Source organism: Orbicella franksi, chromosome 7, assembly GCF_964199315.1.
Source record: "Orbicella franksi chromosome 7, jaOrbFran1.1, whole genome shotgun sequence".
Classification (NCBI taxonomy): Eukaryota; Metazoa; Cnidaria; class Anthozoa; order Scleractinia; family Merulinidae; genus Orbicella; species Orbicella franksi.
Window position 1 is genome coordinate 29229462 of NC_138151.1, and position 72089 is coordinate 29301550.

The following is a 72089-nucleotide window of genomic DNA, read 5'->3' on the forward strand; positions in this document are numbered from 1 at the left end:
GACGAAATTTACTACTTAGACTAAATTTACCTTTTAGACGAAATTTACCTATTAGACGAAATTTACCACTTAGACAAAATTTACGTGTTAGACAATATTTACCTCTAAGAACAAATTTACGACCTAGACGAAATTTACGTTTCAGACGAAATTTACGTCTTAGACGAAATTTACGACTTAGACCAAAATTTACCTCTGAGAGGAAATGTACGACTCTGACGAAATTTACCTCTAAGACGAAACTTACCTGTTTGACGAAATTTACCTCTTAAACGAAATTTACGTCGTGGACGAAATTTGCATCTTGGACGAAATTTACGACATAGACAAAATTTACAACTGAGACGAAATTTACGGCTTAGATGAAATTTACCTCTTAGACGAAATTTACGACTTAAACAAAATTTACCTCTTAGACAAAATTTACGACTTAGACGTAACTTACCTCTCAGAAGAAATTGAAGACGTAAACGAAATTACCTCTTAAACGAAATTTGCGATCTAGACGAAATTTACCTCCGAAACGAAATTTACGACTTAGACAAAATTTCCCTCTTAGACGGAATTTGTGACCTAGATGGAGTTTTCCACTTGGACAAAATTTACCTATGGGACGAAATTTATGACCTAGACGAAATTTACCACTTAGAGAAAATTTTCCTCTTAGGCGAAATTTACGACTTAGTCAAAATTTGCTACTTAGACGAAATTTACCTTTCAGACAAAGTTTACCTCTTAGACAAAATTTAGGACTCAGACGAAATTTACCTCTTAGACGAAATTTACGACTTAGACGAAATTTACCTCTTAGACGGAATTTACGACCTAGACGAAATTTAGCACTTACACGAAATTTGCCTCGTAGAGGAAATTTACGACTTGGACGAAATTTACCTCTGTGACGAAATTTACGTCATAGACGAAATTTAAGTCTTAGACCAATTTTATGACGTACACCAAATTTTCGACTGAGACGAAATTTACATCGAACGAAATTCAAGAGTTAAATGAAATTTACGAACTAGACGAAATTTACCAGTTAGACGAAATTTACCTGGTAGACGAAATTTAGGACGTAGACGAAATTTTCTTGTGAGACGAAATTTACGACGGAGACGAAATTTATGAATTAGACGAAATGTACCTTTTAAACGAAATTTCCGGCATAGACGAAATTTAGGACTTAGGAATTTAGGATTTAAATGAAATTTAGAACTTCGACGAGATATACCTCTTAGACGAAGTTTACTTCTCAGACAAAATTTACGAACTAGACAAAATTTACCTCTTAGACGAAATTTACGACTTAGACGAAATTTACCTCTGAGACGAAATTTACGACCTGAAGGAAATTTACCACTTAGATGAAATCTACCTTGTAGACGAAATTTTCGACTTAGAGGAAATTTACGTGTTAGACGAAATTGATGACGGAGACGAAATTTAGCTTTTAGACGAAATTTAGCTCTTAGACAAAATTTATTAGTTAAACAAAATACACGACCCAGGCGAAATTTATGTCTTGGTCGAAATTTACGACGTTAACAAAATTTACGACTTAAACGAAATTCACCTCTTAGACAAAGTTTACGACGCAGACGAAAACTACCACTCAGACGAATTTAGTTCTTAGACGAAATTTACGACATAGACGAAATTTTATCACTTAGACGTAATTTACCTCTTAGACGTAATTTACCTCTTAGACAAAATTTATGACTTAAAGGAAATTCACCTCTTACACGAAATTTACGACTTAGACGAAATTAACCTCTTAGACGAAATTTACGACCTAGACAAAATTTATGACTTAGATGAAATCTACCTCTTAGAGGAAATTTAGGACTTAGACGAAATTTACCTCTTGGACGAAATCTACGACCTAGACGAAATTTACCTCTGAAACGAAATTTACCACTTAGACGAAATTTACCTCTTAGACGAAATTTACGACCTAGACAAAATTTACGACTTAGATGAAATTTACCTCTTAGAGGAAATTTAGGACTTAGACGAAATTTACCTCTTGGACGGAATTTGCGACCTGGATTGAATTTTCAACTTGGACGAAATTTAATTCTGAGACGAAATTTAAGACCGAGATGAAATTTACCTCTTAGACCAAATTTACCTATTAGACGAAATTAACGACTTAGACGAAATTTACCTCTTAGACGAAATTTACGTTCTAGACGCAATTTACCACTAAGACGAAATTTACGACTTAGACGAAATTTACCTCTTAGACGGAATTTACGACCTAGACGAAATTTAGCACTTACGCGAAATTTGCCTCGTAGAGGAAATTTACGACTTGGACGAAATTTACCTCTGTGACGAAATTTACGTCATAGACGAAATTTAAGTCTTAGACCAATTTTATGACGTACACCAAATTTTCGACTGAGACGAAATTTACCTCAAACGAAATTTGAGTTAGATGAAATTTACGACCTAGACGAAATTTACCTGGTAGACGAAATTTAGGACGTAGACGAAATTTTCTTGTGAGACGAAATGTACTTAGACGAAATGTACCTTTTAAACGAAATTTCCGGCATAGACGAAATTTAGGACTTAGGAATTTCGGATTTAAATGGAATTTAGAACTTCGACGAGATTTACCTCTTAGACGAAGTTTACCTCTCAGACAAAATTTACGAACTAGACAAAATTTACCTCTTAGACGAAATTTAAGACTTAGACGAAATTTAAGACTTAGACGTAATTTACGATTTAGATAATAGTTACCTGTTAGACCAAACTGACGAGCTAGACGAAATTTACGAATTAGACGGAATTTAACTCTTCGGCGAAATTTTCGAAATTTATTATTATAAGACGAAATTTACGAGTTAGACGAAGTTTACCCTTTAGACGAAATATTCGACGTAGACGAAATTTACGACTCAGACGAAATTTACCTCTTAGACGAAATTTACGATGTAGACGAACTGTTTAGCACTTAGAAATTTAGGACTTAGACGAAATTTAAGACTTAGATGAAATTTACCTCTGAGACGAAATTTAGCTCTTAGACGAAATTTACGACTTCGACGAAATTTACTACTTAGACGAAATTTACCTGGTAGACGAAATTTACCTGTGAGACGAAATTACGACGGAGGCGAAATTTACGACTTAGACGTAATTTACCTCTTAGACGAAATTTACGACGTAGACGAAATTTAGCATTGAGACGAACTTTAGGACTTAGACGAAATTTAACCCTGAGACGAAATTTACGACCTGGACGAAATTTACCACTTAGACGAAATATACCTCGTAGACGAAATTTACGACTTAGAGGAGATTTACTGTGAGAAGAAATTAACGACGGAGACGAAATTTACGACTTAGACGAAATTTACCTCTTAAACGAAATTTACCACTTAGACGTAATTTACCGCCTAGACGAAATTTACCTCTCAGACAAAATGTACGACTTAGGCGAAATTTATGACTTAGACAAAATGCTCGACCTAGACGAGATTTATTTCTTAGACGAAATTTACGACGTTGACAAAATTTACGACTTCAATGAAATTTACCTCTTAGACAAAATAAGGACGTAGACGAAATCTACCACTTAGACGAAATTTAGCTCTTAGAAAAAATTTACCTCTTAGACGAAATTTAGGACGTACACGAAATTTAGCACTTAGACGTAATTTACCTCTTAGACAAAATTTACGACTTAGACGAAATTTACCTCTTACACGAAAGTTACGACTTAGACGAAATTAACCTCTTAGACGAAATTTACGACGTAAACGAAATTTACATCTTAGACAAAATTTACGACTTAGACGAAATTTACGACTTGGAGGAAATTTACCTCTTAGACGAAATTTACGTCTCAGACGAAGTTTACCTGTTAGACGAAATTTACGACCTAGACGAAATCTACCTCTGAGAGGAAATTTACGACTTAGGCGAAATTTACCTCTAAGACGAAATTGCAACCTAGCGCTAGACGGAATTTTCAACTTGGACAAACTTTACCTCTGAGACGAAATTTACGACATAGACGAAATTTACCTCTTAGACCAAATTTACTTCTTAGACGAAATTTACGACTTAGAGGAAATTTACCTCTTAGACGAAATTTACGACTTAAACGAAATTTGTGTCTTAAACAAAATTTAACTCTTGGACGAAAATTACCTCTTGGACGAAATTGATTTGGCGGTCAGTTAACTCCACTTGAACGCACACATCTCTCCTAAAAAGTCATTTAGTATTCATTTACTCATTTATTTATTTACTACTCATTTACTCATTATTTTGTATGTAATAGTACAAATCTTAAAACAATAACGCATGCATTTATAATTTATTTTTTTCTCCACACTCCCTGTGACGCAATAAACAAATAAATCGAAAAGCATTCAGTGGATAAAGTCAAGAAATTGTGATCTTATAGGAAATAGATAGAGGAGACACTTCTCCAAGTTTTAGTTTTTTGCGTTTTCCCAGACTGCAGGTATTTGTCGAAATGTTTCGCAGAAATTTACAGAGCCCAGTATGGAGACGCCATGTTGATGCACCTCTGTGGTGCACCAATATGGCAGCCGGAAAATACTGTAAACATCTGGAACTTACTTTGGCTATCTAGGCGACTGATTATCTGTGCTGAACAAACAAACATTTACATAAGCACTTTCCCTAATGATCTAACTTCTAAAAAAGCTAAAAGTCATGATATAGGTATTTATTTTTCGGCAAATGCGATTGTAGCTTTGTGTCATCATCGCCATAAGAGTGAAATTCAAAATACGCTGGTTTTCAAGCGAAGCACACTTTTGAGCTGTAACATTGTAAACAGATTTAAATCTACCCCCTCTTACGCCTGATCGAGATAGAAACTGCAGTGGTTCTTTTGTCTTCGATTTTAGAAAATGACGATGTCAAATGAAAACGATCTATACTACTAATATTAATAACTAACTAACTTTGATTTAAAACTATCTACGGACGTTTTATTCACCATATCCTCAGAAAGTGAGTTCCAGAAGAAAGAAAACTTAAAAATGTCTTTCTTTGCTCTAGGAACTACAAACGTAAAGGTGTGGCTCCCACGGGTTCTTCTTTCATTATTTGGTTTTAGGTGGGCCTCTACTAGAAAATCCGTCAGATTGTGGGAGGGTTAATACATAAAAGATATTCTGGCGGTTTTCCTTTTAGTGGCTAGGGTTCCTGAAGCATTTCTGTCACGCTTGCATAAGGGTTGTACTTGCTCTCGCAGAATCGCGCTGCCTTTCTCTGAACTCTCTCCAGTTTTTGAATATTCTTCTCGTACTGGGAAGGGATCCCATGCGTCACTTCCATATTCAAGGGTTGGTCGAACTGAGGTTTCTCTTGCCGATCTGGGACAGTTATGTAAGTTCCGCCGCACAACGCCATGTACTTTAGATGCTTTCCTTGAGACTGTCGATACGTGTTGATTCCATTTCGGTTTACTTGTTAACGTTATTCCCAGATAGGTAATGTTCTCAACTTGCTCCATTTCATCTCCGCGAAATGTATATTTAATGACAGGTGGATATCTCTTATCTGAAATGCACAATAACTTGCATTTTGATGGATTGAATTGCATTTGCCACTGATTTTGCCATTGTTCGAGTTTCTGAAGGTCTTCTAGTAGGAGATCACAATCTTTATCGTTTGCAATGATACCATAGAGTAAAGCATCATCTGCGACAAGTTTAAAGAAGCACTGTAGATTATCAGGAAGATCGTTAATATATAGCAAGGACAATAACGGGTCAAGCACAGTTCCTTGGGGAACTCCAGATGTCACAGGGGAAGATCTTGAAGATTGACCTTCGCAAACGACGGATTGAGAACGTTGGGTGAGGAAGGATTCAAACCAGCAAGGTTAACTTGCTATGAATTCCATAATATCGTAATTTTGCTAAGAGTCGCCGATGGGGAACCTTGTTGAAGGCTTTCGCGAAATCCAATACCACAGTATGCACAGATTTGCCATTATCGAGTGAGTTTGTCAAGTCATGTTAAAATGAGCTGAGATTCGGTTGATCCTTTGGCCCTGGAATCAGTGTTGGTAGTCAGTAAGAATGTCATTCGGTTACAGGTGTTTCATCACATGGCTATGGATTATGCGTTCGAGTATCTTGGATGCGATACAAGTTAAGGAAATCGGTCTGTAGTTCGCAGGGTCTGACTTTTTGCGTTTCTTAAAGACTGCACATACATTGGCGTATCTCCATTTCAGTGGGACAGTTCCAATGTTTATAGAGTCTTGGTAGATGTCTGTTAAGATAGGTGACATCTCTTGTGGGTACTCTTTAAGAAACCACGAAGGACTATTGTCCGGGTCGCATGCCTTGTTGTCATTCAGCGAGGTTAGCTGTTTGGTGATACCAGAGATGGTGATTTTAAGAGGACTTATGCCTGGCCTTAGCTCGTTTCCTACACTCGGAGGATCTGAGTCAGTTACATTCGTAAAAAAAGAAGAGAATTGTTCGACAAAAAATTTTCGCTTTAGACTCTCCGTCGCTAAATATTGTACCTTCGATCACGAGGTCAGCTTTTTGCCTCAGTTGTTTCACATAGGTCCAGAAACGCTTTGGATTTTCTTCAATAGCTTCACTAACAAGATTTAGCAGAGCTACCTGGCGGGCATGGTTTTGCGAAATCGTTCAGTTATACATTATGTATACTGTAATATACTTTTTTTTATGATAACTGCAGAAATCCTCGTGCCCCCATTGGATCCACAGCTACTTTGACAATGTTATGACGAAATTCATGATCAATAACAGGACAGACGCATGAAAAACTGACGTTGATTTGTTAAGTTGACTTAGTTTGCGTGCGCTTATGGAGACCGTAGTCAAAGAAGGCGTCTTTCTTCCTTTTCTATCTCAGTCTAGCTGACGCCACGAAGCAGTGACTAGTCGCATCCTCAGGGACCCGGGGGGAGTTAGTCGGCAAGAGAAAAAACACTCGGGATAAAATTGGCGAGACCACAGCCTGTTCTAGAAAGGTGGAAGAAGAAGCTTGTTTCGTCGCTCTTGAGAACTTTGGTTCGCCGATATTTGCCTAGGATTCTGTGCAGATGTTTTTCTCCGTAGAGGTAGCGAGGGAGGAGATAGTTTTATTTCATTGGAGGCATTTTTGCTTTATTTCCTTGTTGAAGAAGGAGGGAAAACTTCACGTAACATGCACTGGTTAATTCTCGGCTTTTCTTTCTGGGCTCTTTTTTCTCGTCTGTTCTTTTTTTTGCTAATCCTACTACCCTTTCTCTCTCCCCAATTCGGCACCAGTCTTCACGATACCTAAAGAGACGAGTCAGAAAAAACATGCAGGAGAATGAGCACGAGTTCGGTTAATAATGCATGATGGGTACCATTCAAAATGGCGGAAAGTTTGAGATCTGTCTCTCATGATTTTTCTCTGAGGACAATCCAACTTTGTCGCTCTATGGACGTCCAACACTGTTTCAATTGTGGAATACAATAAGCTGCAAATGGCAGGAGCGAAGCCGAACCTCTTTAAATGGAACCGGCAAACAAATCCAAGGACGGTAAGCGTGCAAAACAGAGCTCAGTAAAGTTGTTTCACTGTTGTCAACTTCGATACCTACATCTTCCTTGCCATATTTAATTTCCACAGCACTCATCGAGAAGTGACGTGCAAGATTGGATTAAGGTAAGTTCTCAAAGAATCGTGAATATATATATTTTTATCCTGTCATGAATTATAATAGATAAATAAGTTATGATTAAGCCACAATACGTACTGATTTGATTTTAATGCATACAAGCTTACTTACAAATTTACAAGATTTTCAGCCGTACTCGTGACCTTTTGATGGCTAAATTTCCCCCTTTATCCTTCAGAGAGTTGAAAGAGCTTCAAGTGAGGCAGCAAGGGAAGTGTTTGGAAACAATTATCAAAGTGTGCTGGAACAAGTTCATGTTGATGATGATGCATTGGTAGAAGGTAAAGCTACTTTACTTATACATATAGCACTAGTTCATATAGTGTGATCGTGCGGTGGAGTGTAGTTCTGAAAAGAACTGTTGTTAGTGACTGGCGTTTCGACAACCTGAGCGGAAGTCATCTTCAGAGTCAAGTGAATAGTGTTTGTCAGTCGATGATCTTGTAAGTCTGGTCTGTTGAATGTGATTGGTCAGTGTAGCCATGATGGTATTGGCTGAAAGACTCGTGTAAAGTTTGTCATCAGTCATTGGTGGATTTCGATCCGTCTGTTGTTAGTCAAATAGGTTGGTTTTTGGTCCGTGTATTGTTAAGTCGGTCAACTGACCAATCACGTTCAATGGACCAGACTTATGAGATCATCGACTGACAAACACTATTCACTTGACTCTGAAGATGACTTCCGCTCAGGTTGTTGAAACGTCAGTCACCATCAATAGTTCTTTTCAGAACTACACTCACCCGGACGATCACACTATACGAACTACTGATACTCCTGGGTTCAAACCATTTACTGTGTTACATATAGCACTACTCCACTTAGCTGCGGCCAGTTTGGACATGGTATCATGATAATGCCAGATATCAAATTTGTAAAGTCTACTTACAATAATGTATTTAATGTTGGCAGTGTTTTTACAAACACCTTAAATGTACAAGCATATGTCCCCAGACCAAGAACTGAATATGCAAAAGGGAGCCTACACTACAGAGGATCTGTTCTGTGGAACAAGATTCCCTTGGGAATCAGACATCTGTGTAGGTTAAAAGTGTTTAAAACCTCATTGAATGGGAAAGGTTATTTTTTGTACACTTTACATTAAGGAAAGTTTTATTATAGAGGTTTTTATTGTATGCTAGTTACAGTGCGTTTACTGAAACCAGGGCCATCCACACAATGAACACCAATCAGACGGCAGAACTGAAACAATAGACTCTAACATTTTCAAATCCAGCCAATCAAATGTCCAGTACAAAACAATGAAATCTAAACTTGTTCGTTGTGATGCTAATGCAACTATGGTGTCTGTGAATAAATTGTCAAGCTTAAGCCGTTGGTATTTTTGCATTAGAAAATATTGTGTTACTTTACCTTAGATTTTACATTTACAAGTGTGATAAACTCATTAGATTGATCGTTTTCTGGCTGTGAACATACAGCCACACGAAATGTCTTTTATACGGTTGTTGTTTAAAATCGTAGAATAATAGATTTTGACATTTTTTACAAAGTAAATTCCATTCCTGCTGTCTGTGCGTGTTTCTATGTATACACAGCTTTCTGTTGTCCACCACACAGTTCTTGAAAAAAAACCATCGTGTTCACTGTCTTAAGAGCTCCACATTTTGGTGTTTGAGCTCCCTTTCTGGGTTATCAGTGTATTAAAATAACATCTTCATGAAAATTCAAACGACTCTTTTTTCTACATTGTACTATCAAAGCCTCAGCCTGTAAAATCATTCAAGCAAAAACAAAAGACGGACGCATAGGAACTTCCCCTGGATGGAAAAATCAAAGATATTTCGAGAAAGAATTCATTTTTGTATCAAGTTAACTTTTCAATTCTCCTGCATGAAGTTTGCTTTCAGCTCCTTTCAGTTACATCGAAAATAATCCCTTTCCAATTCGTATATTTTGAAACTGCGTTCATGTGAAACTGCTCGGAGACCATTTGAAGGGTCTCTTTTAAACAGCCATGACAATATTCACGCAACACACTCTGTTAGTGATATATATTTACGAGTCACACTCAAATGCAGCTTTTATTTCCATATATTTTCCAAACCAATCAATGACTCCATAGAAAGTGTACTAGCTTATAATTCTTCTTGAACCTGCAAGCATGTGAAACTACTAACGGTTTGAGCTTGGCAATTTATTATGCGACACCATAATTGCATAAGCATCACAATGAACAAGTTGGGATTTCATTGTCTTGTACTGAACATTTGATTGGCTGGATTTGAAAATGTTGGAATCTATTGTTTCACGTCTGCCATCTGATTGGTTTTCATTGTCTGGGTGGCCCCGGTTTCAGTAAACCCACTGTCAGTAGTTCATTAGTTAATGTAATTAATGTGTTCCAGTTAATATAGCTTATTTGTTCTTTTTAATTTTTCACACAACTCCTAGGGAGACCATTTTTGTGATAAGATATTGTGTTAAATAAAGTTTGATTCATTGATTGATTGAGTAAAAGTGTAGCAAAAGATTGATTTACAACCCAAATCAGAAAAAAAAATTTAACCTAGTGGACTTTGTGGAGTTATTGTGTCATGAGCGAACACCAATCAGATGATCAGATATGAGAAGAATATATGTAACAGTAACAGTAACTTTACTACCTATATAATTGAATTACAAGCCTTAGTAACTCGTGGCTAGTAAAGCTATTCTGGGCAAGCTACTATCACTTTAACAGTATTATCTAGTTTAGTTAAAAGAGAGAATAAGAGAAAAAAAAAGGAAATTAAAGAAATTTGAGAAGATAAACAAAGTTAAACCAAAATATCATACATAACACATAATATAGAAATTAACTTAAATTAAATTAACATTAGTCCTACCAGGCTAATTATTAGCCTTTGGTTTAAGCTCTGACAATTGATCACTAAAAGATCAGAGTGATATGTATTATAGGACATTCTAATAAAACCACATACTCTGTTAACATTGGTTATTAATCACATTTGTTGATAGAGGTTTGTAATCAAAAGTTCAAGACAATTTGTGGCTGGAAAAAGAGTGTAACCTTGAGACTGGGGTTGAAATCTTTAATGCTAAAAGCTGTGTTAAGCGACCAGCATGTGGTCACTGACATTTATGAACTTCCTCTCATAAGTAAGCAGCTCTTGTTACAACCACTTTCAATTGTTGAACTTCTGAGATGGTCACCTAGGAGATCCTGAACTTTTTTCATATTTCAAACATTGAATGACCATTTAAACAAATGTCAGGGTGAACATGTATTGTTTATATTACTTAGTAAGCCCTGTAACCTGTTTCTACATGAATTTCTTCATACAGCGCAAGATTTGTTGGATTCCTGGCTGCATGAGAAGAAACGTGATGATTTTAATTTAGAAGTGCAATTTAAAGATGAGAAGTGGGCTCAGAGAAGCAAACCCTTAGAACATGTCACTAGAAATTCTGTTACTGAAGATTACTATGACAATTTTGTGGATACATCAGATCCACTGTTACAGTCACGTGACTGGACAACACTAAACAGTTCTCATAACAGCCAGTCTCCCAATGTTATGGGTAAGTTATTTTCAGTTGATTTACACTGTAGTAGTTTTAAAAATCAATGAAGAAATGTTATTTATAGTATATCAGTTTGATGTACAGTTGGGTACTACACGTATATTTTGTTCTAAGTAAAGAACTATTTTATAACATCTACATATAAAATAGTGAGGAGGATATTTAAAACTGTATTTCCTGTTTGAGAGAACTGATCAACAGTGTTCTTTCTTGAGGAATAAAAAAGAGCTCTTCCTTATCAATGAACACTACTGAAGACTATATTTGCCACCATGCAACAGTGCTACTCACATGTTTCTGCTGTTTTTGTTTCCTTACAGGTGCAGAATATGACGATGACCTTAATGATGAGATATCTGTTCAGCAAATTCTGCGAGACATGTTGGACAAGAAAGTGGTTGAGAAAGACATACTGAATGATTTAGGGTTTGATGGCAGTAAAAAGAGGAAGGATCCAAGACCCAAGATGGAACTCAGGCACAAACAGGTGCCCATTAGACTTTTAGCAAATGAATAAATAATAATTGCTGTTTACAGTAATCAGTGCACTTAGCTATGCCTCGCTAGTTCACAGGCCTGCATGCCACTTAACTGAACTAGAAACAAATATATATCAGCTAAACATAATTTAGGTTTAGAAATCTTAAAAAGCTTTTTGCAAGCATGACCGAGGAGGTTGAACTAGGTTCTACCGAGTAGCAACTCCAGCTTAGTGGTCAGAGTGGGAATTGAACCTGTGACCTCCAGATTTCATGTGCAGTGCTCTAACCACTTAGTCATGCTGCCTCCTTGTAAAATGATAAAAATTTCATAACAAAATAAAGCATGTATTTAGGTAGGCTAGATAAACTGGGCTTTTCTTAATTCTTAGGTGAAGGAAAAAAGCCATGCAAGACAGAAGGATATAGAGAAAAAAAGAAGAGAGCAGGTGACTCGTAAACAAGCTGAAGCTGAGGCTCGTCAACAGCTGATTAGGGAAGAGAAAGAACAGCAAGTGCGGCTTAAGAGAGAAGAAGAACATATACAAAAAGAAATGGCCAAGATTCGCAGAGCTATGGAGGAGGAGAAGAAAGCTGCTAAAGAAAAGTTAGACAGGTGTGTTGGGAATTAAGATTTTGTATGTCACCTGACTTGCTAATGTTTATACATGTTAACATTGTAAGTAGTAAATGCAAGAGATGCCATGCCTTGGGTTCAAATGCTTACTTTCATGTAACTGACCAAGCTGATAGTACCTTGCAGCTCAAGCTAATAGAAACCAAAACTAATTCCTTATCAGCAACTCCAACATTTTAATTCAAGCCTATCTTTGTTATCCACGTGCTTTCTTCCATTTTATATACACTCATTAGTATTTTTATTGTTACTAGTTATTTTAAATCAAATTTGCATCTCTTGTGTCACTGGTACTGAAGAAGGCAGAAGTTTCTGCTGAAAGATGTCTGTTAAATTCAGAATTGTCATTTTATATCCGAAACTGGATGTTAAATTTCCTGCTGTCCAGACCTTTTCAAGTGCTAATTTATCCATTCAATTATATTTCCTGAAGTGAGCGGCATAAGGATCATGAGGCAGAGTTGCTCGCTCGGCAGTATCTTGAAGAAGAGCAAAGACAGAAGGAGGAGAAACAGAGAAGGGAGGTTGAAGATAAAGAGGAAATGAGAAGAATGCTGCTGGAGCAGATGGAGAAGAAGGCAGCCGAGGAGGCAAACAACAATCTCAGGGTACAAAATAATTGTTTACCTTGGACTGTTCTGACTTCTTTCAGGTGCTGAGCCTCTTTAAACAAGTCAGTCCGGTTTTAATCATATTGATATAGTTCCAGAAAATATCCTTATTCTTGCCCCCTCCCTGCACAGATGATTTAGCCACCGACAATTACTCATTTCGTACAATGTTATATATCTTATTAAATGTTTTTGTGTGTAGTATTGCTGTATATTCTTACGACTTGTGCCCTATTTTGATGAGCTCATAGGGGCTTGTATACAACCACCAAATAAAAATATACTGGGATAGTACATATCAAAACACCTAATAAGAGAGTCAACGCAACGCAACACAATGCAGCTGTTTGGTATTTGTGTTCCTTGTGTATCACTAACCCACCCACCTCCACTTTCAGCATTCCAGCTATATATTTCCCTTGCAATAAATCTCTATCATTGTGGGATGCTTTTTGACTGGCAGTTCAAAACAATTGTGGATGTTGGGATTTTTTGTTATAAGCAAAAAAGTGATACTGTTCAAAGTGATACTGTCCGTCATTGTGCGTATGCGTCCATCAGCAATACTGCTAGCCATGATAACCACGAGAAAATATGTTCATAGGTTTCCTTTTCTTTTCCATATGGAAAGTATGGTCTCTACTTGGCGGTCCTTTGGGGAGGTGGAGCTTTGCTATTATACTGCAAAAAGAACACAGTTTTCTTGTAAGAGACAACACATAATTCTGTGTGGGCAAAGTAGCTCCATCTTACCTGGTCAGGTAGCCAAAAACAGCTGAGTATATTGTTCTTTGTGCCTGCTCACAGGGCTTGCAATGCAATGATTTTAATGTTTTGTTCAACAATTAACTGTGTTCTTGTTATTATTTCAGATTCTTCAAAGATATTTCTCAGCCTGGTATTCTGTCGTTGCATCACAAAGGATCAAGCTTGGGAAAGCCAAGGCCATGTCTGACTGGCGATGCAAACTGCGGGCGTGGAATGCATGGCAAGCTTATGTCAATCACATCAGATCTGATAAGGAAGCTCAAGCTGTCACTATGGAGATGAAGGAAAAGCACAGGTACATTCTGTTTCAAATTTGTTAATGGTTAATACTGTTCTTTGAGACATTTCTCACAAGAGAAACGTGGTGACACTGAGTGATTATCGGGCCCTAGCCACACACAATAGCTATGTTTTTAAACTTTACATAAAGGAGACTCTTTTCTGTTTTAACTACCATCAAAGCTTCACCGTCATCATGTGTTGAGGTAGCACCTCATATCCTTGGCGATCCTGAGTTATGGCCACGCCATCATGTATTTCCGGATGGAAACCCAAATATAACTGTCTAGTTTTATTAAAAATAACTAAAAAATGTAAGTGCACTGAAGGTATAGAAAAGAATAATGATATAATGAGTTATGCCGGCACATGATTGTGATGCTATGTAAATATTGTTGAAAAAGTTGGAAAAACTTTTTCAAATTCTGTTGTTCTGTCTTGGAAAAATCGCTGAAAACTAATCACAATATGCGCTCAGTTCAACTAGTCACTTACCTTCTATCTTGTTGTTCAAGTCTAAGTTAAGCACTGCTTTGACCAAATATGCAGTGAAATCGCCTTGATTATGTCCCTCTAAACACTGATGTCACACTATTTTTGTAGTCCCCAGTAATAGCACACCTCTCTTAAGAGAACTCTAAGTCATGATCCAGTCATACACAAACACTGTACATTAGTAACTTGAGGGGGAGAGAACTCCCATATCAGAAGGTCCGGGATGCTCTTCGTCTGGCATAGGGATGTAAATCACGGATTTTGGTCTCACTTAGTGTGTTCAAGACCAAAAATCACCATTTTTACCTGTTTTAAAAGGTATCTTTTGGCATACAGTCAAAGAAATAATAAAAAAAAAAACGGTATGTTTCCGTTTTAATTGGTATTTTTGAAGGGTTAAATAGAGCTTGAGCCCTGCACTGATTGGTCGCCTTTAGGGGTTTAATGTAACTTTTTACTAGTTTTACTTATTTTATTTTATTTAATTTTATTTTATATTATTATTATTATTATTATTATTATTATTAATTTTTTTTTTTTACACAGGACCTGCATTGGCAGCAGTTTTTTTTTCCCTTAAAACTGATGCAGTCATCCTGTATAAATATATTTTCATTATTAGTATTATTCCTTCAAGCATCCCTGGCCTTTTGACATGGGAGTCCCCCCGGATTTGTCACCGTTAGGAAGGGAACAGCTCCCCGAAGTGAACAATCTCAAGCAGTTGGAGGTCCTACATCAGACTTTTTTCTGTTTTTAATTTTGCAGAAAGGAACAGTTGTCATTTAAGTTTCACCGTCATCATTTACTGTTAAGATGTTTGCGGGCCTGGCAGCAGTGGGTAAAAAAAGAACAAGAAAGGAGACAACTACAGGAAGAACACGACAAGAAGACTCAGAAGATGGCGGCTCTACTGCAGGCAGCAGCCACTGGCAGATTGTGGAGTGATCGAGGCGGTAACACAAGCATGGCTTTAGAGTTACAGGATATTGAAGATGATAGAAATGAACAGAGCTCCAGCACGGCAAGGAAGTTGGTAAGACTTGTATTGATGAGGAGTTTTAAGAGAAGTTATTATATGGCTCTGTCTCACAAGGATTGGGAACTACCAAATTTACGAATTTGATTGGCTGAAATCGATATTGAAAGCAGTCTAGATTTTCCCATCTAGACCTGTATCTAGACCGGTAAAAGTTGCAAACTTAAATGCAAAGTCATTGTCTACATTTATTTATGGAAGTGCCAAAAAGCCCGGTGAGAAAAAAGCAAAGAGGACGAGCAAACGTTGGCAGAATTAAATTCAGCTCATCGCCGTTCGCAAGCAAAATGTCAGTCAGTACAAACCAGGCACATTAAACGAATTAAATTGCTCTTGTTTACCATAAAATAAACATCTTATTAACCGAGCTTAGTCGGTCTGTATGGGAGAATCTTGAACGTGGTCGTGTGCACAGACCTCAGTGCGTTCGGTCTGTACTCACGACCTCGGTCAAGATTCTCCCATACAGACCTCCTGCTCAGTTAATAAGAGCTAAATATTGAATGTGTCATCTGTTAAATGCCTGGCAGGCGTTCGAGTAATAGGGCGCGAGTTGAAGCCATACGACACGCGCGGCAAGATCTGAATGTCTGCACCTGCGTGCGTGTTATGATTCTCAGCTCGTGCAGCGGTAGGCAAACATTTGGGCCGTTTGGCTCCTTTAGTATAAGTAATCGTATGGGTGCGAGTGCAATTCAGGAGTTACACTACGAGTGATATTTGAAATATCACGAGTAGTGTAAATCCTTAATTGCTCAAGCTTTCATACGATGACTCATTTATTATGTATGACTGAAAAAATTAGCAACACTCGTGCGTTTAATTGCGTTGCAGTGCAGTGCTTGGCCGGAGCCAATCACAAGGAAGTAATTGTCTCAGTCATATAATAAACGGGGTAATTTTGTGAAGAAAATAATGGTAGTGGACTCTGTAAGGTGGTTTTTGCTGGTACAAACTACATGTTGGTTGTATTTATTCGTTCTGACCGAAAAAGTAACCGTATTGGCAGTAGGTCTCAGACTACAGTCCTGTCTTTGAAATTTACCTATAAGCACTGGGTAACTTTCCGATTTGTCTTTGACGCAGGACGAAATGTTCTCACAGCCTGCCAGGACTGTACCTCTTAAACGTTCTGGAGTAGAAATGGAATTGTCATCAAGAAAGACGGAAGATAGCAATAAGCCGCCGATAAGTAAACCAGCTTGGATCAATCAACCAAAAAGAGAACAAACCAGAAAAGACACCAGGATTGAAAAGGAGACGAAACCTAAATCACATCGACAGCGCAGTTACAGTGAAGTAGAGAACGTTGGAGTTCTTTATTCTGCCGCGAAAAGCAAAGACAAAACGAAACACGACGAAAAGAAACTTAACTCAGTTTTATCAAAGAGTAGATCAGAGGACAGACTTGATGCGCCCGAGGCTCAATCCACAGAACGTGTTTCAACGGGACGGTCAGTAAGCACTTATTTATCGGACAGTAACACGTCTGCTGTGCCCAGTAAATTCACCTCGAGAGAAATTGTTGTTAAATCACAAAAGCCTACCACTAAACCACTACATTTGGGTAAGTCTTTCTATCTTTATAAGCTCGTTTAGAAGACACTTAGCCTGACAAGGCATGTTCTACTGGAAATAGGCGAATCGGAAAAGTTCTGTCGTTGTCTATAACAGAAAACTCGGGCTAGAAATATAATCGTTACAATTGTAATTACAATGTTGAGACATTTTCTCTAGCGGACCTGTGTTAAGAATTTACGAATTCATCAGCTAACGGATCGGTGGGGGTACACGTACTTTTTTGATGTACCTCACCAAATTTAAACAAATTAGTCGAACGGTAGTAGCTCAACGAGCGTGGATGGTGGGTGGCTTCAAAAGATGAGGAATTGGGGAAGTTTTGCGATTCATACACTTTAGAGTATGTGTGCTCGATAAATGGGGCCTGGAGAATCTCTGTTGTACGACTTTGCACTGGGTAGAGATGGCCATAGTTTTTCACTAGCAGTCCATCCTGAAAGTTTTGTGACGGACTACATGTGAAGTAGTACTCAAGCAAAACGAGTGACTTTGTGTTGTTATTTTTAGCTATGGAGGCACGCGCTCAACAACGCTTGGAACGAAAGAAAGCTTTAGATGAAAAGAAGAGGAAAGCTGAGGAAGAAAAGTTGGTATGTGAGCATCCTCTGCTCCTGTTTTTTGCAGCATTTTTTTGGCCTATTTTATTTCTAATGCGCGGTTATACGCGCAAACATTTTCGGCGAATTTGTTTATTTCTCGGCCCCATATGGTCAAATTTAATGTATTTTGTCTCGTTTCTAAGTTTCCTTCAATGACGCTATTCCTGGCCGATAATAATTTTGTTTTTGTTTGCTTACTTACAGCATAGTGATTTATTTTAGAAACTATAATCTGCCAGTCCCCAAATTCAAGCAAAGTTACGTTGAAGATGCCTTTTCCACAGCTAATATATTAAAAAGTGACCAAGTGACAGTTGTGTGGCTCTCGTCAAGCCTATTGTGTCCTTAGCCTTCATCATTTTTGTAACTAATATAATGTACATGTGGCAGGAATTCCTCAAGAAGGAGCAGGAACGTAAAGAAACAGAACTGTTGGCGGAAAAACAAGAAGTGCTGCGTAAGAGAAAAGAAGAGAAACGCGCGGCTAGAGAGGTAAGGAACATGCACGATGAAAACAGCTTTATTCCACTCATAATATCAAGAGAATCGTCAACTGAAGGACACAGTCTTGATGTACTAGCAGATTCTCAGAACCATCATTGGTTATTTTTTAATGATCAGTAAGGAAAATTTAACTTTTGATCAACTTTCAGTTTTGTTTTCTTTTTATAGCGAGAGCTCGAGAAACAGCGTCATTTAGAACACAATCGCCAGCAGGTCGCCATGGCAACCCAACACTACGCATGCACCCTTCTCAAAAAGTTTGGTATGTTGCCATGGAGACGTGTAGTGGAGACGACGCGGGAGAACATGTCACGTGCTGCGTTACATCATAACAGAGTGTTACTAAAATGCTGTTTCCATCCTTGGTTGGAGTTTACTAGAAGAGTAAATGAAGAGAGACTGGAGGCAGCAGAAGCATTGTGTAAAAATATTTTATTACGTAGAACTTGGAGACAGTGGAGAAAGGTTAGAGCAGCTAGTCTCTCACTCGACTGTTAACAGTATTTGATTATTCCTTGACTTAGCCGAGTTCGTAAGAGCATTTCAAACGGCCCTAGTGTGGGTTTCGTGTGACGAGCGCAAGCTAAAGAAGGCACTAATTTTCTTTCCACTTCTCAGACCTTGTTGCACCATGCCCAAGCAGTCAAAAGCTAGCGCCGATATTCTTCCAATACGGCTGTCGGGCTGGATTACTGAGATATATTTATAAAGCATTGGACAAATGGGTGATCATCTTGAGGGAGGTTGACTGTACAAGGGAACCCCGCCCTACGGTCACCTCGTTATTACGGCCACTGTTTTTTTCCCGGCGAAACGCTCATACAGTTTCTAATAGGAAAACCGCGTTAATGCGGCCACCCCCATAATACGGCCAACGCCCACAATCTGAAATACCAAACTGTATAATCCTTTATAATTATACCCCGTTTATACTGCCACTCGAACTGAGTTATGTTCATCGTTCTATTGCCAATACTGTATGTAATGATTGAAGTTTCAATTTTTTAAAAAAAAAAAGTATATCTGCATTCCGGATGCGTATTAGAGAACAGTTGTTTAAAAGTGCAATACTGATATATCTGTTAGCTTCTGTTAAGACGTTACTCAATTTGGACCAAACACGAAATTTGACCCTACCGTTCATAAGGCCACCCCGTAAATACGGCCAAATATTATTGGCCCGCAGGTGACCGTATTAACGGGGTTCCACTGTATGTGTTTTGGTGTAATTAAACTGTTCCGTCATTGCTACTGTTATTCTTGATTGTCTAGTCAAGCTGTTATTTTGTACTGTTTTTCTATGTTATTTAGTATGGCCAGCATGCTGTCAGACTTCAGATGGTAGCGGAAGACTACTGTTCGTCTTACCTGGTGAAAAAGTACTTCAGATACTGGCAGGATTATGTTACCGAACAACAGATCATGTTATGGGAGAAAGAAAGAATAGCTGAGGAACACAATGAATGGTAGATATTATCAAAGTCCTCCAGTGGTTGAATTTTGCTATCGAAAGTAATGTCATGTTTGTGATAGTTAAGTGTTTGCTGAACTCTGATTGGTTTAGAAAACTCGGGCAACTTGCTTGACTTAGCTGATGCATGTTTTCCAGTACTTGGCGCTGGTTGCATTTTTTTCCCCGCTGCATTGTTTACTTGGATAGTAGTTTAGTTGTGATAATGTTTAGCTTGGCGCATTTTGTTGACCATTAGATAAATCTCTATCCAGTGGACTTAATAAGTCTAAGGAAACCAACTGTTCTTTCCACTAAAAGTGATTTAGTTGTATCGTGAACAACTGGGGCCACATTTTGCCGCTGTATTCTAGCTTAAATTTAGTTTACATTTCTCTTACACAGTTCTTGTGTGATGAGTATTTTTGTGCCATTTGCAGGCGATTGAAGAAGTTAGCAATGATCTACTGGAGGAAGTACATACCCATGATGAGATCAGAACGAGAAAAAGACATCAGGAGAGCGGAAATGAGGAAAAGAGTTCACTCATGGCTACCTGATTTTCAAACTCTAACTGAAACATCGCCATGATCCGATCATTTGCGTTGCTATAAACAAACAGAATTGCAAACGAGCTTGGGAAGTCTTCCTCGAGTTCTATTGCTCATAGTTACGCCCGTAGTCACGCAAGCACTTCAGAGATCAGCCGGCGGCGTTTCGACTGGCGCGGGAAAGTTGAAAATGGCGCGAAAATGTATGGTCATCAGTATCTCAAAGGAGGCTTTTTAATGACTTCTTAGCTTCGTAATACTGTGGATGAAATGCGTTCACTTAATGACGAAGAAAAAGACTCACCCACTTCACAAACAAGGCCATTTTATGTTAATTTGAGACGGGGTGGAGTAGAAAACTACCAAAAAAATATTCCTGCACAAGAGAAAAGAGGAATAAATCGTACCTAGCCGGTGATTGGGAATCAGTGAAAGTTGTCGTACTAAGATCTTGAAGTGGAACAAAAGAAAATTCTTGCGGAACGTAAAGGTGAATAAAGAAACTTCCTCCTCTTCGCCGTTCTAAAATAAAATCCTTCATTTCTTTTTAACTGCGAACACCTGGTTTGTAAGAAAATGTGTCAATAACTTAAGTTCGTATTTCCCCTCTAAAATACGGTGTGCAATAAATATTCTGTACATAATATTGATTTTTTTCATTTATTGTTTTGCCTGAAATTTTAACAGATGGTCTTGATGTTTAAGCTTGCCATTACTTGTGCAGATTCTTAGGTTAGGGCGAAATAGCGAGTTCAGTATTACGTTCATGTTAGAAAAGTAAAAGCGGTAGAAAAGTAAAAAAAAAAAAAAAAAAATGAGAGAAAAGAAAGGACAGCAACTAAAGTATATTGGGAAATCACAATCTAACAATATATCTCTATGCTCTTCAATTTATTCTCAAATGGTTATGCCTTTTTCTTCTCTAATTGCTCTCTTTTCTTCCAGTTGCACTGGCGATTTTTCTGGTGCTTTTTCTTCCTTTGGTTTAACGTGTTCTAATTTGTCGACTTTCCCGTTAATAATTTTGTGTACCGGGTTTGTTATTTCTGTCCTGATCGTTTCCTGTTGTGGCATGAGCAGTGAACAAGCCTTCAGTGGCGAGTCTTGCAGTTTCGTTGTTACAGTTGAGTTTGGTTTCTGTACATTCCTTCTTCTCGGTGTGCCATTTTGATTCCTGGGCGCTCGCCTTGAGCCCTTGCTTCCTTTGCTGTTGCTGTTGTCTCTGACTTGGGTTCTGTTAAAGCAACTGGCTATGACAAATGGCGTTGGATTGCATTTAAATTCCTCGTTTTTAGCGAGTTCGTTACATGGGAATTCATCCAGCAACAGCTGATCGCAATACAGGTCATTCAGGTTTGGCAGGTTTGTCCCTTCACAGCCGTTGTAGGAGACGCTTTTCAGATACACCTTTAGTTTCCTCAGGCGCCGTTCGTCTGAATAATGAAACAGCGATTCGTTCAAACAAGGAAGGGACTTTGTAGAAATTGACAAAAGTGAAATCAAACTGAATTATGAGGAGCCAATGCGAATTAAGCTCGTTCCCAGATTTGTTATGGACGAATAGATCTGGGAACGAAATTAGAGCTAAATTGATCCTCAGGTTACGGAAGTTTTTTTGGCTCCCCGTAGCTCTTACACTGCTAGTCATCTATGCGGTAAACGTGTGCCCTGGTACGCAGTATTTGCTCCCAAACATGCAAATTTTACGCGATCTGCTGCAAAAGGCCAATGTGCACGAGTGATAAGCAATTCTCTATTTTCCAATTGCCCATAATTCACTCTGTTTGGCCCCCCAAATTTTGCGTAAACTATTGTTGTGAAATGCTCTTGGGAATATGCAGACCTCCCAAGAGCATTTCACAACAATAGTTTACGCAAAATTTGGGGGGCAAACAGAGTGAATTATGGGCAATTGAAAACTAGAGAATGGGCCATTTGCGAGGTACCTTTTGCCTCTGTTTCAAAACGAGTCTTCGCGCAAAACCTTTCATATGAAATTCAGTTTGACTCGATCGCATGATAGAGAACCTATACGGTCGAAACGCATTTTCATATGAATAGTTTCGCACGGAGACTCTTTTAGACAGTGAGGCAAGAAGCAACTTGGAAATGTCTTATTTCACCTTCCATTATCAAATGTAATTAAGCATAAAGGTTTGAGGGTTATTCTCGTCCCCAGAGCCCACGATCCTTCTGGCCTGTGGCGGGGATCGAGAGCTCTGGGCTGGTCAAACACCGGAAGTCCGCGATTCACGGACTTCCCGTCAAATCTGGCAAATCTGGTTGGCTGAGAATACGAAACGAATACTCTGCGCATGCTCAGAGAATCGGGTCCGGCTAGAGCTCTCGATCCCTGCCGCAGGTCAGAAGGATCGTGGGCTCTGGGGACGAGAATGTTTGAGGGTTAGTGATCACTAACAGAAAATTGTTTGACGTGTAAATAAATTCTTCCAATATATAATACTAGAACTGTGTAGCGACCAGTGGCAAGAATTCATATGTTGAACATTGCGACAAGGTAACTAACCTGCTGCTGTTTGATCAGCACTGGAAGAAGCATTTGGAAGAACTGCGTCTTTGGGTTTTCTAGATTTCGTGTCCACTGTGTTTCGTGCTGAAGATGAATTAGTCTTGGCAGAGCCTTTTTGCTTTGTTTCCTTGGCATTTGCTGCTTTCTTAGACTTTTGAGGTCTTTCCTTCACTGTAGGCTTTCCTGATCAAAGAAATGATATATAATATAGGGGTCTGAGTATTGCTATCAGACTGCCATAAGTTAACCAAGAAAACTCTACAGTTCATAAATGAACGGCCACGGGCGATAAACAGCTTAACAAAGCGTAAGTAACTAAATTGAGTTGACACATAAGCGTGTGAAACTTTTTTTTCTCTCTAGTTTTTCTTTCGTTTTGTTTTATTTTGTGTTGTTAACTTTCTTTTTATAAAGGTCGATTCTGATTGTCTCCGATGAGGAGTTAAGCACATGACCTTCCGCACACGGGTCACTACGCAATAACCAGCGCCCCGAGCTACGAGTTTCGTAGCGAGCTGTATCATTTACTAAGTTTCAAATAACTTTTACTTACCAGAAACTTTGAAGCTGGTGACCTTAGAAGCTTTCATTCCTGCGTTATAGGTTATGGTCAAATGTTCTTTTGTGTCCGACCGTTACACATGGTTGTTTTGCTCGCGCTCAGCTGACGATATCGTGCGACATTCGATCCTCGAACAGCGCATCTACGAACCGGCGAGCGAGAAAAGACGCCTTTAAACACTAATGGCTAAATTTTAATTTCATCGCATTGAAAGTAGCTCAAAACAAAAAAATTGTCATGAAGTTGCCTTCAGAAGGCTTCGTGTCTCCCGCGCTAGTTGTAACTGACTATGTTGCTCTTCAAAAACAACTTTTTTATATCTCGAATTGTTAATTCTCTTAACAGAGCTTCTCACTTTCAGATTTATCGATTTTTTTTTTATTTTCTATTTATTACTATTATTTTTTTCTTTTGCGGGTGTTCTGTGACAAAATGAGAAGTCTTTGCTCCGTTATAGATCGTTTTCACTGTCACGCAATAAAAAAATAAATCGAAAACCATCCGGTGGAAAAAGCTATGAAATTATGATGTTATAGAAGATAACTAAATAAGCCACCTCTCCAAGTTTTAGGCCTGTGCGTTTCCCCAAACTTCAGATATTCGTCGAAATGTTTCGCAGGTATTTACAGAGCCCAGTATGAAAATGCCATGTTGGTGTACCTCCGTGGTACACCAATATGGCGGCCGGAAAATAGTGTAAACATCTGGAACTTACTTTGGCTATCTAGGCGACTGATTATCAGTACGGATCAAAAAAACATTTACATAAGCACTTTTCCTAATGCTTTAACCTCTAAAAAGGCTCAAAATCATGGGATAAGTATATATTTTACGACAAACTCGATCATAGCCTTGTGTCACGCACCTCCATAATCCTGAAATTCAAAATGCTCTGGATTCCAAACGAAGCACGCTATTGAGCTGTAAAATTGTAAACAGATATAAATATACCGCCTCTTGTGCCTGATGAGGACAAAAACTTTAGCGGCTCTTTCGTTTTGAATTTTAGAAAGTGATGACGTTACGTGAAAACGATCTATTCATTACAGTACAGTACAGTCCAGTCCAGTCCAGTCCAGTCCAGTCCAGTCCAGTCCAGTCCAGTCCAGTCTTTTATTTTTCGTTTTTGGAAGCGAGGCCAGAAACTACCAATCACAGCCCTTGTTCTCTTGGCGCGGAAATTTGCTTTGTTTTAGGTCTTCGCGCGGTAGAATAATTTCATTCAGAAGTCGCTTCGTTGCTGGCCGGATTTCGCTGCTAGTTTTCTCGTAAATTGTCCTCATATCCGTTAGTGAAAATGTCTGCAATGAAAGATATCACAAATTTTAGCTCGAGTACTGCTCAAAACAGCCACGACAGTTCACCCGAGAGGGATATTTTCGTTTCTTTCGTCGCTCCGAGCTCGAGGAAGAGAGGCGCGAGGCAAACAAGCATGCAGAAATCCCTACAGAAGTCTGAATCGCTTGGAAACACGAGCAATGAAGACGACAAGAGTGAAAGTGAAGGAGAAGGAGAGCCAGATTCAGTGTTCATGACTCCAGAGACACCGACTGAGTCCCGGCCGAAAGTAAATCGTCCAAAGCGAAAGAAGCTTCGTCTTGCTGGAAGCCCGCGAAACGAGACTCCATCGCCCGCGCTTTCTGTAACCCTGAACGGCTTGACCAAAGCGCAGTTGGTAGATTTGGTGAACACTCTGGTAGCAGAAAGACATCCAGACCTTGAACAGGTAAGTTTTTTATTCGAAATATGTGCAGAATAAGAGGTAAATCTCAAGCAAAGCTTTAGATGCCGAACGACGCCATTTTAAACAATAGCGCTTGCCTGTAATTGTTATGCTGATTTGATTAAAGGCTTTTTAAAAAGCTTTGTGCTCCAGCTGATGGTTTCTCGTTTTTTCTCAAAGGAACTCCGAGGTCTCATCCCTGAGCCAGACCTTTCAGAATTGGAAGAAAAGCTGAAGTATTTACAGAGAAACATTTACAAATCCTTCCCGTATACTCGTTACGGTTCGTCGCGGGATGCATTCTGCTATCGCCGAGTCAACACACACCTCGCAGCATTCAAGGTGAGTAATTGCCACTGAAAAGTTAATTACCGCTGTTTCGAAGTTTGATCGAGTTTTCTCCTACGTCGGTTATTGATGTTATGCCTCTCAAGCAGTAATCTTTGTCACGTTCTTTGTGCGAGAAAGGTTTGTTTCACAATCTTTCCCTTTCCCCAACCCCAGCAGTGGAAATGCGACTGTTAGTCCATGGTTACAGTCTTAGAACCTTCACTTTTATGAATAAATGTTTTTATCAATTGAAGTTTGAGTTTTCTTACGGCTACTGTGGTGGGGTGATTTGACAGAATAATTTATGAGCAAAGTCAACTAATTTATTCCACATATTGGGTAGTGACAGAACCTAAGATCCTCTTAGGCATGGTTCACTCTTGCAACATTACAACATGAACATAACAAAGTAAAAAAAGATCTGATTTTTCCTTAATTTGCCATGCTTACGTCTCTATGGTAATTTCTGTTGTGTTTGTGTGAACTTGGCGTTAATTCACTTCTTACCTGCCAAAAACAGAAATTAAAGTCAACCATAATATTATCATTGCAGAAAGAGTGCGTAAGCCAAGGACAAACCTTGGTAGCTTCGCAATTGTGGGATTCAACTGTGAACTATGTCCTGATGGCTTGGTCGTATGTGGATGGCATGCCAGACTGGGATAACCCATCACACAATAAGAGCAAAGAACAGTGCTTCAAAGGTCTTGCTGCTCAATGTAAAAAAGCACTTATGAAGCTGAAGAGCTGTCTTTCAGAAGAAAAATGTACAGATTTGCTAAGAAGGTGAGTCAAAGATAGCATTTTCACACACCCTTTTAGCCAGGATTTGAAAGTGAGCATCCAAAATGTGTAATAGGGTTTTCTCAAATAAACAGTTTATAAGCAACATGTGAAAAATAAAACAATCTTTTTTAAAGGTGGGTATCCACAGGATGCCTGGATGCCCATCTGGCTGAAAGCCTGTTTTCATACAAAGTGTCTTTTTATTTCTGCAAGGGATTATCTTTGTTAATTTTGTTATATGTGCTCACAAAATTTAAACTGTCCTGATGGCCCTCGCTGTTGCAAGTTCAACTTGAAAAGTATCATTGTCAAGGTACTGCAAGACCTGCAACATGCATGCTCAAGTCTTGATTTTGCAATTTTTTCAAATGAGTAAAACAAACAACTGTGTAGTCTATAAATATCCTTAAGCTTTTAGAAACACATTCTTGCAATGTAGGGGTTGAAATAATGCCTGTCACTGGTGACAGGTCAGAAGTTCCTAGTAAATAAATAGTTCTGAATTATTTTGTTTATTTGAATTTAATCGTCATCGGTTTAGTTTTCCACCTGCATTTGAGCAGGCTCAGACACCATTGTTGTGTCAGTTTTTTGACAATTGCAACATGAGCATTTTATCAGCTTTTAAGGCTTGTTTACACTAGTACATAACAAGCATACACCAACATATGCGTAAGCAGTATGATGTTGATAATTAGTGTTTTTAGTTATGATAGTTGCTTATGCTTGTGTGCTAGTGAGAGCCAGCCTTTTAAGCTTCAATGTCTCCAAAAATAGTTTAACTAGATGAAAGATATATTGACTTATTCATTTATTTTTGTCTTTTTAGGATGAAATCTGCATGTGAGCAAAACAACCAGTTACAGCCCTGTCTGGACCTGCTGACCACACTACAGTCAAAAGTTTAGCTGTTTTAATCATCAGACGTCATTCAACAGCAAATGCTCTATGTTTCATATATGTTGTTAAGAACAGCTGTTGGTTTTGTACAGGCAAATGTATATGTGCCCTCAATTTATAGAAAAAAAAAATTTTGGTTATTCAAAATGTGTTTTGGTTTCAATTTACATTGTTTATATTATTATAGAAGAAGAGATTAGATTTTTATTTTTAAAGTGATGAAACACATTTATTGTCATTAAAATATCACGTGCCTACCAAAACATAACTGTTAAGAAATTTGAAATAAATCTTCACGTATGAACAGTTTACATAGACACCTTGACTTGACTCCAAATTTTATAGTTATATTTTAAAAATGTGGATGAAAATGCTATCAGGGTTTCTCCACAAATACTCAGTTGCGAGATAGTGCACAAGATTAAAGTTTGCAAAACTCACAACAAAAACGGCAACACGAGGCCTTCATAAACTTTGTTTCCGCTAAATTTAGTGAGCTGTTTCGATATCGCTTATTTTTGCCTTCGAAAACATCCATCCTTCAGGCAATTTCAAAGGAAAATTTATGCCAGCTTTCAAATTCAACTTTCAGCTGTCAAACTGCCACCTTTTAAACCAATGAGATTTTATGGACTTTTTTAAGTAGCCAATCAAAAAGCGAGAAAAGGTATTGATAATGTTCTCGTCATTTTGAATAAATTTCACTTATCTTTGTTTACGGCAAGTTTAGGGCGTCTTTTCCCCTCATTTGCTCCCGGCATTTGACCATTTTGGGGTCTCGTTATTGTAAAAACAAATTGACGCCAGTTTTTTATGCATCTGTCCTCTTCTTGATGATAAATTTCATCATAACATTGAGAAAGTATACTGCAAAACCACTCACCTGCGGCTCGTGGTGCCACAGCCACTTTGACAATGTTATGACGCAATTTATCATCAATAAGAGGACACGCATAAAAAACTGACGTCAATTTGTTAAGTTGGTGTCGAACGCGCCGGCTATCAATCTAAAAAACAAGGGGAAAAAAAAAAAACTACTCTTCAGGTTTTCTTCGTTCTTTTACTGTGCCAGTCTCACCTTCGGGTATTTATGGTACTCTTCTACCTCTTATGCTGCTAACGACAACAGCGAAAAAGAAAACACTCTTCGTGGGCATTCGCGTTTATTCGCGTGGAATCGCGGGCTTTACTGAGCAGCGGACCGCTTTCATGCGTGCGCAAAGTGCGATCTTGCCAGTCCTGGATCTTGCAAAGTCGAGATTTTAATTTACGCGTAGAACGCGCGTGAAAAATTCCTTATCCACGAAGCTAATATCTCAAAAACTGATCCGGTGACCCTACCTTTTTAATGCAAAAAGTTATTAAATGGCAAAAGCGGAATGTAAGTGCGAAATTGTAAAAAAACTGGAGTGGAATTTTTCTAACTAGCAAATTTCCATTGTTTTTTTTTAAATTTAAGCAAAACCTACTCTACAATTTTTTTTTTTTTATATATTTCCCCGTTTCTTCTTCTGTGTGTAATAAAAAGATTTTTATAAAAAACCAATATGGGGTCACCAGCTTAGTTTTTAAGATAGATGCTATTTATGGTAAAAAGTGGGTCAAGTTTGTTGCTCTGCAACAGAACAGTGCATCCTTAATTTATGAGTAATTCCCTTGAAATTGTTCTACTATCAAACTTTTTTTGAAACTTGGCATAATTAACATTCATGATATGAACATTAAAAAAATGCGATAAAAAAAATGGGGTCACCGTACTTGTTTACGCGTCAGCAGGTTCTTAAAATGGAGTAGTTTTACTGGTTGCGCGTTAAAACTTCGAATCACCTTCATACAAAATTATGTCTTCGTTACTTGAAAGACACAAACTTTGAGAGTAAAGCTTATTCACATAAGCATGCGCAGTATTGCTTCATTTAAGCCGTTGTTGATTGCCCGGTTGTGGGAATATTACACTTTTTGGGACAGTTCCGTGGTTAGCTTGAAGTCTTCGCCTTAGCCAAAATTCACCCAGTACGGAACTATTTTCCAAAAAAAAAATCATGTTCTACTATCAAACTTTTTTTCTTCTTCAAATATGTTTTTTATTAGACTGTTCTTAGCAAAAACCTGAAAAAGAAATCGGGGGTCACCGTGCTCGTTTAAGAGAAAAGGAGCATTTATTTCGCTATCGAGCTTAGTTTGAGGGAAATCTGTTACGTTTTGTACGCGCACTCGCTAATGTGCGCGCGCTAATGACGCGAAAATCGTGCGCAGTAGGGATGCGCAATGCAATAATAAGGAATCACCTTAAACCAGAAGCATATCACATAGTCTAGGTGATATGCTTCTGCCTTTTACACAATGAAAGGTATGGTGCAAAATTACCTTCAAAAAATAGCACAGCCATTCAAAACAGTACAGTTCCAATTCTGAAAAATCGCACCTAGTTCTAAAAGTCTCAAAAAAAAAAAAAGAAAACTGTAAATAAAGACACTTTTCAGTGAATCGAGTTGTCTGAGAAACGCCGGATAGATCCAATTACATTTTTTAGAACAACGGTAGAACCCCAGCTATCTCGAAAAAAGTTCCATTTTCCTTGGATTTGACCCCACTTTTCAGTGATTTTAACTCGAACTCGGATAACTCGAATTCGGATAACTCGAATTCCCCGCTATCCCGAACTAAATTTTGTTTTCCTTGATAAAAATTTAGCCCGATAACTCGAATTCTGGTTCAAGTAACTCACCAGGGATGTCATTCCATTAGCTTTTCTTGTCGTGTAATCGGTAAAAACATTCAAAACTAACACCATAGCAATTTGATCTTAATTAGTGCAACCGATCGATTGTTCACATATTTGACAGTCATGAGTCATACTGGATGCGGTGCCTTTAGCTGTCACTGTATACTGAAGTGCTGAAAATTTAGTAAACTATCAATTATTAGCATGGCTAGTTGGATATTCAGTCGAGCCCGATAACTCGATCCCCCGCTAACTCGAACTGTTTTTCGTTTCTCTTCAGAGTTCGAGTTACCAGGGTTCTACTATATTTTCTTATTTAGCTTCTATACTATTGTAAAGCCCCACTGAATGAGAAAGCCTCCATGGCGAGTTGGGTTCCCTCGTTAAATATAATTATTATTATTATTATTATTATTATTAGTATTATTATTATTATTAAATACTTGTGAAATGTTCGTGGCTAGTCTGACGCGGCGTTTCGTCTCGGCCAAGAGACTCTTCAGAGACCTTTAGAATTCAAAGGCAAACTCGTTGAGCATCACGCCCAAAGTCCCGTTCGCAAATTCTTGATGTTGACAGTCGGCCCTCTATCGCAGAAGGATTCCCAACCGTACGTTCACGAGTTAAATTTATACAAAAGCAAACAAGTATTGACAATTGTTTGCTTTTGTATAAATTTAACTCGTGAACGCACGGTTGGGAATCCTTCTGCGATAGAGGGCCAGACTGTCAACATCAAGAATTTGCGAACGGGACTTTGGGCGTGATGCTCAACGAGTTTGCCTTTGAGTTCTTAAGGTCTCTGAAGAGTCTCTTGGCCGAGACGAAACGCCGCGTCAGACTAGCCACGAACATTTCACAAGTATTTGACAATTGTTTGCTTTTGTATAAATTTAACTCGTGAACGTGCGGTTGGGAATCCTTCTGCGATAGAGGGCCAGACTGTCAACATCAAGAATTTGCGAACGGGACTTTGGGCGTGATACTCAACGAGTTTGCCTTTGAATTCTAAAGGTCTCTGAAGAGTCTCTTGGCCGAGACGAAACGCCGCGTCAGACTAGCCACGAACATTTCACAAGTATTTGACAATTGTTTGCTTTTGTATAAATTATTATTATTATTATTATTATTAAATGTAGGCTGAGAAAGGTGGATTCATAAAGCTGCGGTGATTAAGTAATAAATCGGGGGTTTTAGTAAGAGAACGGGAACGTCACTTGACGACGGCGCGCGCAGTACAAATACCCAAATATGGTCAAACTGAACAGAATCCAGGTTATTCCGCGCGCCGTGCAGTCGTCATCTGACGTTCCCGTCCTGTTGTTAAATCAGCCTATTAATGTGTCCACGACGAGACCCTATTAGGAGTGTTCGGGATACGGGATATTTGGGTAAAAATGAACGGGATACGTGCAGAGTGGAGGCAGCGTGTCCGAGTGGTTTAGGGCCCCTGGTGCCGTAATCCGGAGGTCCCGGGTTCAAGGCCTCTACCATGCCACTAGCGGGATTTGTTTCTCGGTAGTCCCGAGTTCAAATCCTCAGTCACGCTTTGTAAATAGCCAACTGGTCTGCCTCCTGCCAGTTGGGATTTTTAACCATGTTACGTTTATTTGAAATATTTGTTTCCTTTGGTTCAGTGCGATGCCTGTAAACTAGCTAAGCTTAGTGCTTGTATAGCTAAATGTATGACCACTATATATAAGATTTGCATTCACATTAGAGGTTTCTTATCTCCTTCGCTTCACGTGCGTGAAGCAACTTAAATGGGCGAGGGCGGCATTCAGGTTAAATACGAATGTGTTTCCGTTATCAAAGAAGTCTGAAAATACCACTAATTGCCTGCAGACAATACTAGCTAATGCTATCGCTTTCATGCTTTAGCGATCTGACCCTAATCACGTTGGGACTGATTCTTCAGAGCCAAAAAAAGAGGTCTCTTCACCGTACTACTTGTTAGCAATGTTTAAAGCAACCCATTGAATATCTTGCTCTCATGTCTGCAAAACGAGGAAAAATACTCAGTTAGCAAACTCGACAGCAAATTGGGGGAGGGGGCGGGGAGGGGGTACGGCGGGCTGGGCAGTGTGGGCTGGTTTACAGAGACACTTCGTACAATAATCAAGACACATGACCGACTTGCAGGCATCCAGAGCTATCGTCTTCCTGGGCCCTCGCTCCTGCGAGTCAGCGACATACCCTTTTTTCCAATCACCGTAAGAGGCATTAGAAAGCGGAATACCGTGGTTTTCGCATGAGAAAATATATAGCAGAGAGGTTCATTGCACGAACATTATTGAATGGAGATCATGGGAACAAACAATCGCACACGGATGACAAATTTGTCTGCTTACCGAAGATAATATTCTCAAGTTCGTGAAGCATTCTGGGGGCGTGTAAAAGCACTCGTGCGTACAACAATAATCTTGACCAAAGAATCTTTCTTCGAGGCTTTCGAGCTAAAAGAAGATAGTTAAACAGAAAAGAAACAGCAGTTGTGCAGAATGTACTAAGGAGATACAAATGGTCGACCTTTTTCATATCCCTAAGGTCGATAATCATGTTACTATAAACTTAACAAGAGCAGGCTTTTACATTCATATAATTTGGGTTGATGTCTGAAGGGTATCGTAAAACCGAAACCAGAGTGTAAATTAATTCAGTACTCCTTTTCAATCCTCCGTAGGTAAACAGATGGCGACTGGTACATTTACCCATAATTCTTAGCGCACAAAAACCTTAACAACGTTCATAGAAACGTACAGAAACGTTATAAAATCTTCAAACCTAGGCTACTCAATGTCCATAGCACAGGGAAAAATATTATAATAATTTGGCTTTCTTTGTGCCTTATAGGTTGCTTTAGGTTCGCAAGGCATTGTGGTAAAATGTACAGCCGCCATTTTTTTTCCTACGGTGGATTGCAACAAACGTAAAAGAACGCAATGAAGGACTTAACAACAGGCGCCAAGCGCGGGAAAACAGGTAACTAGCAATAAGCGCGGGAAAACATGAAACCGCGGGCGCCAAGTGCAGCAAAACGTGCAACAGGTGTTAAGGATGTGAAAGTTTTCAATAGCGCTGACTGCAGGAAAACGCAGTTCATTGGAAATATATTTTGTATAATTGCTTAGAGAGCGCGACTTTAACCAATTGGAAAGGCATGTATGTTTTTTCGTAAATCGCTCTATTACCTTATTATCCTCTTCATTTTTGTCTTGTTCATCTCGCTCCTTCTGTTCACCTCGATCAGTTGTTTCATTCAGTACATATTCGTCTTGTTCCTCATCGTGTAAGTCATCTTGTCCCTCATAAGGCTCATTTGCTTCATCTTGTTCACCTTTATCTTGTTCGTCTGGGTCATCTCGCTCACGGGCTCGCTCCCTTGCTTCATATTGTTGTTCTTGCTCATCTAGCTCATCTTGTGCGTCTGGTTGATCTTCAAATGCTAGGCGCTCTTTTTCTAATTTAAACGCCGTTGCAAGGTAAATGAGCAAGATGAACGCAACTGCCACCCGTATCATTACTGATAATTTTTCTTTGTCTGCTTTTTCTCTGTCAAAAAAACATCACGAATGAGACCTTCTAGTCTAAAGAAATTCTAAATTAATGAAAGCCATGTATTTCTTTTAATTTCGTAGTTCTTTGAATTTGATGATTACTCAAAGCATCAACCTACAAAGTACTCTACAACGTCTTATATGGCGAGGCTCAGTCCCGAAGTGCGCGCAGCTCCTTACCAGCCCTTTTGTATACCATTTTGACAGAAAAAGTATCCCTTTCGTATGCCTTTAATGATTGAAAAAAAATACCAGTTTCACCCTAATTTCATAACTAACCTGGTATTATTAATAAATCGCCAAAAAAGGAAATCTTCTTGTCATTTTCATGTAATGCTTAATAAATTAAATGATACAGCCATAAAGTGCGTTTGTTAAAGACCCTTTCAATTAACTAAATGACAGATTTCCCTACCCTTTCATATACCTCAACTTGTGGAATCCCTGACCCTTTTATATACCTGAAACCTGAAAAAGGTAACCCTTTCGTGCGGCCAGTCTCCCTAGCTTCATACACATAGGGTGCACCTGGGGGCATCTTAACTGCTAGCCCCGTAACGATAGAATACGCACGACGGACTAAGCGAAAGAGGGACTACTCGAAGTCTACTTAACGAAAGCTAGCACTGCCCGGCAGACTATTGAGGTAACAAAGAATTCAAGTTATCAATGGCGTGGCAATGGCTAGCTGTTTTTTTTACGAATTGAATCCTTGCATTCCGACTAAGGGTGTCTATGCTCAGATTGACCAAACCTTTGAGATTTCAACTTAGAAATTTACTTTTATTATGAAAAATGCGACCAATTTTCATAAAACGGTTGAAACCGTTACGAATCGGCGCTTGATTCGTCTGGGTAAATACGAGACGAGTAAAACCATTAACGAATTTATCTGAACTATACTAATGAATCCAGTCAGCTAAAATTTGCAATCATGCAACCAACAGTGACTAGCTGTTTTTTTTACGAATTGAATCCTTGCATTCCGACTAAGGGTGTCTATGCTCAGATTGACCAAACCTTTGAGATTTCAACTTAGAAATTTACTTTTATTATGAAAAATGCGACCAATTTTCATAAAACGGTTGAAACCGTTACGAATCGGCGCTTGATTCGTCTGGGTAAATACGAGACGAGTAAAACCAGTAACGAATTTATCTGAACTATACTAATGAATCCAGTCAGCTAAAATTTGTAATCATGCAACCAACAGTCTCTCACACCAATTAAGCTTTGTTTGTCAGCACTAAAATTTGATACGTTCCGCTCGTATTAAAATGTGAAAAAGAAAAATGTGAAAAAAAAAATTCAACTTACTTACAATCAAAAATATTTCAAGTTTCTTCGGTTTTGTTTCCAGAATGAAGACGGGGGCAAACGCTCTTAAGCTCTTAAAGAAATATGTTTAACATCCTTCTTATCCACTGTTATCCAGTAGGCTTGCTAAATTAATTTTAACAATTTTAAACTTTTTGTTGACATATAAATTACCTCTTGTAACTGTCTACAGATTCGTTTACCTTGTATGACGTTCTTTTCAAGCCTTTCAGGCTTTTCTTCGCAATTCTCTTCCTTCGTTTGCCTAAGTAACATAGACTACGACTATATTTTATAATGCTAATATCAACCTGATCACTTAACTGCAACTGATCTACACGCTTGGATTGTGCTGTGAACAACTCATTCAATGAAGTTTAGCGAAAGAAAATGATTCGTTAACAACTAAAGACTACTTGCAATTTGAAAGTCAAATGGCTTCAATCTCACGCAAATAATAATCAGTGAGGCGTTTGAAGGAATATAATTAAACATTTACACTGCATAGAATATAATTTTGTTTTCTAACCTCGTTTCCAATCCGTTTCTACTTGTTCCTTGTAATTCTATAGTAATATAAAAACCACTGCTTAGTCAAAAGGCTTTTTACTTAAAATTTAAGCCCCTTGCGCGTAGCATTAGCTGCATCGCTTTTGTTGCCCGGTGGGGGGTGGGTAACAAATTATTTAAGTACGATCAGCCGCTCGCTCCTCTTCCCTCGCTGGGGAAAATGAGTCGACGAAACGAGGACATCGCTGACAATTTGGACCAAATAATGGTAAATAAATTGGGAGTTTGGACATGATTTCTCAATTCTGACGATTCTTCAAAAAAAAAATCAGTCAACCGGGAGGGTATCCGCTTCCTGTTACAGGAAACGGATATTGGTTGCCTGAATTGATCGAGATACAATAGAATTGTTCCCAGAGGAAGGTCTTTATAACGAGGCACGAGATGCAATGGACGATCTTCTCTCTCCTACGTTACATTAAAATACGACTTGAAAAATGAGGTACAGCACCCTGATGAAGCGAAGCTCCGAAGAACGAACGCAATCCATGCCAGTACATAGCCCAAACCTGAAGTATTGACTGAAGATAGAATCAAGCTATGCCATGTATCTTAATTAGTTTCCATGTTCTGCTCTCGTTTATGTTTATTAGTTGTCAATTAGTCAAATCACCTCTTGCATAACATGAACTAGACCGATTTAGCTACACATTTTTTTTTTTATAAGAACATCGTTTTTCCGGCCGAGGCTGAATATTCTTATTTTTCTGCCGATTTTAGGCTGAAAATATTCTTGTGAATATTCTTAGATTATAACGTATGACATTTCTGTTTTCGAATGTATTTGGTGTCTGTATGGTGTTAAACCAGGCGTAGTCAAATAGTCAATCGAAAAACCGATAATCGATATTAATCGATAACAATCGATACCAATCGAGGATTGCCGTCGGCAATCGATGAAAATCGATGAAGAAAAAAAGTTGTGAATTCGACTATTATCGATTGCCGATAGTAATCAATAACGATTGATTCATCGATTGGTATCGATTATTATCGATTGTTATCGGAAATTATTTTTGTTCTTTTACAAGTTACACCGATATAATGTTTGACAAAATTTGTCTGAAATGGTTGTATTGAGTCATTTTATCATAGCCTGCGTATCTTACAAGAAGAGAAACAACTAACAGAAACATTCTGGGCTTTACATCTTTATTTTCGGGGGTTAACGACATCGGAAGAAGCTAAGGCCAGAGTAGCAGTGTAAAACCCTCCAGTCTCATTGTAGTTTCTGCAATTAGATGAAGCAAAATAAACAACAGAGTCAGTGTCCTAGTGATTCTAGTGATTTATTTGCATTAGGAAAAAAACGTAAGAATAGATCATAGAGTAGGCCAAAGGGAAAAGATAATCTGATAGCATGCTCAAAATGAACGTCTTGTGTTGTTCCAGGTATTATTTCACACAATAAAAAGGCTATCTTTGAATACTCCGGGTGGTTATTCACGTTTTCAAACTGATAACAATCGATATTCCTGAAGACAGGAATAATCGATTGTTTTCAATTTTTGCCAATCGATAGCAATCTATAAGGGAATTTTTCTATGAGTTCCATTCTTATCGATGGCCGATATCAATCGACAGCAATCGGCGATTGATATCGATTGAAGCGGTTGATTTGCGATATCGATTTTTACCTATTGACTACGTCTGGTGTTAAAGCAATTTTGGACCCAGCCTGCAGGCAGTATTATTAATGCCTGACATGACGAAAATAACTTTTTTTAGCATCGAGCCGACGGCTAGAGCTGTTTTTGTTGCTTTTTAATTGGCTAGTTTGGCCGTTTAGAGAAAGGAAGAATTTTGCGCGGTTTAGTTGAAAACGTATAATTGTATTGTATTACAAATTTTCAACACACAAAATTATCATGTTCCTTTCAAAATCTCAGCCTTGGGTTTATTCTTAAAATATTATTAGAATTTCGCAAATTTCAGCCTCGATATTCTTATAAAATATATTCCCATAAAAAAAAGAGTGCAAAGGTTCTATCAGAACGGCCAAAGAGGGTTTCCCCATATTCATTTGAGCAGCTGATGTTTAAGGACTACATGTATCTTAAAAATCATAAACAAAGCATAGGTTAATTAGTTCTTTTTCAATTTCAGCTAGAAACAAGGCAAATAGAATGTGATCGATACCAAAGCCTCTCAACGATCGGGAGAACATTCCACCTGCGCCAAGCGCGGAAAAACATTCAAATTGTGCCAAGCGCGGGAAAAAATGCAACTAGCTAGTCCCAAGCGCGGGCAAACATACAACCGGTACCAAGCGCGGGAAAGCGCGTTAATCGACTTTTGTTGATTAAATTACTGATTGGTTGAAACCAGTATGTAGCGAAAATCTCTCATGATTAACCAATTGGTAGGCAAACCTGCAAACACATGTCTATCCCCACAGTCAATGGAAATCTCCTACCATATTATCATCATCCTCTAGACTTTGCTCATCTTGTACATCTTTCTCGATCGTTTGTTCTCAGCCAGCTCTGTTTTCTGACCTTTCTCATCTGGTTCATCTTTAAATACAGGACCCTACTTGTCTAATTTAAACGCCATCACAATGAAAATGAGCAAAATGAAGGCGATTGTAGCACGCATCTTTACTGTCATTGCTTCTTTCTGAATAAAAAAAAATTAGATTAACGGTTCAAAATTTCAATTCTTGTTCCTGAGAGCCATGTATTTCTTTTAATAGTTTAGAGGATATGGTGATACATCGTTAACCTTTTTCTTATTGTCATGTGTCATCTTAAACATATCGTTAGAGAAAGACAATGCCGTTCGTAAAACTGGCCTCGAGTCCTTTTCATTGTCATATTATTCGGGAAAGATTGATCCAAAAATGCGTTGAAACTGATATGAAAAAATTTAATACTGCTGCAAGTGATATTATGCCACAAGTTTAAGAATCTGGCATTCGATGATCTTGAACTAAAACTTAAATAAAAACAACTATATTTAAGTCTTAAATGTATTTAGCACAGTCGTGCTAACTGGGGACACAGTAAAAGGTAAAAAAAAAAGATTCGAATAAAACATAAACTATTAAGAGTCCCAACTGATGGGAGGCTGCCCAGTTGGCTATTTACACAACGTGGTAGAGGAGTTGGACTCGAAACTACCGAGAACAAATCCAGGTAGAGGTAGGCTGGAGGATTTGAACTCAGGGACCTCCAGATGTCAAATCCAGCGCCCTGAACCACTAGGCACGCCAAAAGGGTTTTCCCGCTTCTTCGAAGTTTGGAGAATCAAATTCCCGAGAAAGTTAAAAGAAGAACATTCATAATTTCTTGAATTCATGAGACTCATACTAGCTTCTTCGATGGCAGAAGCTCTATACAGCGGCCATGTTGCAACGGGGGACAGATTTAACTAGGCTCAAGGAGAGGAGCCATACGAAAAGGAGTCCGCGCTCATGACTCGTGCAACTGCCGGGCTTCGTACGTGTTTCCCAGCTAAGTTCCCTGCGCAGGAATTTGAGTTTCAAGCATGCGCATAGGTGGCCTTTCGAGGGTAGACCACGAGGACCACCGATTTTTTATTAGAATTCTGAGTTAACTAAGATTAATCAGTTTTTAACGGTTTGTACGGCAGTTACGGTGACGGTTACAAAGGCCCATCGGTGTAACTGGAATTGTGAGTTTGTTTCAGGGCGCCTGGTGTCGGAATAAACGTTCAAATTTATTTTTAGTCTACATTGGCATTCAAAATTCGAGAGAGCAGCGGATCGTGAGCCCAAATAAACATCTGTCTAATAATATGATTTATTATAGGACTGAGAAAATTACTTCACTGTGCTTGGCTGAGAGCAGGCCAATTTATCGTTAAGTGTTGCACTGCAGTGCAAATTAACGTGCGTGCGTTCGCAATTTTCTCAGTCATATGATAAATGAGTAATCGTTTTAAAGCTCTAGCAATTAAGTATTTACACTACCTGTGGTATTGGAAACTTCTATCACATTATACTCGCCCAAAGGCTCGTGCAATTTTGAGAGAATTTTCAAATATCATGCGTAGTGTAAATACTTAATTGCACCCGAATTCATACGATTACTTTTACTTGTGAAACGAATTATTAGAGTCTCATTTTAATGCGCACGTACAAAAACAGATTTGATTTAGTGAACCTCTCCCCTGCCGAACATAGGAAAACAACTTTCGTAGTTGACCATTGACGTGCCTGATTCAGATTTTCCGACGATAGTGAAGAAAGCAAAAGACCAAATGATAGGACTCAAGATGTTTTATTACACCAGGCACCTTATTTTAAATTTAGTTTAGTCTTTTTATCCACATATTACCCGTCTCATAAACTAACTAGAATACCAAGTGATGATTAATTTATGCTTGCCCCAAGTTACGGTTCGGTAGATGCTTTGGTAAACCTGATGAATCTTGCTTTCATGTCTGCAAAATGACAAAGAAATAAATTATTCTCAGTTATCAAACTCCATCGATCTTGCCTTTTAATAAGGGCGCCCTCGTGACAACAATTGACTAGGGAGGGGGAGGCACGGGGACCTGGTTTGTGCGTTGGTTTACATAGAGTGGCAAGTCAGTATGCTAAGTAAGTCACATGACCAACTTGCAGATATATCATGAGCATTCGTTCCTCAAGTAAACTAGTGACGTTCCTTTTTTCTAAGCACCGGCTAAGAGGCTCCAGGAATGACTTGTGAAAATACAGGCAAAGAGAGTTCATACTAGGACGTTACTGAATAAAAAACATGACAATAAACATCACATTGGTCCACATTAATGACGGATCGGTCTTCTTACCCAGGATAATTTACTTCCTGAACCTGTAGCAATCTGGGGGCGTAACAAAGCAAATATGGGTGCAGCAAAAATCTTGACGTTCAAAAATTCTTTCCTCAAGGCTTTCGAGCTAAAGAAATGAACAAAAAGAAGAGTAGCACGATTATGCCAAAATTAACGACCTTTAGACATTTTTGAATTATAAAGCTCACCAAAGTAGACCTTTTCATTTCAAGCTTTTTCTTGTTGAACTCATGGATAATCACATTACTATACTCGTAACGTGAGCAAGCTTTTAGGTCCTATCATTTGTGCTGATGTTTGAAGGTTATCGTAAAAACAAATCGTACGAGTAAATTACGTCTTTCCAATCACAACTAATGTGGAAAGCAATGAAATGAGCCAGCGCTTAGCGTGGGTAAGAATATAACTGGCCCAAAACGCGGGAAAACATGTAACATATGCTAAGCGCGGGAAAAGTAAGTTGCTACTGGTTGTGGTGACGCTTCCAATTGGTTGGAAATACAGCAGGTTTGTTCTTATTGGTTAAAGCGTATCGCAAGAGTTTAATATCTCAGGAGCCGATTGTAAACCGAACTATTACCTCATTATCCCCTTCGTCTTCGGTTTGCTCATCTCGCTCGTTTGTTTCATCTTGTTTTTCTACGTCATCTTCAAATACAGGACGCTCTTTCTCTAATTTAAACGCCGTTGCAAGGGAAATGAGCAAAATCAAGGCGAGTGCAACACGCATCTTCTCTGTTTTTGTTTCTTTTCCTCTGTGAAAAAGAACATGAAATAGCTTAAACTCCAAAATACGTTTCTTCTTAATAATAGCCACATATTTCTTTTGATGTATCAAGGTATTAACCTTTTTCTATTCTTTCATATCACCTTGAAGGCCCGGGGTTGATATTTTCTAAAGAGGGAAATAAATATCTTACTTACAGACCTTGTTCGCCATTGTTTAGAGAAGCAATGTGCCCTATACGCAAAACAGCCTTGTAAGCTTTTCATGTTACTTTACGTTATTTAAGACAGAGTTGTCAAAAACTGTGTTGTCGGGAAACTTCGATCAGAACGCACCTTGAATTGCGTTTGTGCTTACTTTACAATTCGTCGAGGTAAAATACGAGACACATACTGAAGCCACAGAAGAACACGGAACAAATTTCGAGGAAAAAGCCCTGGGTACCAGGCTAATTAATATTAACAAGCAGCTCGTTCCAAGAGCATTTTCATTAAGTTTGAAGGACTCAAGAGAAAGGTTATAGACATGTGCTTAGAATAGAACTCGGACGTCAACCGTTATTACTCGCGAATATGTTAAAGCGTCACTCTCTTCAGTCTGATTTCATCATAACTTATTTTCACTGCCTGGATTGGCTGTATTAGAACAACGCTGCAACCCGCAGCCTGTTGCTTAAAACAGGCTTCAAAAAGCTTACAGTGGTATTTTGTTCAGGAAAGAAAATTCGTTATTTACTCTGCTTAAGATGGCCTAAATTTCCCGCTTACATTTCAGTTTTGAGAGTAAAATGATACCTACAAGATCCTTTGATGTTTTTTTTGTCTTCTCAACTGTCTTCTTTGTTATCGATTCTTTAAAGGGAAATAAATGTGTTATTTTCGATTATTTATTGACCTACCCCGCACCTTGAAGAGAAAAACAGGCTTGGAAAATGTGCTGGAAAGTTGGATGTTTCTTAGAATAGAATATTTCTTTTCATATTGTGCTTGGTAAACTTCCCATTTGCGTTAAGTACCGATAAAAAGGCCTGAGTCATTGTCGTATCTTCTCACAGCAACCTTTTCTCGATGACAGAATTTTGGTATCAACAACAGAAATAAACCCCGCATATAATGTTCAATCAGACTGTCGATAGAAGTAGTGTCTTTATGAAATCAAGAGACACGCGAAACAATGATCTTTTTCAAATCAAAGCAAGAATGTACCGAAGGAGAGACAAAGGTATTTAAAATCAAACTATTTATCTTATCGCGTACTGACAATATCCGAGGAGCCATTCTTAAGAAATGTTTTGTCAGATACTCTGTGGACTATATTTTGTGAAATACACTGCGCAGCCTTTCTGGGACCTTCCGATACGAAATAAAGAATCTTAGATGTTTTCTTCTCCTCTCTCTCCATTGCTACAGAAAATTGCTTTCAGGGAAAAAATCGAGTGCTGCCCATAGCAACTAACATTATCTAACTGTTTAATCTAGTTACATAAATGACTTACTGCAATCTACAGTCGTTTTCTTGATCAGGTCCTTTTTCCTTAAAATCGGAACGGCTTTTGCTATCAGCTAAGCTTTGCCTGAGGTTAGATCTCTGTGAAGAACTGAATGTGATGTGTAACTTTCTGATATTTTAATCTTTCTAACTATGTAATTATTGTTTGTTAGAATGACAGCAGAAAATTAAGAAAAGCTTTGTTAAAGATCAATGTACAGCTGTCCAGAGTTGAGTCTGACAGCAGAGAATGGAAAAGCAAGTGGTGTGGAGGCATTTGCCTAGGGTAAGACTTCGTACTGAGTGTTTACTTAACGAAACTTTTGGCCGCGCTTAACACTGAGCAAAATTCTGAGACGTATATAGATTTTGAAACACTCATCTGAGCCGCTAAAAAGATATGTGACCTGACAAGTGGCAATTCTTGTACTTCTTGATCGAATAACTTAAAGAATTAAAGAATTAAACAATTAAAGTTCGCAATTTTTTTAAAACAAAAAAACGACAACAAAGACTGCGATGTACGAATGACATAACAGGTTTGTCAGTTGTTACCTAGGAAGTCAACCCTTCAGTTGAGAATTTTTTTTAATAAAACTTGAGTTCTAAGGAGACCGTCAAAATGTTATCATTGCAAACTACTTAGAAAGCATGTAAAGGTCTGTATGTCACATTCAAGCAACAATGTTTCTGATAGATGCCGTGTCGCTCACATGACACCCATTGTTAACCGAAAAATACGGTCGTTTTCTTGATCAAATTCTGTTCCTTCGAATTCACACTTTCGCGATTAGCTAATGCTTTGCCGAGGTAAGATTTCTACGGAGAACTGAATGCATTTGTTACATTCCGTTGTTATTGTTTGTGAAAATGACAGCAGAAAATTGAGATTTCAAGGTTTCGTTAAAAAGCATTGTACGAGTTAAGTCTGTCAGCTGAGCGCTGAAAAAAGCGCGTTGCCTAGAGGCATTTTTGTGGGGTAATTTTCATGATATTTACTTAAAGAAAATTTTCGCAGAGCTAAAGAAACAGACATTGTTACACTTATAGAGACTTTCAGCCACTGACCTGAGCTAAAAAAAACTGTGAAGTGACAAGTAACCATTCTTTGACTTCTAAACTCAACCTAAAGAGTCATGTTGTCCCACAGAATTACATTCAAGGTTCTCAATTTTGAACACAGGACAGTAAAGACTATATTGTAGGAATGCAACAGGTGCGTCGGTTGTTTCCTACGAAGTCAACCTTTGAATATAATTCAGAATTTTTTTTTAATAAGGCTTTAGTTCTAAGGATACAGAACGTTATCATTAAAAAGTACTTAGAATGTATGAAAAGATCTGTATGTCACACTTTTTAAGTGCCGTTTTGCATTGCCGGCCGAGAAAACAGTTTCTCTGATAAATGGTACCCATCGTTTACCAAGTACAGGCGTATGGAGAATGTAAGTTTCGTGAACAGCTAAACTTTGTCCCGAGGTTAGATCTCTGTGGAGAACTGAATGTGATCTATAACTTTCTCTGCTTTTAAACTTTCTTACTATGCAATTATTGAATTTAAAAGTGACAGCTGAAAATACATATTTTTTTTGTTAAAAATCAATGGACAGCTGTCAAGGCATTTGTCTAAGGTAAACCTCGTGATATTTACTCATTGCAAAATTCCCCCAACCTAGACAACCAGAAATTCTTACGATTATAAAATTTTGAGCCACTCACCTGAGCCAAAAAAGTATGTGTACTAACGAGTGACCATTCTTCGACTTCTAACCTCTGTTTAATGGTCGAAGGTTAATTAACCTTTAAAGCCTCAAAGTTCTCAGTTTTAAACTAAAGACACAACGGGTTTGTCGGTTGTTACCTAGGAAGTCAACCTTTCAGTTAAGAACTTTTTAATAAAGCTTAAGTTCTACTAAGAAGCAAAACGTTATCATTGCATATTACTTTGAAAGTATGGAAAGGTCTGTAAGGTGGCCTGTAAGGGATACCTCGATATTTTTAAGTGTCACATAAAATATTTTGCTTTGGCGACTTCAAGTTAATAAATGAACATAGCTTTCTTCTTTTGTCTTTCTTTGTCTCTCGACGACGATTTTATTAATCGCGATTGCGACTTATAACTTTCGATCGCAACTAACAACTCTCGATCGTGACTTATAACTCGCGATCGCAACTTATAACTCGCGATCGCGACTTATAACTGGCGATCGCGACTTATAACTCGCGGTCGCGACTTATAACTGGCGATCGCGAGTTATAACTCGCGATCGCAACTAATAACTCTCCATCGCGACTTATAACTCTCGATCGCAACTTATAACTCCCGATCGCAACTAACAACTGTCGATCGCAAGTTATAACTCTCGATCGCGACTTCTCATTCTCGATCGCGACTTATAACTCGTGATCGCAACCTATAACTCTCGATCGCAACTTATAACTCTCGATCGCGACTTATAACTCACGATCGCAACTTATAACTCTCGATCGGTACTTGTAACTCGCGATCGCAATTGATAACTCTCGATCGCAACTTATAACGTAAACAAACGACCAAATGATAGGACTCAAGATGTTTTATTACACCAGGCACCTTAATTTAAATTTAGTTTACAGTCTTCTTATCCATGTATTACCCGTCTCATAAACTAACTAGAATACCAAGTGATGATTAATTTATGCTGCCCCAAGTTACGCTTCGGTAGATGCTTCAACAAACCTGGTGAATCTTGCTTTCATGTCTGCAAGATGACAAGGAAATAAATTATTCTCAGTTATCAAATTCCATCGATCTTGCCTTTAACGAGGGCGCCCTCGTGACAACACGGGGGCTGGTTGGTGTATTGTTCCTGTTTTACAGATATTGGTTCGTCAGTATGCTAAGTAAGTCACATGACCAGCTTGCAGATGTATCATGAGCATTCGTTCCTCAAGTCAGCTAGTGACGTTCCTTTTTTCTAAGGACCGGCAAAGAGGCTCCAGGAAACTGACTTGTGAAAATACAAGCAAAGAGAGTTCGTGCTAAGACGTTACTAAATGACTCGAGACTAAAAATCACATTGGTCCACATTAATGACGGATCGGTCTTCTTACCCAGTATAATCTACTTCCCGAAACAATTAGAGGGCCTAACAATGCAAGTGTGGGTACAACAATAATTCTCAGGTTCTCTTTCCTCAAGGCTTTCGAGCTAAAGAAATGAACAAAAAGAAAAATAACACGATTATGCCAAAATTTACGACCTTCTGACATTTTTACATTATAAAGCTCACCAAAGTAGACCTTTTCATTTCAAGCTTTTTCATGTTGAACTCATGGATAATCACATTACTATACTCGTAACGTGAGCAAGCTTCTAGGTCCTCAGTATCATTTGTGCTGATGTTTGAAGGTTATCGTAAAAGCAAATCGTACGAGTAATTTACACCTTTCCAATCACAACTAATATGGAAAGCAATGAAATGAGCCAGTGAGAGGACTTCAAGTAAAATCTGCGCACGGCGCTTAGCGTGGGTAAGAATATAACTGGCCCAAAACGCGGGAAAACATGTAACAGATGCTGAGCGCGGGAAAAACAAGTTGCTACTGGTTGTGGTGACGCTTCCGATTGGTTGGAAAAATAGCAGGTTTGTTCTTATTGGTTAAAGCGTATCGCAAGAGTTTAATATCTCAGGAGCCGATTGTAAACCGAACTATTACCTCATTATCCCCTTCGTCTTCGGTTTGCTCATCTCGCTCATTTGCTTCATCTTGTTTTTCTACGTCATCTTCAAATACAGGACGCTCTTTCTCTAATTTAAATGTCGTCGCAAGGGAAATGAGCAAAATCAAGGCGAGTGCAACACGCATCTTCTCTGTTTTTGTTTCTTTTCCTCTGTGAAAAAGAACACGAAATAGCTTAAACTCCAAAATATGTTTCTTCTTAATGATAGCCACATATTTCTTTTGATGTATCAAGGTATTAACGTTTTTCTATTCTTTCATATCACCTTGAAGGCCCGGGGTTGATATTTTCTAAAGAGGGAAATAAATATCTTACTTACAGACCTTGTTCGCCATTGTTTAGAGAAGCAATGTGCCCTATACACAAAACGGCCTTGTAAGCTTTTCATGTTACTTTACGTTATTTAAGACAGAGTTGTCAAAAACTGTGTTGTCGGGAAACTTCGATCAGAACGCACCTTGAATTGCGTTTGTGCTTACTTTACAATTCGTCGAGGTAAAATACGAGACACATACTGAAGCCACAGAAGAACACGGAACAAATTTCGAGGAAAAAGCCCTGGGTACCAGGCTAATTAATATTAACAAGCAGCTCGTTCCAAGAGCATTTTCATTAAGTTTGAAGGACTCAAGAGAAAGGTTATAGACATGTGCTTAGAATAGAACTCGGACGTCAACCGTTATTACTCGCGAATATGTTAAAGCGTCACTCTCTTCAGTCTGATTTCATCATAATTTATTTTCACTGCCTGGATTGGCTGTATTAGAACAACGCTGCAACCCGCAGTCTGTTGCTTAAAACAGGCTTCAAAAAGCTTACAGTAGTATTTTGTTCAGGAAAGAAAATTCGTTATTCACTCTGCTTAAGATGGCCTAAATTTCCCGCTTACATTTCAGTTTTGAGAGTAAAATGATACCTACAAGATCCTTTGATGTTTTTTTTGTCTTCTCAACTGTCTTCTTTGTTATCGATTCTTTAAAGGGAAATAAATGTGTTATTTTCGATTATTTATTGACCTACCCCCGCACCTTGAAGAGAAAAACAGGCTTGGAAAATGTGCTGGAAAGTTGGATGTTTCTTAGAATAGAATATTTCTTTTCATATTGTGCTTGGTAAACTTCCCATTTACGTTAAGTACCGCTAAAAAGGCCTGAGTCATTGTCGTATCTTCTCACAGCAACCTTTTCTCGATGACAGAATTTTGGTATCAACAACAGAAATAAACCCCGCATATAATGTTCAATCAGACTGTCGATAGAAGTAGTGTCTTTATGAAATCAAGAGACGCGCGAAACAATGATCTTTTCCAAATCAAAGCAATAATGTACCGAAGGAGAGACAAAGGTATTTAAAATCAAACTATTTATCTTATCGCGTACTGAAAATATCCGAGGAGCCATTCTTAAGAAATGTTTTGTCAGATACTCTGTGGATTATATTTTGTGAAATACATTGCGAAGCCTTTCTGGGACCTTCCGATACGAAGTAAAGAATCTTAGATGTTTTCTTCTCCTCTCTCTCCATTGCTACAGAAAATTGCTTTCAGGGAAAAAATCGAGTGCTGCCCATAACAACTAACATTATCTAACTGTTTAATCTAGTTACATAAATGACTTACTGCAATATAAAGTCGTTTTCTTGATCAGGTCCTTTTTCCTTAAAATCGGAACGGCTTTCGCTATCAGCTAAGCTTTGCCTGAGGTTAGATCTCTGTGAAGAACTGAATGTGATCTATAACTTTCTGATATTTTAATCTTTCTAACTATGTAATTATTGTTTGTTAGAATGACAGCAGAAAATTAAGAAAGGCTTTGTTAAAGATCAATGTACAGCTGTCCAGAGTTGAGTCTGACAGCAGAGAATGGAAAAGCAAGTGGTGTGGAGGCATTTGCCTAGGGTAAGACTTCGTACTGAGTGTTTACTTAACGAAACTTTTCGCCGAGCTTAACACGGAGCAGAAATTCTTAGACGTATATAGTTTTTGAAACACTTATCTGAGCCGCTAAAAAGATATGTGACCTGACAAGTGGCAATTCTTGTACTTCTTGATCGAATAACTTAAAGAATTAAACAATTAAACAATTAAAGTTCGCAATTAAAAAAAAAAAAAAATGACAACAAGGACTGCGATGTACGAATGACATAACAGGTTTGTCAGTTGTTACCTAGGAAGTCAACCTTTCAGTTGAGAATTTTTTTAATAAAACTTGAGTTCTAAGGAGACCGTCAAAATGTTATCATTACAAACTACTTAGAAAGTATGTAAAGGTCTGTATGTCACATTCAAGCAACAATGTTTCTGATAGATGCCGTGTCGCTCACATGACACCAATTGTTTACCGAAAATTACGGTCGTTTTCTTGATCAAATTCTGTTCCTTCGAATTCACACTTTCGCGATTAGCTAATGCTTTGCCGAGGTAAGATTTCTACGGAGAACTGAATGCATTTGTTACATTCCGTTGTTATTGTTTGTGAAAATGACAGCAGAAAATTGAGATTTCAAGGTTTCATTAAAAAGCATTGTACGAGTTAAGTCTGTCAGCTGAGCGCTGAAAAAGCGCGTTGCCTAGAGGCATTTTTGTGGGGTAATTTTCGTGATATTTACTTAAAGAAAATTTTCGCCGAGCTAAACAAACAGACATTGTTACACTTATATGGACTTTCAGCCACTCACCTGAGCTAAAAAAAACTGTGAAGTGACAAGTAACCATTCTTTGACTTCTAAACTCAACCTAAAGAGTCATGTTGTCCCACAGAATTACATTCAAGGTTCTCAATTTTGAACACAGGACAATAAAGACTATATTGTAGGAATGCAACAGGTGCGTCGGTTGTTTCCTAGGAAGTCAACCTTTGAATATAATTCAGAATTTTTTTTTAATAAGGCTTTAGTTCTAAGGATACAGAACGTTATCATTAAAAAGTACTTAGAATGTATGAAAAGATCGGTATGTCACACTTTTTAAGTGCCGTTTTGCATTGCCGGCCGAGAAAACAGTTTCTCTGATAAGTGGTACCCATCGTTTACCAAGTACAGGCGTATGGAGAATGTAAGTTTCGTGACCAGCTAAACTTTGTCCCGAGGTTAGATCTCTGTGGAGAACTGAATGTGATCTATAACTTTCTCTGCTTTTAAACTTTCTTACTATGCAATTATTGAATTTAAAAGTGACAGCTGAAAATACATATTTTTTTTGTTAAAAATCAATGGACAGCTGTCAAGGCATTTGTCTAAGGTAAACCTCGTGATATTTACTCATTGCAAAATTATAAAATTATAAAATTTTGAGCCACTCACCTGAGCCAAAAAAATATGTGTACCGCCGAGTGACCATTCTTCGACTTCTAACCTCTGTTTAGTGGTCGAAGGTTAGTCAACGTTTAAAGGCTCAAAGTTCTCAGTTTTAAACTAAAGACAACAAAGACTACGATGAAGGAATGACACAACGGGTTTGTAGGTTGTTAACTAGGAAGTCTACCTTTCAGTTAAGAACTTTTTAATAAAGCTTAAGTTCTACTAAGAAGCAAAACGTTATCATTGCAAATTACTTTGAAAGTATGGAAAGGTCTGTACGGCGGCCTTTAAGGGACACCTCGATATTTTTCATTGTCACATAAAAAATTTTGCTTTGGCGACTTAATAAATGAGCATAGCTTTCTTTTCTTGTCTTTCTTTGTCTCTCGACAACGATTTTATTAATCGAGATCGCGACTTATAACTTTCGATCGCAACTAATAACTCTCGATCGCGACTTATGACTCGCGATCGCGACTTACAGCTCGCGATCGAACCTTATAACTCACGATCGCGACTTATAACTCGAAATCGCGACTTATAACTCTCGATCGCAACTTATAACTCGCGATCGCAACTAACAGCTCGATCGCGAGTTATAACTCTCGATCGCAACTTGTGACTCTCGATCGCGACTTATGACACGTGATCGCAACTTATAAATCGCAACCGCGACTTATAACTCGTGATCGCGACTTATAACTCTCCATCGCAACTTATAACTCGCAATCGCAACTTACAACTCTCGATCGCGACTTACAACTCGCAATCGCGACATATAACTCGCGATCGCAACTTATAACTCGCGATTGCTAATATTACTTGCGATCGCAACTAACAACTCTCAATCGCGACTAATAACAAGCGATCGCGACTTATAGCTCTCGATCGCGACTTATAACTCGCGATCACCACTTATAACTCGCGATTGCGACTTACAACTCGCGATCGACACTAATAACTCTCGATCGAGACTTATAACTCACAACCGCAACTTATAACTCTCGATCACAACTTATATCTCTCGATCGCAACTTTTTTCTTTTTTTTCTTTTTTCTTTTTTAATATTATTGCCTTACAGAACACAGAATAAATGATTACAGTACTAGATACTACTTGGGAATAACTACTTACAGAGCTGACATTAACTATTGCACTAGACGAAACTTATTATTCTTACAATACTATACTTACAATGTTCACACTAATAGTGTTTACAGCACCTTTTAATCCACAAAAATAAATCTAGCACATTACAATAAAAAGAGAAAAAACAATGAAGATGGTACAAAAGGGAAGAAAACGAAACAAGTGTTTCAAGTGTATTGTTAGGTTGATTACGTATAGCATTACTAGTATGTGGGAGCGAAGAAGATAAAGAGCAGATTGCTGTGGAAAGCTCGTAGGTGACAGCGTATGTACGAGATGGTTGGCACAGTTGATAGTTGCAAACGCTTCAGAGGAAGTGATGCTATCTATCAGTAGGTATACATTCTGCAAGAGGTTCCCATTTTTCCATATCGCCGCTTTTTGTCTCCAACTCGAGCCTTGATTTCAGAAAGCGTAGATTATGGTCAAAGTTAGGGGACATTTCTTTAGATTTGGCTAGCCAGATATGACGTCGAGCTAAAAGAAGGCAATAGTTAATTTGAAGTGTAAATTTTGACGTTTCCGGTTTCAGACCAAAAGCTGTAATGTTTAATAGGGTGGAGGTTTTGGGCATTAGTTTTATACTTTGCAGCCATTCTGATACTCTTTTCCAAAAGTTAGATGTCTCGTGACATGCCCAGAAGAGATGCATTAATGACTCTGGGCCTTCTTGACAGAAGGTGCAATTATCATTTGCCTTAAGCCCAATTTTATATAGAAAGTCATTAGTTGCTAGATCGCGACTTATAACTCCCGATGGCAACTTATAACTCGCGATCGCAACTTACAACTCTCGATCCAAACTTATAACTCACGACCGCAACTTATAACTCGCGAACCCAACTTATAACTCGTGATCGCAACAAATAACTCTCCATCGCGACTTATAACTCTCGATCGCAACTTGTAACTAGCGATCGCGACTGACAACTCACGACTGCAAGTTATAACTCGCGATCGCTACTTAAAACTCGCAATCGTACTATCGCGACTTATAACTCGCAATCGCAACTTATAACTCTCGACTCCGACTGGAACTCTCGATCGCAAATTTTAACTCTCGATCGCGACTTATAACTCGCGATCGCAACTAACAACTCGCGATCGCGACATATAACTCGCAATCGCAAGTTATAACTCTCGATCGCGACTTATAACTCGCCATCGCAAGGAACAACTCTCGATCGCGACTTATCACAAGCGATCGCGACTTATAACTCTCGATCGGGACTTATAACTCGCGATTGCGAAATATAACTCGCGATCGAGGCTAATAACTCTCGATCGCGAGTTATAACTCGCGAAGGCAACTTAACACTCGCGATCGCGACTTATAACTCGCGATCGCAACTAATAACTCTCGATCGCGACTTATAATTCGCGATCGCAACTAACAACTCGCGATCGCGACATATAACTCGCAATCGCAACTTATAACTCTCGATCGCGACTTATAACAAGCGATCGCGAATTATAACTCTCGATCGGGACTTATAACTCGCGATTGCGAAATATAACTCGCGATCGCGACTTATAACTCGCGATCGCAACTAATAACTCTCGATCGCGACTTATAACTCGCGATCGCAACTAACAACTCGCGATCGCGACATATAACTCGCAATCGCAACTTATAACTCTCGATCGCGACTTATAACAAGCGATCGCGAATTATAACTCTCGATCGGGACTTATAACTCGCGATTGCGAAATATAACTCACGATCGCGACTGATAACTCGCGAACGCAACTTAACACTCGCGATCGCGACTTATAACTCGCGATCGCAACTAATAACTCTCGATCGCGACTTATAACTCGCGATCGCAACTAACAACTCACGATCGCGACATATAACTCGCAATCGCAACTTATAACTCTCGATCGCGACTTATAACAAGCGATCGCGAATTATAACTCTCGATCGGGACTTATAACTCGCGATTGCGAAATATAACTCACGATCGCGACTGATAACTCGCGAACGCAACTTAACACTCGCGATCGCGACTTATAACTCGCGATCGCAACTAATAACTCTCGATCGCGACTTATAACTCGCGATCGCAACTAACAACTCACGATCGCGACATATAACTCGCAATCGCAACTTATAACTCTCGATCGCGACTTATAACAAGCGATCGCGAATTATAACTCTCGATCGGGACTTATAACTCGCGATTGCGAAATATAACTCACGATCGCGACTGATAACTCGCGAACGCAACTTAACACTCGCGATCGCGACTTATAACTCGCGATCGCGACTAATAACTCGCGATCGCGACTTATAACTCGCGATCGCAACTAATAACTCTCGATCGCGACTTATAACTCGCGATCGCAACTGACAACTCGCGATCGCGACATATAACTCGCAATCGCAACTTATAACTCTCGATCGCGACTTATAACAACCGATCGCGAATTATAACTCTCGATCGGGACTTATAACCCGGGAGTGCAAAATATAACTCGCGATCGAGGATAACTCGCGAACGCAACTTATCACTCGCGATCGCGACTTATAACTCGCGATCGCAACTAATAACTCTCCATCGCGACTTATAACAAACGATCGCGACTTATAACTCTTCAATCGCGACTTATAACTCGCGAAATATAACCCGCCATCGCGACTTACAACTCGCGATCAAAACAAATAAGTGTCAATAGTGACTTATAACTCGCGATCGCGACTTATAACTCGCAATCGCAACTTATAAGTCGCAATCGCAACTTATAACTCTCGATCGCGACCTATAACTAGCGATCGCGAGTTATAATTCACGATTGCAAGTTACAACTCGCGATCGCGACTTACAACTCACGATTGCAAGTTATAACTCGCGATCGCAACTTATAACACTTTATCGCGACTTATAACTCTCGATCGCAACTTATAACTCGCGATCCCAGCTTTTAACTCGCGATCGCAACTTATAACTCGCGATCGCGACTTATAACTCGCTGTCGCAACTTATAACTCGCGATCGCAACAAATAACTCTCCATCGCGACTTATAACTGTCGATCGCAACTTATAACTAGCGATCGCGACTTACAACTCACGATTGTAAGTTATAACTCACGATCGCAACTTATAACTCGCAATCGCGACTTATAACTCGCAATCGCAACTTATAACTCTCGACCGCGAGTGGAACTCTCGATCGCAAATTTTAACTCTCGATCGCGACTTATAACTCGCGATCGCAACTAACAACTCTCGATCGCGACTTATAACTCGCGATCGCAACTAATAACTCTCGATCGCGACTTATAACAAGCGATCGCGACTTATAACTCTCGATCGGGACTTATAACTCGCGATTGCGAAATATAACTCGCGATCGCGACTTACAACTCGCGATCGAGGCTAATAACTCTCGATCGTGAGTTATAACTCGCGATCGCGACTGATAACTCGCGAACGCAACTTATAACTCGCGATCGCTACTTATAACTCGCGATCGCAACTTATAACTCGCGATCGCGACAAATAACTCTCCATCGCGACTTATAACTCTCGATCGCAACTTATAACTAGCGATCGCGACTTACAACTCACGATTGCAAGTTGTAACTCACGATCGCAACTTATAACTCGCAATCGCGACTTATAACTCGCAATCGCAACTTATAACTGTCGACCGCGAGTGGAACTCTCGATCGCAAATTTCAACTCTCGATCGCGACTTATAACAAGCGATCGCAACTAACAACTCGCGATCGCGACATATAACTCGCGATCGCAACTAATAACTCTCGATCGCGACTTATAACAAGCGATCGCGAAATATAACTCGTGATCGCGACTTACATCTCGCGATCGAGACTAATAACTCTCGACCGTGAGTTATAACTCGCGAACGCAACTTATAACTCGCGATCGCGACTTATAACTCGCGATCGCAACTAATAACTCTCGGTCGCGAATTATAACAAGCGATCGCGACTTATAACTCACGATCGGGACTTATAACTCGCGATCGCGAAATATAACCCGCGATCGCGACTTACAACTCGAGATCGAAACAAATAACTGTCAATAGTGACTTACAACTCGCGATCGCGACTTATAACTCGCAATCGCAACTTATAAGTCGCGATCGCAACTTATAACTCTCGATCGCGACCTATAACTAGCGATCGCGAGTTGTTATTCACGATTGCAAGTTATAACTCGCGATCTCAACTTATAACTCGCGATCGCAACTTATAACTCTCGATCCCAACCTATAAGTCGCCATCGCAACTCATAACTCTCGATCGCGAGTTATAACTCGCGATCGCGACTTATAACTCGCGTTCGCAACTTATAACTCGCGATCGCGACTTATAACTCGCGATCGCGACTTATAACTCGCGATCGAAACTATTAAGTCCCGATCGAGACTTATAACTTGAGATCGCGACTTATAAGTCACGATTGCAAGTTATAACTCTCGATCGCAACTTATACCTCGCGATCGCAACTTATAACACTTTATTGCGACTTATAACTCTCGATCGCAACTTATAACTCTCGATGGCGACTGATAACTCTCGATCGAAACTTATATAACTCCCGATCGCGACTTCACAAGTTATAACTGTCGATTGCAACTTATAACTCGAAAATCGCGACTCATAACTCACAATCGCAACTTATAACTCTCGATCGCAACTTATACCTCGCGATCGCAACTTATAACACTTTATCGCGACTTATAACTCTCGATCGCAACTTATAACTCTCGATGGCGACTGATAACTCTCGACCGAAACTTATAACTCCCGATCGCGACTTCACAAGTTATAACTCTCGATTGCAACTTATGACTCGCAATCGCGACTTATAACTCACAATCCCAACTTATAACTCTCGATCGCAACTTATAACTCGCAATCGTAACTTATAATTCTCGATCGCGACTTATAACTCGCGATCGCAACTAATAACTCTCGATCGCGACCGATAACTAGCGATCGCGACTTATAACTCACGATTGCCAGTTATAAGTCGCGATCGCAACTGATACCTCGCGATTTTAACTTGTAACTCTCCATCGCACCTTATAACTCGCGATCGCAACTTATAACTCTCGATTGCGACTTATAACTCGCGATTGCGACTTATAACTCTCGATCGCGACTTATAACTAACAATGGCGAATTATAACTCACGATTGCAAGTTATAACTCTGGATCGTGACTTATAACTCGCGATCGCAACTACTAACTCCCGATCGCGACTTTCTACTCTCGATCCCAACTTATAACTCCGGATAGCAACTTCTAACTCGCGATCGCAACTTATAACACTCGATCGCAACTCATAACTCGCGAAACTCACGATCGCAACTTATAACTCGCGATCGCAACTTATAACTTGAGATCGCAACTGATAAATCTCTATTGCAACTTATAACTCGCGATCGCAACTTGTAACTCTCGATCGCGAGTTATAACTCTCGATCGCGACTTATACCTCGCGATCGCAACTTATATTTCGCAATCGCGAGTTATAACTCGCGATAGCGACTTATACCTCGCGATCGCAACTAATAACTCTCGATCGCAGCTTAAAACTCGGGATCGCGACTTATAACTCCCCATCGCAACTTATAACTCTCGATCGCGACTTATAACTCGCGATTGCGACTTATAACTGGCGATCGCAACTTATAACTCGCGATCGCAACTTATAACTCGCGATCGCAACTTAAAACTCTCGATCGCAACTTATAACTCATGATCGCAACCTATAACTCTCGATCGGGAGTTATAACTCTCGATCGCGACTTTTAACTCGCGATCGCGACTTATAACTCACGATTGCAACTTGTAACTCGCGATCGATATAGTTGATCGCGACTTTTAGCTCTGGATCGCGACTTAAAACTTTCGATCGCAACTTAATATATAGATTTAGGCCAGCGTAAAAGCGTAGCTCCTGGGCCAGGTTGTTCAGAGCCCGAGTAAGCTATCCCAGGGAAAGGTAGAATTTTGATTTGAGTTTTCAACTTGGCGGTGAGGTTTTTTGTATATTGTTTAGCCTTCTGTTACGAAAAATTGTCTAAGTCTAGTTCTAGAACAATCTAGAACCGGAAGTCATTCAGCCGTGAGCAATTTGTTTAGCTGGTTTTGTTTACTCAGATTAGAAACTGTGTCAAACTACTTAATTTAGTTCCAAATCACAAGTTTCTAGAACTTTAAGCCTCGTGTATATTAGAGCGAGAGGCTCTTCTGTAAGTGAGATTGATTCAAATTTGAAGAAGCTTAGTGCTGTAAATTCGCGAAGTTACCTTACGGAAATAAATTAGTTTGTTGCAGGAGCTGGCTCCTGTTTGTTGCTGTTACCAGCGATCCTGAGTTCTGTTTTTATTTATTTTTATTCATTTAACGTTTCTTTATACACGGTTAAAAATCATCAGGTAATACTAATATTTAAAGTTATATATATATATAAAAAATTAATACTAATAAACTACTAATAAACAGTCCATGCTAAATACTAATTAATAAAAATTGAAGTAGTAAATCCTAATTTAAATATTAAACTAATCCTGTTTTCCATGGATGCCGTGTCTAACTTTGCTTTTAAACTGATTAAAGGATTTTATCATCGTGAGATTGCAGGGTAGGCTGTTCCAGAGAGTTGCACCACTGTAACTAAAGCTATTTTTCATATAGTTAGTTCGTAGATGAGGTACAACCAGTTTGTTTTCGGAATCCCTTAAAGAATAGCGCATTCCACTACGTTTTAGAAATTTAGACGATAGGTATTCAGGAACTAAGCCATTTAAAGATTTATATATCATTAAGGCTTTCTGAATTTGACGCTGGGTACACAAATCTTTCCAACCCAGTTGTCGTATTAGACCTTTGGCATCAGTATCATAACTAGAAGAAGTTAACATGCGAGCGGCGCGGTTCTGAAGCTTTTGTAACCTGTCCGACAAAGTTTTACCGCAATTACCCCAGACAAGATTGCAGTAGTCAAAATGAGGTTGAATTAGAGCACTGTATATATAAAGCAGTGTAGCTGGTGGAACAAAAGGCCTAACTCGTTTTATGGCACCAATCCCAGAAGCAATCTTTTTAGACAATTTATCAATATGGGTTTGCCAAGTTAGGTTTTCGTCGATCAACACACCGAGCGATTTGACTGAGGAGACACGATTTATTGGAACATTATTAATTGAGAGCTCAAGTGTATCTGGAAGGGTACTCAATCTTTGTCTGGAACCAATCAACATAAAGTCAGTTTTAGTCGCGTTTAAAGTAAGTTTAAAGTAAGTCTGGAAACAACCCTGCTCTTCAAAGATACTCGTAACAGTAAAGAAGGAAAAGTTATAATTCGGTTAACTTTTAATCCTGGGTTAGCATTAACCGCCTTCCAAACAATCCCACCCTGTTTTCAACGAGTTAACCTGACATGAGCCCGCAATCCAATCGAAAACCAGCACTTGGTCAGCGGTCAACTTAAAAAAAACGCTTGACCTCGATGAGCTGTAAAGTCGAGCCCGCGATATGGTCACATGATACTGGTCAGTGGATACCTTGTTTTGACAGATGTCAATTGATCATAACATGGATGCCCAATATCAAAGAAGTACATGGTAAAGCAAGGGTGCATATCTCTGTCAACCTATTATTTGGTGTATGGCCGCCATGTTGCGCGACTCTGTCGTCCTCGCCGTCGCCGTCGTGCGTACGCGCCCACGAGCAATACCGCTAGCCATGATAACCATGAGAAAATCAACTCATGGGTTTCCTTTTCTTTCCTATATTAGTATGGGGCTCCGCTTGGCGGCCCTTCGGGCCGCCGGAACTCCGCCATAACTCCGCCATAACTCGCGACTTCTAACTTCGCAACTTAATTTCTTCTGTGCAGCGCTTACTGTCCGAAACAATGTAATATGGCGGCTGAAATCCGCAATTGCAGTAGAACCTCGGTAACTCGAACTCTGAAGGGAAGCGAAAAACAGTTCGAGTTAGCGGGGGTTCGAGTTATGGGGGTCGATTGAATATTCAACTTGCCACGTTAATAATTGATAGTTTGCTGATTTTTCAGCACTTCAGTATACAATGACAGCTAAACCACCGCATCGAATATGACTCATAAGATCGGGAAATGACTGTCAAATATGTGAACGGTCGGTTGCACTGATTAAAATCAAATTGCTGTGGTGTTAGTTTTGAGTGTTTTTACCGATTACAGGACAAGAAAAGCTAATGGGTCGACATCCCTGGTGAGTTACATGAACAAGAATCCGAGTTATCGGGCTAAATTTTTATCAAGGGAAACGAAATTTAGTTCGAGTTAGCGGGGAATTCGAGTTAACCGAGTTAAAGTGACTGAAAAGTAGGGTCAAATCCGTGAAAAATGGGACTAGGTTCAAGTTAGCGGGGAATTCGAGTTATCCGAGTGCGAGTTACCGAGGTTCTGCTCTACTTCGCTGTGACTTTTTTGTCGCCCTTTTTCCGATTTCATGCCAAAGGAGCTCTTCCAAATTACATTCCTAATTTACGTAGCGGCAATGGAAATCGAGAGGCCTTGATAGACGGTTACTTCTGTCTTGGTTTTTTTTAGCTACTGGGAAGTGCTCTCATTTCTGCTGGTATGTCATGCCATTCGATTAACTTTAAGGCACCTCAAAAGGATCCTCAGAATTCGTGGACTACGCCGGATGAATATCCGTTCAAATATCAAGCCGGGCAAGGAGATTCTCGCCCATATCAACTTTCTTTTCTGTCGTAAGTTCTTGCACGTTTAGAGATACGCCACAATCGCGTTTTAGGTGCAGCGATCCCAACCAATGCTTACCTAACTTTTTAAAGACGCTACTTTTAGCCATCCCCGAAATGCACACAAGTGTATTTCACTTGTGGAAAACTATCGATTTGAAACACTGTTTGGGTTGGAGATTCTCGCCCATATCAACTTTCTTTTCTCTCGTAAGTTCTCGCGCATTTAGAGATGCGCCACACTCGAGTTTTAGGTGCGGGGATCCCAACCAATACTTACTTAACCTTTTAAAGATGCTACTTTTAGCCCTCCCCAAAATTTACACACGTGTATTTCACTTATGGACGTCTATCGATTTGGAGAGTGCTTGGGTAAGAGATTCTCGCCCCTATCAACTTTCTTTTCTCTTGTAAGTTCTCCCGCTTATAGAGATGCGCCACACACGCGTTTAAGGTGCGAGGATCCCAACCAATGCTTACCTAACCTTTAAAAGATGCTACTTTTAGTTCTCCCCCAAATCCACACACGTGTATTTCACTTGTGGAAGTCTATCGTTTTGGACAGTGTTTGGGTGAGAGATTCTCGCCCTTATCAACTTTCTTTTCTCTCGCAAGTTCTCGCGCGCTTAGAGATGCGCCAAAATTGCATTTTAAGTGCACGGATCCTAACCAATGCTTACCTAACTTTTTAAAGATCCTACTTTTAGTCCTCTACCAAATCTACACACGTGTATTTCACTTGTGGAAGTGTTTCGATTTGGACAGTGCTTCGGTGAGAGATTCTCGCCCATATCAACTTTCTTTTCTTTAGTAAGTTCTCGCGCGTTTAGAGATGCGCCACACTCGCGTTTTAGGTTCGGGGATCCCAACCAATGCTTGCCTAACTGTTAAAAGATGCTACTTTTAGCCCTCGCCCAAATCTACACACGTGTATTTCATTTGTGGAAGTCTATCGTTTTGGACAGTGCTTGGGTGAGAGATTCTCGCCCTTATCAACTTTCTTCTCTCTCGCAAGTTCTCGCGCGCTTAGAGATGGGCCAAAATCGCATTTTAAGTGCACGGATCTAAACCCATGCTTACCTAACTTTTTAAGAATGGCTGACTGTTAGGATCGAGAAACGCCGGTCAACGACCTATTTGAGAAATCGCTCATATTTTGCCCAAAGATACCCTTAGGTGACCTAATTCTAAAAATCATATTATAAGGTTCCAGCGAATTTTTATTTTTCAGAAATTCGCGAAAATTTGAAAGCGCGGTCAAAGTGCGGTTTTTCGTTTAATAAAATGACCGAAATAAGGTGCGTGGACGAAGCGCTGCTAAAGTCTTAAAATAAATTAAATTGACTTCAAACTTTACACAAATGTGGAACAACCACTCTAATTTATTCCTTGTTTTAAACTAATCTCAGATATCTTGATATAGTGGTTTTCCAAACCATTTTAAAAACACTTATGAAGCGTGTGAAAAATAACGACAAAATATAGGTCATGTTTAACAGCATAAAAATGCACCTGGTACCTCACTTTCCGATTATTTTACTTTACAGCCTTAAAATATCATTATTAAACATATACCATGCCAAGTTTCATGCTCGAACTCGCAGTATTTCCCTTTGAGAAAAACGAAAATCTATGTCAACGTGTTGGGCGCAAATAACACAACAGTTATACACGAACAATAGACAAATCAATTTCAAAAGCGAAAGTAAAAGGCTATCACTAATCAATCAATTCAATCAATTAAGCAATTCACTGCTATCAGTAGAAACATAATGTCCTCATAATGTCCACTACATAAAAACTGTTTTTAGACGTTTTCGATCAAAACATAGCGCGTTAACTCTGCTTAATTTCCTGTCCGCGTCATGTCTAGTTTGTCATCCCGTGTATTTCTTAATGTCAACAACACTGTGAATGGTTCTCATAACAAACGCACAGAGGTTTCCTGGAACCTCGATGTTTTCGATTCACCAAAACGCTTTAAGTTCGTCAAGACACAATAATGGGTCAACTTGGAATGCTGTTTAGCATTAAGGACGTTAAAGGACTGTAAATTAATCGAGTTGAAACATCTTGAGGCAAATCAAAATCGCGCCCTCATTCTAATTGCTAAACAGCCGATCTCCGTTCAAGTTCAAGAAGTCGAGAGGTTAATTCGGCAATGTATCACCGGTACAACAACAAAATCAAACCGAGGTCATCAAAAGTGTAAGTTTAAAAGTGTAGTGGCAAGTTCGAAGTAAATTTCGCCTATATAAATTGGAAACAAGAAGTGAAACGGTCTGACCCGAAACAAATAAACGAAATATTAATACGACTAATTTAATCCGAAAATGTTGCAGAAAACATACCTAAAAGCCGTCGATTCCCCTCAATACCACTCCACATTGCCTTAAAGAGGCCAAGCTTTCTGCTGTAAGAATCAGGGGCCTCATGAATCTGTTTTTATTATATTGGCAACCATGCTGCATGGCTGATAGTCGAGACTCAGTAAAAGTTGTCACACAACCGTACGAGCAGCCCAGTCACGCTTTCACTGCTTTCGCGAAAATGTTCAACATTTCGCAATTACAAGTTTAATTGCATGGTTACTATCCATGGAAACATCAGCTGACGCTTCCTCGGTCACACCCGTTGATACTGGCACTGATGTTAAGGTCGCAGTATTCGTACCTCTTTACAAAATGACCTGAAGTCTCCTTCAGAGAACGAGGCTTCCAGCAGAAATAAACAAAGAGCGATGTCTGACTAAATTGCAAAAGAAACCCCTGCCCATCAGCATGTTCACAAAGCTAAATAGTATCATTGTAACAGCATCAGTTCATTAGAATAACACAGAGGACTATTAGGGTAAGGCGTAGGGACAATTTGCAGTCCTTCCACCAGTGGTTCACTATCACTCTTCTCGGTTGAGCTTTGCGAGTTGACTGACTTGACTCGTGGCTCCCGGCCACGCCCATCTAGTAGTATGTCACCACCCCAGTACGTGAGTATGTGTCGAAAGAAAACTTCAGATTCTATCAAATACGATTAGCATTACAACCAGACCGATTGCGTGTTGGACAACGCTGAATTACAATGTGCAACAGGCTTTTCCGGTTTAACTGTTTTTCCACCTGTCCACGGTCAATGCAATATGCGCGCCAACAGGTATCTGACTCAGTGGAGCTAAACTCAAAATTATTTTGCTTAGTGATCCTTCGACAATCATCTGGTGTTTCAGTGTTGGCGTTAAGAGCTAGAGACCACTTAATCTTCCACGGCATACAGATATTCGAAATTTCCGGGAGTACCCCCCCCCCCCCCCTTCACCGACTGTAGCTACAACTAAAAGCCATTCAAGAACAAGAAATATTTGCTCCTGGATAGGACAGCTTTAAAAAGCGCATTTCAATCTACTGTCACTACTTTAAACTTGTAATTGCGAAATGTTGAACATTTTCGCGAAAGCAGTGAAAGCGTGACTGGGCTGCTCGTACGGTTGTGTGACAACTTTTACTGAGTCTCGACTATCAGCCATGCAGCATGGTTGCCGATATAATAAAAACAGATTCATGAGGCCCCTGATTCTTACAGCAGAAAGCTTGGCCTCTTTAAGGCAATGTGGAGTGGTATTGAGGGGAATCGACGGCTTTTAAGTATGTTTTCTGCAACATTTTCGGATTAAATTAGCCGTATTAATATTTCGTTTATTTGTTTCGGGTCAGACCGTTTCACTTCTTGTTTCCAATTCATATAGTCGAAATTTATTTCGAACTTGCCACTACACTTTTAAACTTAAACTTTTGATGACCTCGGTTTGATTTTGTTGTTGTACCGGTGATACATTGCCGAATTAACCTCTCGACTTCTTGAACTTGAACGGAGATCGGCTGTTTAGCAATTAGAGTAAGGGCGCGATTTTGATTTGCCTCAAGATATTTCAACTCGATTAATTTACAGTCCTTTAACGTCCTTAATGCTAAACAGCATTCCAAGTTGACCCATTATTGTGTCTTGACGAACTTAAAGCGTTTTGGTGAATCGAAAACATCGAGGTTCCAGGAAACCTCTGTGCGTTTGTTATGAGAACCATTCACAGTGTTGTTGACATTAAGAAATACATGGGATGACAAACTAGACATGACGGCGGACAGGAAATTAAACAAAGATCGAAAACGTCTAAAAACAGTTTTTATGTATTGGACATTATGAGGACATTATGTTTCTACTGATAGCAGTGAATTGCTTAATTGATTGAATTGATTAATGATAGCCTTTTACTTTCGTTATTGAAATTGATTTGTCTCTTGTTTGTGTATAATTGTTGTGTCATTTGCGCCCAACACGTTGACATAGATTTTCGTTTTTCTCAAAGGGAAATACTGCGAGTTCGAGCATGAAACTTGGCATGGTATATGTCTAATAATGATATTTTAAGGCTGTAAAGTAAAATAATCGGAAAGTGAGGTACCAGGTGCATTTTTATGCTGTTAAACATGACCTATATTTTGTCGTTATTTTTCACACGCTTCATAGGTGTTTTTAAAATGGTTTGGAAAACCACTATATCAAAATATCTGAGATTAGTTTAAAACAAGGAATAAATTAGAGTGGTTGTTCCACATTTGTGTAAAGTTTGAAGTCAATTTAATTTATTTTAAGACTTTAGCAGCGCTTCGTCCTCGCACCTTATTTCGGTCATTTTATTACACGAAAAACCGCACTTTGACCGCGCTTTCAAATTTTCGCGAATTTCTGAAAAATAAAAATTCGCTGGAACCTTATAATATGATTTTTAGAATTAGGTCACCTAAGGGTATCTTTGGGCAAAATATGAGCGATTTGCCAAATGGGTCGTTGACCGGCGTTTCTCGATCCTAACAGTCAGTCATTCTTAAAGGTGCTACTTTTAGCCCTCCCCAAAATCTACACACGTGTATTTCACTTGTGGAAGTCTATCGATTTGGACAGTGCTTGGGTGAGAGATTCTCGGCCATATCAACTTTCTTTTCTCTCGTAAGTTCTCGTACGTTTAGAGATGCGTCACACTCGCGTTTTAAAGAGCGGAGATCTCAACCAATGCTTACTTAACTTTTTGAAGAAGCTACTTTTAGCCCTCCTTCAAATCTACATACGTGTATTTTACTTTTTGAAGTCTGTCGCTTCGGACAATGTTTGGGTTAAAGATCCTCGCCCATTTATATCTTTTTTTCACTCGCGTGTTTTCGCACGTTTAGCGATACGGCACACCCATGTTTTTTTTTGTGTGGATCACAAACTATGCTTACGGGGCTCTTGAAAAATCCTAGTTTTGGTCCTCTCCCAAATCTACACAATTGTATTTCACTTGTGGAAGTCTATCGATTTGGACAGTGCTTGGGTTAGATATTCTTTCCCATGTCAAGTTTCTCTCCTCCCGCGTGTTCTCGCGCGTTAAGCGAGGCAGCACACTCGCGCTGTAGATGTGGGGATCCCAAACTTTGCTTACCTCGTTTTTTAAAAATGTTAGTTTTAGCCCTCTCTCAAATCTCCAACGTGTATTTCACTTATGGAAGTCTATCGATTTGAACAGTGCTTGTATGAATATTTTTAACGATGTCAATTTACTTTTCCCCTGTCATTTCTCGCGCGTTTAGGTATGCGGCACACTCGAACTTTTGGTGTCAAGACCTTCAACTATGCTCACCGGGCTTTTTAAAGATGCACGTTTTGGCCCTCTCTTAAATTTACACGTGTGTATTTTATACTTATGTAAGTCTTTCGATTTGGACAGTGCTTGGGTAAGAGATTCTCGCCCATATAAAATTTCCTTTCTCTTGTAAGTTCTCGCGCATTTAGAGATGCGCCGCACTCGCGTTTTTGGGGTGGGGATCCCAAAGTATGCTTAGAGGCCTCTTTAAAAATGCTGGATTTGGCCCTCCCCCAAATCTACACACGTGTATTTCACTTGTGGAAGTCTGTTGCTTTGGACAATGCTTGGCATGGAGATTCTCGGCCATTAATATTTTTCTCTCGCGTGTTTTCTCGTGTTGAGAGATGCACCACACTCGCGATTTTGATGTCGTGATCTCAAACTATGCTTACTGAACTTTTTAAAGACGCTACATTTGGCCCTTTCTCAAATCTACAGACGTGTGGAAGTCTAACCCTTTGAACAATTCCTGGGTTAAAGATTCTCGCCCATTTATATCTTTTCTTCACCCGCGCGTTTTCGCGCGTTTAGCGATGCGGCACACTCGCGTTTTTTGTGTGGGGAACCCAAACTATGCTTACGGGGCTCTTTAAAAATGCTAGTTTTGGCCCTCCACCAAATCTACACAAACGTATTTCACTTGTGTAAGTCTATCGATTTGGACAGTGCTTAGGTTGGAGATTCTAGTCCATATCAACTTTCTTTTCTCTCGTAGATTTTGGCGCGTTTAGAGATGCGCCATACTCGCGTTTTAGGTGTGCGGATCTTAATCAATGCTTACTTATTTTTTAAGATGCTACTTTTAACCCTCCCCCAAATCTACACACGTGTTTTACTTCTGAAGGTCTCTCGTTTTGGACAGTGTTTGGGTTAAAGATTCTCGCCCATTTATATCTCTTTTTTGCTGGCGTGTTTTCGCGCGTTTAGTGATACGGGACACTCGCGTTTTTTGTGTGGCGATCCCAAAGTATGCCTACGGGGCTCTTTCAAAATGCTAGTTTTGGCCCTCTCCCAAATCTACGCAATTGTATTTCACTTGTGGAAGTCTATCGATTTGGACAGTGCTTGGGTTAGATATTCTTTCCCATGTCAAGTTTCTTTTCTTCCGCGTGTTCTCGCACGCTAAGCAAGGCGGCACACTCGCGTTTTAGATGTGGGGATTCCAAACTTTGCTTACCTCGTTTTTTAAAGATGCTAGTTTTAACCCTCTTTCAAATCTCCAACGTGTATTTCACTTGTGGAAGTGTATCGATTTGAACAGTGCTTGGAGGGATATTTTTAACGATGTCAATTTCCTTTTTCCTTGTCTTTTCTCGCGCGTTTAGCTACGTGGCACACTTGAACTTTTGGTATCTGGATCCTAACTTATGCTCACTGGGCTTTTTAAAGATGCTAGTTTTGGCCCTCTCTTAAATTTACACGTGTATTCTTTACTTGTGTGAGTCCTTTGATTTGGACAGTGCTTGGGTACGAGATTCTCGCCCATATCAAATTTCTTTTCTCTCGTAACTTCTCGCGCGTTTAGAGATGCGCCACACTCGCGTTTTTGGTGCCACATTTGGCCGTTTCTCAAATCTACACACGTGTAAATCACTTGTGGAAGTCTAACGCTTTAAACAATGTTTCATTTAAAGATTCTTTCCCATTTATATATTTTTTTCACCCGCGTGGTTTCGCGCGTTTAGCGATGCGGCACACTCGCGTTTTTGGTGTGGGGAACCCAAACTATGCTTATGGGGCTCTTTAAAAATGCTAGTTTTGGCCCTCCACCAAATCTACACAAACGTATTTCACTTGTGTAAGTCTATCGATTTGGACAGTGCTTAGGTTGGAGATTCTCGCCCATATCAACTTTCTTTTCTCTCGTAAGTTCTCGTGCGTTTAGAGAAGCTCCACACTCGCGTTTTAAGTGCGGGGATCCCAACTAATGCTTACCTAACTTTTTAGAGATGCTACTTTTTGCCCTCCCCCAAATCTTCACACGTTTATTTAACTTGTGGAAGTCTATCGAGTTGGGCTGTGCTTGGGTTGGAGATTCCCAACCATATCAACTTTCTTTTCACTAGTAAGTTCTCGCGCGTTAAGAGATGCGCCACACTCGAGTCTTAGGTGCAGGAATCCCAACCAATGCTCACCTAACTTTTAAGAGATGCCACTTTTAGCCCTTTTCCAAATCTACACACGTGTATTTTTCTTGTGGAAGCCTATCGATTTGGACAGTGCTTGGGTGAGAGATTTTCGCCCATATCAACTTTCTTTTCTCCAGTAAGTTCTCGCAAGTTTAGAGATGCGCCACACTCGCGGTTTTGGTGTCAGGATGCCAAATTATGCTTACTAGACTTTTTAAAGATTTGGTCCGTTCTCAAATCTACACACGTGTATTTAACTTGTGTAGGTCTATCGATTTGGACAGTGTTTGGGTGAGAGATTCTCGCCCTTATCAACTTTCTTTTCTCTCGTAAGTTCTCGTGCGTTTAGAGATGCGCCACACTCGCGTTTAAGGTGCGGTGATCCCAACCAATACTTACCTAAGTTTTCAAAAGTGCTACTTTTAGCCCTCCCTTAAAGCTACACACGTGTATTTAACTTGTGGAAGTTTATCGATTTGGACAGTGCTTGGGTAAGAGATTCTCGCCCATATCAACTTTCTTTTCTCTTGTAAGTTCTCGCGCGTTTAAAGATGCGCCACACTTGCGTTTTAGGTGCGGAAATCCCAACCAATGCTTACCTAACTTTTTAAAGATGCTACTTTTAGTTCTCCCCAAAATCTACACACGTGTATTTCGCTTGTGGAAGTCTATCGATTTGGACAGTGCTTGGGTGAGAGATTCTCGCCTATATCAACTTTCTTTTCGCTAGTAAGTTCTCGCGCGTTTAGAGATGCGGCACACTCGCGATTTCCGTGTCGGCATCTCAAACTATGATTACTGAACTTTTTGAAGATGCTAGCCGATTTGGCCGTTTCTTAAATTTACACACGTGTATTTTACTTGTGTAAGTGTATCGATTTGGACAGTGTTTAGGTTGGAGATTCTCGCCCACATCAACTTCCTTTTCTCTCGTAGGTTTTCGCGCGTTTAGAGATGCGCTATACTCGCGTTTTAGGGGAGGGAATCCCAACCAATGCTTACCTAACTTTTTAAAGATACTACGTTTAGCCCTCTTCAAAATGTACACACGTGTATTTCACTTTGGAAGTCTATTGATTTGCACAGTACTTGGCTAAGAGATTCTCGCCTATATCAACTTTCTTTTCGTTAGTAAGTTCTCGCGCGTTTAGAGATACGCTGCATTCGTGGTTTTGGTGTCGGGATGTTTACTGGACTTTTTTAAAGGCGCTAGATTTGATCCTTTCTTAAATCTACACACGTGTATTACACTTGTGAAAGTCTGTCGCTTTGGAGAATGCCTGGGTTAAAGATTCTTGCCCATTTTCATTTTTTTCCTCGCGTGTTTTCGCGCGTTTAGAGATGCGCCACACTCGCGATTTAGGTGTCGGCATCTCAAACTATGTTAACTGGACTTTTTGAAGATTCTAGATTTGGCCCATTCTCAAATCGACACACGTGTATTTCACTTGTGGAAGTCTATCGATTTGGACCATGTTTGGGTTGGAGATTGTAGCTTGATCAACTTTCTTTTCTCTCATAAGTTCTTGCGCGTTTTGTGATGCGCCACACTCGCGTTTTTGGTGCGGGGATGCCAACCAATGCGTACTTAACTTTTTAAAGATGCTGCTTTTATTCTTCCCCCAAATCTACACAAGTGTATTTCACTTGTGGAAGTCTTTCGATTTGGATAGTGCTCCAGTGAGAGATTCTCGCCCATATCAACTTTCTTTTCTCTCGTAAGTTCTCGTGCGTTTAGAGATGCGCCACACTCGCGTTTTACGTGAGGGGACCGAAACCAATGCTTACCTTACTTTTTAAAGTTGCTACTTTTAGCCCTTCTTTAAATTTACACACGTGTATTTGATTTGTGGATTTGGACATTGTTTGGGTTGGAGATTCTCCCCCATATCAACTTTCTTTGCTCTCGTAAGTTCCTGCGCGTTTAGAGATGCGCCACTTCCACGTTTTAGGTGTGGGAATCCGAATTAATGCTTACGTAACTTTTTAAAGATGCTACTTTTAGCCCTCCCCAAATCTACACACGTGTATTTCACTTGTGGAAGTCTATCGATTTGGACAGTGCTTGGGTAAAAGATTGTCGCCCCAATCGACTTTCTTTTCTGTTGTAGATTCTCGCGCGTCTAGAGATGCGCCACACTCGCGATTTAGGTACGGGAATCCAAACGAATGCTTACCTAACTTTTTAAAGATGCTACTTTTAGCCTTCCCCCAAATCTACACAAATGTATATCACCTATGGAACTCCGTCGATTTGGATAATGCTTGGGTAAGAGATTCTCGCCCGTATCAACTTTTTTCTCTAGTAAGTTCTTGCGCGTTTAGAGATGCGCCACACTTGTGTTTCAGGTGTGGGGATCCCAACCAATGCTTACCTTACTTTTTAAAGATGCTACTTTTAGCTTTCCTCCAAATCTACACACGTGTATTTGATTTGTGAAAGTCTATCGATTTGGACAGTGTTTGGGTTGGAGATTCTCCCCCATATCAATTTTCTTTTCTGTTGTAAGTTTTCGCCCGTTCAGAGATGCACCACACTCGTGTTTTAGGTGCAGGAATCCCAACTAATACTTACCAAACTTTTTAAAGATGCTACTTTTAGCCCTCCCTTAAATCTACACACGTTTATTTCACTTATGGAGGTCTATCGATTTGGACAGTGCTTTGGTGAGAGATTCTCGCCCTTATCAACTTTCTTTATTGTTGTAAGTTTTCGTGCGTTTAGATATGCGCCACACTCAAGTTTCAGGTGCGGCAATCCCAACCAATGCTTACCCAACTCTTTGAAGATGCTACTTTTAGCCCTCCTCCAAATCTATACAGGTGTATACCACTTGTGGAAGTCTATCGATTTGGACAATGCTTGGGTAAGAGATTCTCGCCCGTATCAACTTTCTTTTCTCTCTTAAGTTCTCGCGCGCTTAGAGATGCGCCACACTCGCGGTTTTGGCGTCGCCATTTTAAACTATGCTTACTGGACAAGATGCTAGATTTAGCCCTTTCTCGAATCTACACACGTGTATTTCACTTGTGGTAGTCTCTCGCTTAGGACAATGCTTGGGTTGGAGATTCTCACCCAGTTATTTTTTTTTCTCGCGCGTTTTTTGCGCGTTTAGAGATGCGCCACACTCGCGATTTCGGTATCGGCATCTCAAACTGTGCTTAGTGGACTTTTTGAGGATGCTAGATTTGGCCCTTTCTCAAACGTGTATTTCAATTGTGGAAGTCTATCGATTTGGACAGTGTTTAGGCTGGAGATTCTGGCTTATATCAACTTTCTTTTCTCTCGTAAGTTTTCGTGCGTTTAGAGATGCGCCACACTCGGGCTTTAGGTGCAGGGATCTCAACAAATGTCTACGTGACTTTTCAAAGGTGCTACTTTTAGCCCTTCTTCAAGTCTACACACGTGTGTTTCACTTGTTGAAGTCTATTGATTTGGACAGTACTTGGGTAAGAGATTCGCGTCTATATTAACTTTGTTTTCGCTAGTAAGTTCTTGCGCGTTTAGAGGTGCGCCACACTCGCGGTTTTGGTGTCTTGATCTTAAACTATGTTTACTGGACTTTTCCAGATGCTAGATTTGGCCCTTTCTCAAATCTACGCACTTGTATTTCATTTATGGAAGTCTGTCGCTTTGGACAATGCCTTGGTTAAAGATTTTCACCCATTTATACCTTTATATTACTAGCGTGTTCTCGCGTGTTTAGCAATGCGTAAGTTTTCGCGCGTTTAGAGGTGTGCAACACTCGCGTTTTTGGTGTGAGGATCCCAAAGTATGCTTACGGGGCTCTTTAAAAATGCTAGTTTTGGCCCTCCCCTAAATTTACATAAACGTATTTGGAATTCTATCGATTTGGACAGTGCTTAGGTTGGAGATTCTCGTTTAAATCAACTTTCTTTTCTCTCGAAAGTTCTCGCGCGTTTAGAGATGCGCCACTCTCGTTTTAAGCGCGGGGATTCTCAACAATGCTTACCTAACTTTTTAAAGATGCTACTTTTAGCCCTCTCCCAAATCTACACACGTGTATTTCACTTGTTGAAGTCTATCGATTTGGACAGTGCTCAAAGTCGCCGAGACCGGCCGGTGATTTTTACCATCTTTGGCTCGATTTCCAGGAATTTGGGCGATATTTCCGAGTCCCAGGGACTTTAAACTAATTCGAGAAGACTTTACTTTTCAGTGAATTGGGAAGGGGGGGAGGGGGGGGGGAATTTTTGAACGCTTGGTTATGAGCAGTCTGGCCGAAATGTAGCTACTTAGTGACTAGAAAGTCGCCGAGATCGGGCTCCGCGCAGCATGATTTTCACCAACTTTGGGTCAATTGCCAGGATTTTGGGCGATATTTTCGAGTCCCAGGGACTCTAAACTAATTCGAGAAGGCTTTGGTTTCCAGTGAAATGGACAGAGGAAAAATTTTTGAACGCTTGGTTACGAGCTGTCTGGCCGAAATATAGCCACTTAGTGACTAGAAAGTCGCCGAGACTGGGCTACGCGCAGCGTGATTTCGACCAACTTTAGGTCCATTTCCAGGAACTTGGTTAATATTTCCGAGTCCCACGGACTCTAAACTAATTCGAAAAACACGCGAGTGGAAACAAGATATAAATGGGCGAGAATCTTTAACCCAGGCATTGTCAAAAGCGACAGACTTCCACAAGTCAAATACACGTGTGTAGATTTGAGAAAGGGCCAAATCTAGCATCTTTAAAAAGTCCAGTAAACATAGTTTCAGATCTCGAATCCAAAACCGCGAGTGCGGCGCATCTCTAAACGCGCGAGAACTCACTATCAAAAACCAAGTTGATATAGGGGAGAATCTCTTACCCAAGCACTGTCCAAATCAATAGACTTCCACAAGTGAAATACAAGTGTGTAGATTTAGGGGAGGGCTAAAAATAGCATCTCGAAAAAGTTAGGTAAGCATTGGTTGGGATCCCCGCCCCTAAAACGCGAGTGTGACCCATCTCTAAACGCACAAAACTTACGAGAGAAAAAAAAAGTTGATGTGGGGGAGAATCTCCAACCTAAACACTGTCCAAATCGATAGACTTCCACAAGTGAAATACATGTGTGTAGATTTGAGAATGGGCCAAATCTAACATCTTCAAAACGTCCAGTGAGCATAGTTTGAGATGCCGACACCGAAATCGC

General features: G+C 39.4%; 4 protein-coding genes and 2 long non-coding RNA genes across 11 annotated transcripts; 2 read left to right on the top strand and 4 right to left on the bottom strand.

The window, feature by feature from the left end:
- Window positions 1–7385: 7385 nt before the first annotated feature.
- LOC145491909 (coiled-coil domain-containing protein 191-like) lies at window positions 7386–20867 on the top strand. The gene is made up of 15 exons (XM_081471199.1): window positions 7386–7552; window positions 7642–7677; window positions 7869–7971; window positions 10997–11233; window positions 11557–11723; window positions 12108–12331; window positions 12786–12960; window positions 13836–14026; window positions 15274–15541; window positions 16631–17111; window positions 17633–17715; window positions 18115–18216; window positions 18397–18693; window positions 19540–19694; window positions 20119–20867. Exons 1-15 carry the CDS (start codon window positions 7496–7498, stop codon window positions 20267–20269), a joined length of 2727 nt encoding a protein of 908 aa, XP_081327325.1. The 5' UTR covers window positions 7386–7495; the 3' UTR covers window positions 20270–20867.
- Window positions 20868–21086: 219 nt separating this feature from the next.
- LOC145491912 (uncharacterized) lies at window positions 21087–22946 on the bottom strand (the record flags this gene model as incomplete). The annotated part of the gene is made up of 2 exons (XM_081471201.1): window positions 21087–21662; window positions 22757–22946. Coding segments are annotated over 2 exons (726 nt in total), but the record flags the coding sequence as incomplete, so codon positions are not given.
- Window positions 22947–23795: 849 nt separating this feature from the next.
- On the top strand, window positions 23796–27371 carry LOC145491910 (uncharacterized). The gene is made up of 4 exons (XM_081471200.1): window positions 23796–25047; window positions 25225–25386; window positions 25928–26160; window positions 26990–27371. The coding sequence occupies exons 1-4, from the start codon at window positions 24619–24621 to the stop codon at window positions 27066–27068; spliced, it is 903 nt and encodes a 300-aa protein (XP_081327326.1). The 5' UTR covers window positions 23796–24618; the 3' UTR covers window positions 27069–27371.
- A 1594-nt stretch (window positions 27372–28965) lies between these two features.
- LOC145493930 (uncharacterized) lies at window positions 28966–34957 on the bottom strand. 5 transcript variants are annotated; one of them, XM_081473423.1, is made up of 4 exons: window positions 32977–34166; window positions 32137–32241; window positions 30406–31782; window positions 28966–30370 (listed from the first exon to the last, which is right to left on the bottom strand). In XM_081473423.1, the coding sequence occupies exons 1-3, from the start codon at window positions 33304–33306 to the stop codon at window positions 31777–31779; spliced, it is 441 nt and encodes a 146-aa protein (XP_081329549.1). In that variant the 5' UTR covers window positions 33307–34166; the 3' UTR covers window positions 28966–30370; window positions 30406–31776. The 5 variants fall into 5 exon arrangements, with proteins under 5 accessions (XP_081329549.1, XP_081329548.1, XP_081329546.1 ...); XM_081473422.1 differs by having other exon boundaries at window positions 30468–32241; XM_081473420.1 differs by having other exon boundaries at window positions 30406–32241.
- Window positions 34958–38199: 3242 nt separating this feature from the next.
- On the bottom strand, window positions 38200–42585 carry LOC145492167 (uncharacterized). Of its 2 annotated transcripts, XR_014049956.1 has the most exons (5): window positions 42234–42585; window positions 41537–41589; window positions 40592–40766; window positions 40009–40117; window positions 38200–39636 (listed from the first exon to the last, which is right to left on the bottom strand). It is a non-coding gene; the product is annotated as an uncharacterized LOC145492167 (long non-coding RNA). The 2 variants fall into 2 exon arrangements; XR_014049955.1 differs by lacking the exon at window positions 41537–41589 and having other exon boundaries at window positions 42234–42569.
- A 928-nt stretch (window positions 42586–43513) lies between these two features.
- LOC145492196 (uncharacterized) lies at window positions 43514–46903 on the bottom strand. The gene is made up of 4 exons (XR_014049962.1): window positions 46870–46903; window positions 45925–46099; window positions 45319–45415; window positions 43514–44966 (listed from the first exon to the last, which is right to left on the bottom strand). It is a non-coding gene; the product is annotated as an uncharacterized LOC145492196 (long non-coding RNA).
- Window positions 46904–72089: the final 25186 nt, after the last annotated feature.

Coding starts and splice junctions, on each gene's coding strand:
- LOC145491909 (XM_081471199.1), top strand. CDS start 7,496: ATGGCAGGAGCGAAGCCGAACCTCTTTAAATGGAACCGGCAAACAAAT. Junction 17,112..17,632: donor CACTAAACCACTACATTTGG/GTAAGTCTTTCT, acceptor TGTTATTTTTAG/CTATGGAGGCACGCGCTCAA. Junction 18,694..19,539: donor CTTGGAGACAGTGGAGAAAG/GTTAGAGCAGCT, acceptor TATGTTATTTAG/TATGGCCAGCATGCTGTCAG.
- LOC145491910 (XM_081471200.1), top strand. CDS start 24,619: ATGTCTGCAATGAAAGATATCACAAATTTTAGCTCGAGTACTGCTCAA. Junction 25,387..25,927: donor CACACCTCGCAGCATTCAAG/GTGAGTAATTGC, acceptor TTATCATTGCAG/AAAGAGTGCGTAAGCCAAGG. Junction 26,161..26,989: donor TGTACAGATTTGCTAAGAAG/GTGAGTCAAAGA, acceptor TTGTCTTTTTAG/GATGAAATCTGCATGTGAGC.
- LOC145493930 (XM_081473418.1), bottom strand. CDS start 33,306: ATGATACGGGTGGCAGTTGCGTTCATCTTGCTCATTTACCTTGCAACG.